The sequence below is a fragment of the Sus scrofa genome, chromosome 14 (genome assembly GCF_054392235.1).
Source record: "Sus scrofa isolate SSC_HxYL_T2T_F1_AM1 chromosome 14, Sscrofa_HxYL_maternal_Yorkshire_Landrace_v2.0, whole genome shotgun sequence".
In the NCBI taxonomy this organism is placed as follows: Eukaryota; Metazoa; Chordata; class Mammalia; order Artiodactyla; family Suidae; genus Sus; species Sus scrofa.
In genome coordinates, this window is record NC_139396.1 from 11313794 (window position 1) to 11384633 (window position 70840).

General features: G+C 48.2%; 1 protein-coding gene and 1 long non-coding RNA gene across 4 annotated transcripts in view; one reads left to right on the plus strand and one right to left on the minus strand.

Annotated features, from left to right (window-relative positions):
• The window catches only part of LOC146396305 (NUT family member 2G-like), a 7775-nt gene extending 753 nt beyond the window's left edge, over positions 1-7022 (minus strand). Inside the window, exons 1-7 of the mRNA XM_084997465.1 lie at positions 6883-7022; positions 4242-4938; positions 3168-3296; positions 1984-2156; positions 1260-1555; positions 682-798; positions 1-290 (exon numbers count right to left, since the gene is read on the minus strand). The exon at positions 1-290 is cut by the window's left edge and continues 753 nt beyond it. Of these exons, the coding sequence (XP_084853591.1) occupies positions 1-290; positions 682-798; positions 1260-1555; positions 1984-2156; positions 3168-3296; positions 4242-4938; positions 6883-6910 (1730 nt within the window). The 5' untranslated portion in view covers positions 6911-7022. The remainder of the gene's footprint in view (positions 291-681; positions 799-1259; positions 1556-1983; positions 2157-3167; positions 3297-4241; positions 4939-6882) is intronic.
• Positions 7023-36536: 29514 nt separating this feature from the next.
• On the plus strand, positions 36537-42843 carry LOC146396306 (uncharacterized). 3 transcript variants are annotated; one of them, XR_014826491.1, is made up of 3 exons: positions 36537-36585; positions 38152-38274; positions 39768-42636. It is a non-coding gene; the product is annotated as an uncharacterized LOC146396306 (long non-coding RNA). The 3 variants fall into 3 exon arrangements; XR_014826490.1 differs by lacking the exon at positions 36537-36585 and adding an exon at positions 37311-37518 and having other exon boundaries at positions 39768-42843; XR_014826489.1 differs by lacking the exon at positions 36537-36585 and adding an exon at positions 37482-37774 and having other exon boundaries at positions 39768-42843.
• Positions 42844-70840: the final 27997 nt, after the last annotated feature.

Genomic DNA, 70840 nt, shown 5'->3' on the forward strand with positions numbered 1-70840 from the left:
AGCTGTGCTGTTCCCGCCTGAGGGGGCTCCTGATATCCTGGAGAGGGCACAGAGCCTTTGTGCCTGAACAGGCCCCTGTCTGTTTGGGGGTGCCTTAGATGGCCATGGAAATCCATCTGGGGTGTACAGGTTTCATCTCTGACCCCAGGCTGTGGGCCTTGCTCGTTCCTCTGGGCATCGTGTTGGGCCACAGACTCTGAAGGTCTTGAGTCCAGGTGGGGTGCCCTGTGATTGGGAGTGGCTGGCACCCCGTCATCCTCCTCCAAGGCCAGGACTTGTGTCTGCACTAGCTGGTGGGAGAGAGGTGGACAGTGACTGCTCTGCACCCTCCAGGGAGAGCCGGGGCTTATGGGCAGGGGGAGGTGAGATGGGACTCACATCCACAGACAGAGCCTGTGGCCCTCCTGCCTTCCTCCTGCACCTTCTCCCCAGCAGGGTCCTTGCCCTGTCCCCGGCTCCCCTCCTCCCCTTCCATTCCTCCTGCCCTGCACCCACCTGGGCAGCCTCCCGGGTGCAGGGCCTCTCTGTCAGGGGAGGGAGGGACAGAGCCTTCAGGGCCTCCTGCTCTAGGGCTCTCCCCGGCCCTGGCTGACCTGGGTCGTTTCCTCCTGGATTTCCAGGGTCACCTGACTACCCCCCCCTGCCCCCAGTCTCCCTAGTGTCAGTCCCTCCCCTGGCCACCTCTTCAGGGGAGAGTCCTTCCTCCTGCTCCAGCTCCTCAGCCAGGCCCGAGAGATCCAACTCTGGTTCTGGGGAAAGCAACTCTGCCAGGAATCGGGGGTGAATGACCACCTCCACCTGGAATGGAAGGGAGAGGCTGTGAGCAGCCTTGGCAGGTGTGCCCTGGGAGGCAGGAAGGCCTGGGAGAAACGTGACTAGCAGAGGCCAATCCAGAGTTCCCCTCACAAAGGGGGAGCTTTCAAACTCCCATAGGTATTGTCTACTCTCACATAAACACACACACACACTCACAAGCAGGTGCACATGCAGACACATGGGCTCCAAAGCACAAACACATAGGCACCGAAACAGACACACAAAGGCCTACAAAGAGAGAGACACACACACATGTACAACTTACACATCCACATATACACATCCTATGCACCAAAGTACACTCAGACACACAGGAAGACACACAGATGTCAGGGTCAAGGACCAGAGCCTAAATCCCATTATCCTGGGCCAAAGCCAGAACTAGGGTGCTAAGAGCATCTCTCCCTGGAATCCTGGAGTCTCAGACTCCAGGCCCAGCCCACCTTGGTGTCAAAGTCCTCCTGGGAACACAGCTTGTCCACGTAGCTGAGGAGATCCGGGTCTGGGAAGCAGCCGTCCTCGTCCTGTGGCAGCTCATATCCATCCTCTCGACATTCCATATCTGACTCCCCTGTGGCTGAGGGGCCAGGACCCACCAGTGCCTGCAGGATGTCCCCATGCTCCCTGCGAGCCTCAGGGGGAATCTCCTTGGGGGCCTTGTTCTCCAGCAGCTGCCAGGCCCTGCGTGGCCTTGGGTGGGTGTGCTGGACCCTGGGGCCGTGTTTCCTTGGAGCACAGGCTGAGGCAGAGCAGGAGGAAGGGAAAGTGAGGGGACCCAGCGCCCAGAAGCTGACCCCTGAGCAGGCACAGGGGAGGGCATTGTTGTGGGGCAATGGATATGCATGTGGGAAGGGGGAGGAGCAGCCAGAGCCTCAGGTTTGGTGGGAGGCCAGATTCAAGTCAGGGACAGGTAAAAGTCAGGTGTGAGAACGTGTGGAACATCTAATGATCAAGGGTCTCCCCACCAGCACACTTGTTAGGCAGATTTCACAGGGGCCCCTTAGACAGGGAGGAGGGTGATGAGGTTCTAAATGGACCAGGTCCACACCGCAGAGGGGAAAAGGGGGACTGAGACACCCTCGTGGGCTATCCGTGTTGAAAGACCAATGCCCCCTTGAGTGGAAAGGACCCATCTGGGAACAGGGACCAGGCCTAGGCCTCTCTCACCTGTACCTTGACCTCCAGGGGGAAGGTGATTCACAGACTGAGTGCCCCTTTTGCGGGATGTGGATTCCTGAGGAGCCAGCTTTGTTGGAGCTGGAGGAGGCATGCCCTGTGCCCGCGTTGTGCAGGACACGTTCCCCATCCTGATCTCATCCTCTGCCTCAAATTGCATGAACCTGGGGGGTGTTGAGGGACAGGCCCCAGTGAGAAAACCACCTGGGCTCTGGAGCCCACCCAGGGCAGCAGGACCGAGGGGGTGAGGAGAGGGTGTCCTTAGGTCTGTCAGGAGCCTGTGAGGTGCTGTCACAGCAGGGAAGTGCAGTGGCAGATATCCAAGATCTGGGCCTCCTCCTGCCTGACCAGCCCTGGAGCTGGAGGGCATGGCCCAGCAGAGACCCAGGTCAATCTCTGGGACCAGGCTTAGGGACACATGGTGGGCAGTGGGGGCCCCTGCTCATGTGCCCCCGGACCTTGTCTGACCCAAACAATGGAGATGGCCAGTGGCCTGGTCAGGCACGTGTCCCCACAGAGCCCTTGCCCGAACCCAGAACCTGGGGCTGGGAGTGAGAGTCTGGGAGAGCACGCATGAGACAGGGCCCAGCACAGGCTGGAGTGGGGATCCTACCATTAGAGGTGAGGCATCTCTTGCCACTGAGAGCTAGCTGCTCCTTTGGTTTTGTTTGGAAACTAGGAGGTTCACATACAGAAATGACAGGGAGGGCCAGAGACCCATGGGCTTCCCCAGGGATGGCCGCTTGCCCATTCCAGCCATCGTTGATGAAGAGAGGCCTACCACATGCTAGGTCAGTGATGGCTAGGCACCCAGCATGAAGGGGTGCCAGGCTGCCGGGTGGAGTCCTCAGCCCTGCACAGCCCCCATGCCTTCAGTGGACCCCCTCCTGGGCTGCCGTGCTCCCCAAGGCCATCCTGAGGCCTCCCCACATCAGCATCACGGTAGGGCAGAGCTCCTGGGACAGACAGGCTGGAAGAGCCAAGCTCTCCAGGTGGCAGAGGGGATTCTGGAGGCCAATAGGATTTGGGGATTCAGGGAACAGGAGGTGTCAGGTGCCAGCCTCCTCTTGCATCCTCTCTGATTGCTAGCACCATAGCCAGATCCTGCCCTGGGGCCTGCCCATCACCCACCACCCACCCCACCATGTCGCCCATGGCCCAGGACCCTGACTCACTTTGCTGCCATTTCATAAAAGGCCATCCTCTCAACGGTGCTCATGTGCTGCCATTCCTGCATGGCCTGCCCCATGCCCTCCTCCAGCGTCATGGTGGGCTTCAGGCGAGCCAGGGTGCGAAGCACTGGGCTGTAAGCCCTCAGGGTCAGTCTCTTGGTACAGCCCAGCCCCCAACTGCCCAACCCCACCCAGCTCCAAGGCCTCCATGGGCCCCACCCCTGCCAAACCCAGGCTCTAGAGGGGGAGACGAGGGTGTCTGGAGAGCAAAGGCAAGCCTTCCTGGTGCCTGGTGCCACCACCTCCCACTCACCAGAGGATGCTTGTCCACTCCCTGGCTATAGCTGGGACACTCTGGCTGGGGGCGGGTTGCCATCTCATATAAAACGCAGCCCCATCAATGCGGGAGGGCAGGCGCCAGTCTACCAGCTAACAGGTCTGAGAAGCCCAAGGATTCTTCTGCCCAGGTCTCTGCACTAGATGGCCTAGTCCCCCTTTTCGGAGGGACCTCGGGTCTAGGAGGGATGTTCCTGCCAGGTTCACAGCTCTAGGAGGATAGACCCTTGCCCGTCTATCTATGGACAGCTCGACCACCTCCCCGTTCACACTGGACTTCTTCAGAACAACAAGGACCGGGCATGCAGAAAGCTCCGTCCTGGGCCTGAATGTCCTAAGCCTTATCTGAAGTGATACCCACTGGCTGCCAGAGGCCCAGGTCCATGTTGAAAGGAGGTAGCACCAGAGAAGCAGGTCCCATTCAAACTCTGGCTCCTCACATCCGAGCAGGACCCTCTTGGACTGCTCTCCTGCACTCAATGTTATCATGGCAGTGCAGAAAGTGAGACAACTGGTCTTGCATGGTGGTGGTAGCTGAGCTAAGGCACGGACGGGATGTCATGGACTGGACGTGGGACACATCTGAGTGCAGACGTGCCTCCTCATAGCATGGACATTGCTGTCAACCCTCCTTCTCTCGAGGTGAAAGGATGCCTGGAAACCTAAGCAGGGAGTCCATGCCAAGGTCCTGTATATGCGAAGGCTCCAGCTGAGCTAATGAGGGTCTGAGAGGTCACTTACATGAGAAAGCAGGAGAGAGCTTCCGCATCGGGGCTCTGGGGCAGGTGGCTGCGGGCCAGGGACTTGAAGCGCTGCCAGCGTCGGAAGTTCTGATAGACGCTCTTATGGTGAGAGGCGTCCTCCTGAGGGCCCGTGTGCTGGGAGGCATGCAGGCTGCCTGCCCCAGAGGTGCCATGTGGCCACGGCCCAGAGGTCCCTGGGGGCAGGATGAAGGCCATCTGGGCAGCTGGTGGTGCCGCTTGAGGAGGAAGGCCTGGGGCCAAGCCTCCCTTGCCAGCCTGAGCTGCTGCAATAGCTGTGGCAGCCACCCCGCTGTCCCCCACAGGGCTTGCTATGCAAAGGGGTGAAGGACACAAAGCACTCCCCATGAGGGCCCTGGAAGCATTCCCATTGAGGGGGGCCTGAGGGCGCCCAAAGGCCTGAGACTGGTGGGGCAATGCTGACCTCCCTCCTGACCAGACTGGGACAGGGATGTTGCCAAGCCCTGGGGCAATGGGGCCATGGTGAGCAGGAGTCACCCGAGGTGTCATGGGGTGAGGGGGCTGCAATAGGGTGCTGCCAGGCAGGAGTAATGGGGCCATGGGCGGTGGCAGGTGCTGCTCCCAAGCTGGCTGGGGTTGGGAGCCAGGAGTGGGGGGAGGATAGGAGCGTGAGGCCCCAGGGGGCATGACCACATCCGTGCCCGGCAGTGGAAATGCTGTGGAGAGAAAGGAAAGGGGTGAATGGAAGAGGAGAATGGGTGACATGGACGGAAGCTCTCTGGGGACTCAGAGGGCACACCTCAGTGGGAGAGGGCATTTGGCCCGAGGAAGCTGTGTGTTGTGCAGATGTCGTGGAGGGATTTTCATGTTCTGACCTCAGTGAGAGAGGGCATTTGGCCCGAGGAACCTGTGTGTTGTGCAGATGTCGTGGCGGGATGTTCATGGTCTTGACCCCCACACCCAGTTCCCTGCCCCTGTCTACCGAGAAATGCTCAGCTCAGCAGCAGGGATGGGGGAGCCTCCCTGAGGAGCTCCCTGACACCTCGTCCTCACAGGCTGTCCCCACGTCCTGGACCTGAGAGGTCATCTACTCTGAGCATGCCCCTCAGCAAGGTCACTGGCAGGTAAGGGCCTTCTCCAAGGTCCTTCCAGGCACCGTGAGGCCTTTGATGGACCTCCACTGTCTAAATCGAAGGGCCTCACATCCTCCTCAACCCTTCCTCTCGGGATGCTCAGCACACATCTGTTCTGTCATACTTTCCTGACCTCACACAACACCTCTCAAAGGCTGCGAAGATCGCTCTGCACACAGAACCCTTAGACAAACACAGAACAGCCCCACCAAGCATGCACCTGCCTCTCTGAACCACCCAGAGTGGACACTTCACAGGTGCTAAGGTGTGCCACCCCATCCCGATGGCCCTGAGTCCCTCCCGCCATGCAGTTCTGCTCCTCAGAGAGAAGTCTGAGAAGTCGGTGTGTGTCCCCTGCATTTTTGCCACTTCCCATCCAGGGTTGGCTTCCAAAGATGAGCACGGGCCCAGGGCGGCTCATCTGACAAGGGTCATGGGAGTGGAGGCTGCCTGTGGTCCTTCCCCTTCCAGCTCCCAATAATGGAAAGTGAGGACAAACTGAGAAGCAGGCAGGAGTCAGGTGCCATTGTGAGAAAACCGCCCATTCAGGAGAAGGAGGTACATACCACGAGGCACCGAATTGACCTCCACAGATGCTCTAGGAGGTTTCAGAGTAGCAGACTAGATCATCTTCCTGCTTCTGTGCTACACTGCTTCACCCCCCCCTTTACAAAGGAAGCAGCCTTCCTAGGCATTCCACCTGCACCAGCCTCTCTCCACATGTAGTAGTAGTGACTTGAAATAGAAACACACTCTTCATCTCAAAGTCAGGCCTCAGCTTCTGCTGTGAGCCACCTGACACGCTGCGCCATGTCTGTAGAGATGTATTTCCACAAAAGGGAAACCAATACAGAACACCTCAGGCCCACGAGTCCTAGCTTGGATGAAGTCACCTGGTTGCCCATCCCTTGTGGAATCCAAGGCCACAGTTGCCTGACCTGAGAAGTGAGTTCTGGGCGGGATGGAGGGAAACGTTCTGGGCCATTGCAGCGAGAGTCACATCCCACCCAGCTCAGAGCAGACCCTTTCCTGAGCATGAGACCCAGACAACACCCACCAGCACTGAATCGTTTTCTGACTATACCCTCCCATTCCACGCCCCCATTAGCCAGAGGATGCGCCAGTTCCAATCCCTTAGAGAGGTCTGGTGAGGCGAGCTTCAGATGCCTGAGGACCACAAGGCGGGGCTAGGCTTTCCCCATGACCCACCCAGGGCCAGCCACAGGACACTGGCTCCACACACGTTCCAAGTGGCTTGTCTCCCTTCTAGAAACCGCCAACCTGCCTGCTGCCATCCTGCCTCCCCAACCAGAGCAAGGCCTCTTGAACCACCTCCAAGCAGCTGTCCTCCCCAGGGCAGCTTCAGGTTTCTACAGGCTCCCCAGCTGAGATGTCCCTGGGGTGCAGTGCTGTCACCTTCCTCTCCTTCCGTCCAACTCCATGTCCACAGTGAAGGGTCCCAACGGAAACCCAGGGATTTGAGGGAGGCCCTTTCTCTTGGAAAACAGCCCCTGTCTAGAGGCTTACCGCCTTCTGAAGCCATTCCCACAGGCATGGGCCTGGACCACCACGGGCTGGTGGCCTCAACGTGGACAGTCAAGAGCAGGACCCAGCGAGGGACCTGCCCCAACAGATGCTCAGGACGCAAGTAAAGGAGCCCAAGTTTGAATCTCAACAGTAGAATGCGGGCCTCCAGTCATTCTGCAGTGGGGGGGGGGGCCGAGGGCAGGTGAGCCTGGGTGGGGGTGGGGTGCCATTCCATGCTGGCCTCTGCAGGGAGGCAAGAACCAGACGTTTCTTCCACCTTATGCAGGGGCCAGACAAGTGTTGAGTGCCTCGTCAGGCAATGTATGTGTTGGTTTTCAGAGTCACAGCACCAAGGTTTGTCTTGATGTTCCCTTTCCCTCTGTTATTCATCAACTTGTTTGTTGTCCTTCACCCGCCTCAGCTTCCGTCCTGGCTTCAGGCTCCCTTCCCCGGAGGCAAGACTTTCTGAACAAAATTCACCTTTTATCATCTGATAACCACTTGGGTTTTCATGGCCACCTGGAACCCAATGTTTATGGTTTGGCTTCTCTCAGCAGACCCACCATTTGTGATTGGTGTGTGTCCGTCTTTCCTAAGGAAACCGTCCTTGTGTGCCAACCAGCATCCAGCAGGACCCACCTTCCTCATGTTCCCTTGTGCTGGAAAGGCCCAGCCTATCCAAAAAGCCACTGCACAGCCCACGTGTCCAAGACCAGAGATCAGTCTGTCGTGTCTCCCGTATGATGACATTGCTGGTAAGTCTTGGAGCTTTTCCCTGTTAAATGTTTGAATGTAACATTTTCAAGAAATCCTCCCCTTGCAGGGATCACAGTCCACATGTGCCGAATAGCATATGGAGTGCTGAGTCCTCCTCTCCCCTCTTTCCCCTGTCCACTCAGTCCTCGTTCCCACCAGGGATCAGAGATACCTGTTTCATTCCCATCTTTTCAGAGATCTTTTGGGCAAGCAACTTTGAATGCCATCCGTTTGCCTTTGCAGGTAGTATTCCTTTGTCTCTGGTTGAAATGTACCATGTGCACAGGGAACTCCATCTTGGACTTGTGATGGAAAAGGTTGGGGGATAATGTGAGAAAGTGATTACATATGTATCCTATATAGATATATATGTATCATATATCATATATACATACATCTGTCTGTACGACAGGGTCCTTTGGCTACGCAGCAGAAGTAGACAAAACATTGTAAATCAACTGCAGTGGAAAACCTAACCTCTTGTAAGATCAAAGAGTTCCTCTTGAGAAAAAGTAAAAAAGGAAACGAGAAAATTAAATTGCGTCCCCATAGACCTGAGTATCTTTCCTTTTGTTGCCTTCCTACTGATATCGTGGCTCCTCTGTTACTGGATGCATTTTTAACATGGGAGTTCCTCCATTCTCTTGAAATTCAATGTACTGAAAGGGCAGAGTGCTCAACGCCAGGCAAAAACAATAGTAAATGTGCAGCTCCATTTGAGTTTTTCATTTCCCACACACAGTGCCTGCATTTAGCCTGACCTGTGTCCCGTGCACCATTTTGGACATATCTTTACGGCAAGTACTTTCCCTGTGTATCTGAAATTTACCTTTCCCTTGGAATCAGCATGCATCTGGCAAGACTCGCCCATAAGGGTACCATATTAGGCTACAGGGAGTGGGCAGTTCTTGAGGGGAAGAGAACTCAGAGTGGAGACCAAAAGGTGCCTTTTGGTCCCACCCAAAAGAAAATAGCAAAGGGACCCCAAATCTGCAGGCTCTTTGGATGAAATGGCAATGGAAGAGCCAAGAGATACTATTGCATCTTTGAGCTTTATGTGGTTAAGGACAGAAGTAAGGGAGGAGAAGACACAATCTTCTCTTTCCTTATGTGAAAGAACCAAAAGTGTGTGTGGGCGGGTCTCTTGGGTTTAATTGCTTTCTCCTTTGGGGGGACACACATGCTGCCTATGGATGTTCCTAGGCTAGGAGTTACATCAGACCTACACGAGCAGGCCTCTGCCATAGCCAGAGCAATGTGGGATCCAAGCTGCATCTGGGACCTACAGCACAGCTCAGGGCAACCCCGGATCCTTATTCTACTGAAGGAGGCTGGCATGGAGTGTGCATCCTCACAGATCCTAGGGGGGTTTATGTCTGCTGAGCCATGATGGGAATTGCTGGCTTTTGTAGGTATGAAAACATCGACTGCCCGTGATGTGGGTGTGCCCTTTGACACAGTGCCAGCTTTTTATCCACCAATGTCCAATCTCCACGTGTCCAAACCCACTCGCATCAACGTCCTCCCCAGCAAGCCCTGCTTGAAAGCTGGTGCATTTCCTGTCTGCATCCCATACCCTTGCTCTTGAGAATCGAGGCTTGTCCTTGCCTATGGTGCTGTCTGCATGGGAATCAACGTAGCATCCCTGACACAGCCAAACGGAAACACACCTGAGGAAACGTTCAGATTGGGAGTTAAGGTCAGCTTATCACGATGCAAGTGATAGGAATGCGTATGTCCGTCTGGTGTGGTGAGAGGCGAGGTCTCGGGAACATCATCAAGGGAGGTGAGGGGTGAAACCTCCTAGGACTGCAAGCAAATCTCTTGGGAGGCAAGAGTCCCTGTGTGCAGTAGCAGAACTACAATTCCTCCTGCTGTTAGGGTGTTGGGCAAGGAAGGAGAGGTTGAAAGGATTGTTGCAGATTGAGAAAAAGGACTTGTGTGGGTGCTTCCGAAGCTTCTTGCCCCTTGCAAAGGAACATGGACTCCAAAGAGGGTGAGAAGCTGAGGCGAGAGTATCTCCTGCAATGCCATGGTGAGCTTTGTAGGAAGAAACTCTGGATGGGGCACTGCACAACTGAGCACCATGGGAATAGGGCTCTCTATTGGAGCTTTTACACTGAAGAAACATTTCAAGGGTTTTCAAACAAGACCTTCATATGAGAAGATTGCTGAGGCCCCCATTGTACCCAGGCATTCAGGAAGGCCAGGCTTCCTTGTTGCTTCCTCCCCTTCTTCAGCCACTCCTGCAATTTGTTACAAGATTCTCACGCATAGCTCAGATGTAGTATTTGTGGGGGTTTCTTGTTTGGTTGGTTTTGAATTGTTCTTCCCCCAAGACAATGGTTTTGCTACTGTACAGCATGGTGACCCAGGTACACACACATGTACACATTCTAGTCGCTCCCATGAGCATGCTCCATCACAAGTTCCCAGTGCTACACAGCAGGATCTCATTGCTAATCCACACCAAAGCCAATCCTTTGCATCCCTTCACCCCAAGCTCCCAATCCACCCCACCCCCTCCCCAGATGTCCTATTGGCATGAGTCTTCTCAGGGACACTGATACAAAAGTTGCATTGTGGAAACGAGGTGCTCCCAAATCTTCCACATTTTTTGACTGACTTTGGACTTCTGAGGGCCGCATCCATGGCATCGGGAGATTGCCAGGCTAGGGGTCCAATCAGAGCTGTGGCCCCTGGCCTATGCCAGTGCCACAGCAATGCCAGATCCCAGCCGTGATGGCAAGCTACACCGTAGCACACATCAACACCCGATCCTTAACCCACCGGGCGAGGCCAGGGGTGGAACCCGCAACTTCATGGCTCCTAGTCAGATTCGGTTCTGATGCACCATGACACGAACTCCTTCTGTTGTTCATTATCTTATACTACCTCAGAACCCTACATGCCGACATCGGAGAGGCAGAGGGTGTCAAATCAGCTGCACTGTAATTAGGGAAACCAGTCATGGAAGTGGGTGTCTCAACGTCCTTTGGACCATGACCTCTGATTGTTCCTGCAGAGAGCTTCGGGGCAGGCACTGGCGGCTGAGGAGAAACATCTCTGGAGATGGATCACTAGCATCAGGAGACAGTGAACCTTCCACTCCCACATGGAAATTGAAAGGCACCGAGAGATCCCAGGTTTGTGTCTTGTGGACGCTTCACGTCTGTGCCCTTGGGAGCTCTGGGTGTCATCAGAGATATGTAAAGGTCTTGAGAGGTATCGTGTGGAGGAAGAAATGCTCTGATGTTGCCATGGACCAGAAAAGGGATCTGAGGGGTCATGTTTCTTTGGCGAGCATTCCCAAGTCAGGTGGGTATGTTGAATCTGCTGCTACTTCTTTGTGGGTGGATGTCCACCGGAACTTCCACGATGTCGTGCAAAATATAGGGAGGGAGAGGAATAGTGTTCCCAAAGTACCTGCTGTCTTGTGACTGGCCAAGAGGGTCAAGTTTAGCTCACCAGCATAACCAGGACAAGCAGAACCGTACAAAGGAGACACACCTGTGCACCAACCTTTATTGAACAAGCTCCATGTATTAAAGAAAGACATGAAGAACAAACATGCGTGGAGAATCGAGGCATTTGGAAATTCTCTAGGCATGGCGACAGGAGCACCATCTCTGAAGAGAGGTTCCCAGATCTCCAATTGCGTGCTAGAATGGTTCTTTAATGGATCCATCCAATTTGCTAGGGGAAAGACCCTTCTCTTTCTAGACGAGCAAATCCCAACCCAAAGAGTCCACACAGCCTAAGGTACTGTGGCCTAAAGGGCATGAATGTCCTTGGCCCACTTTGAGGATTCTGTGCTTAGGCTGGATCTCTGCAAACTCTTGTATGGGGATCCTATCTAAATGCATGGGTTTCACCGATGCAGTGTGACCGTGGGGGCTCATCTCCCAAGAGATAGGGTTTAAGAAGAGATGGCCACAGAAGCTCCCAGGGAGAAGACAGGAAGACAACACCAGAGAGCTTTCCAGCGAATGCAAATCCTCCATGACATTCCTGTCTTGGAGGGAGCTCCTGGGCCAGCTCTTCTGATGCTTCCTTCCCTCCCTCCTCTTCCCACCTGTCCCCTGCTGACTGAGCTGTTGTGCACAGAGACTCCCATCCTCCAACCGCTCCTAGTGTCTGTTGAGGAGGGTCCGCTTGGGTAGTCAGTAGCGCACATGGGAGCAACGAGGTTGGTTTCCCAAGGGGTGGCCTGCCTGAGGGTGGGGCCCGTCCTGGTGGCCTTTAGCATTCATTCCATGACAGCCCTGCCAAAGAATATGGGGACTCTTCAGCCATTGGGTGTGACCGCTCTGTGCTCTTGTGCACGCTGCAGACTCCTTGTGCCCTCCTCCATGTGGGTTCATGCCCGCATGGAGCTCAGGTCCGGAGCAGTGTTTCCACCACAGCTTTTAGCAGCACTGTGGATCAGGCTGCTGGGAGACTTGAGGGACTGTGGGGCCTATGGAGGCAGGGGGCTAAAGTGTGTGAGTGATTAAAATGGGTGGCATTCCAGTGTGCCCGCCGTTCCAAAGTGTAGGAAAGCTCGAAGGAAGAATTTCCAATTTGAAAACCCTCATGGGGTTCACAAGAAGTAGCTCAGGGCTCGGGAAAAGGAGTGAAGATGTACCATCCAGGCTGCTAGTTTCACTGGTGTCTTCCTTTTTCACATCCCAATGTCGGTCAGCACTTCTGTTCAAACGGCATGCTTGGGTCTCTGTTGGGGGCAGCCTTGCTGAATGTAGTGCTGACCACCTAGTTGTAGTCGGATGTAAATCTTGATGGATTTGCAAGCCTAGGGGGGATTGGTACATGGCCTCCTGGTGGTCGGGAATCTGGTAATCCATCAAAGGTGAGGGTTGGTTGGGTTTTGTCTACGGATATGTGTGTAAGGGGAGATCATGCCTGTGTTTGGGTGAGCGTTTGTCTTTGGAGGGTGCTGAGATGTAACAGAGGCATAGTCCAGGAGCTGGCGTTTAGGTGTTTGTAAGTTGGTGTTCAGGGGCCTATTTTGCATGGATGTTTTCCGCCATGAAGTTGGGGAAGTCTCCTGGTGGACTTGGTAGGATTATCTGCCTAGGCCTCAGGGCAATGTTAGGGAAGTCCAGGGGCCGATCTGTGTATTTGTACCTTTGGGGCCTGTAGTGAAACTTCGTGGTTGGGACTTGACCCCAGCCAAAATTGAGAGTGGGACTGGAATCTACCTTGCCCTCAGCTTGGCACCTGAATCCAGGATCCCAGGTTCAGAGAGGATTCGAGCGCACAGACTTCTTCTTTTTGGTGGCATCTGCCCCATGTGGAGTTTCCCCGTCCACGGACGGAGTGCCACAGCAGCAATCGGGACCACTGCAGTGAACACTCAGAATCCTTAGCCTTCCGTGCCACAAAGGAACGCCTCGACCTGCTCAAACCCACTGTCTTTGCACTGTCAGACCCCTCACCAGGTGTCAGGATTTGATGAAGCTCTGGTTCTTCTGCTTCGTGGCAGGAAGAGTTTGGCATGAAGCGAAGCCCCAGGTAAAGAGTGAGTTTAGGAGCATAAGACCCTGGGGGGAGATACGCGTAAGCTGGCCAGGGAGCAGAGCAGCCCCAAGAACCAAGAGAGCTACATTTCTAGAATCCAAGGCCCAGTGGGGAGGGGAGAAGACTGCCTTCTTCCTCATTTGGGGGTGGATATCAAGGCTTCCATCTCCAGCTCCTCATTGTGCCCTATATGGATGGTGTGCCCTGGGCTGTCACAGTGCTTGTTCAAATCGGTGTGTATTCCCAGGCTTTTGGTAATATATATCAACTGGGGTAATTCATCTCAGGTTTCCATCTACTGTCCTCTTTTACCTAGGCGTGTCCCCTCTCCCCTGTGTTTCTGTCTGGGTGAGGTGCAGAAATGCTCCTTGTCCAGGACTCTTCTCTCCTTGACCTCATGCAGCAGGACTCGATCTCCACATCTGTTGTCTTGTGCTTGAACTCTTGGGGGTTGTGTCTTGAGCGTGTCTGGCACTTGGATGCATCTGGTCTTCCTTCAAGTCGGGTAAGTCATGGCTGGGTTCCTTTTCTTGAGTGATCATCAGCTTTAGACCATTTCGAAGACCCCTTGAAAGCTTGTCTTTAACCCATCCCCCGTGGGCGGTTTCTGCTCTTTAAGGATCCTCCTCTGCCCTTCCCATTAGGATGATTATTTGTGTGTTCATGGCCTGTCATATGGCTCTTTGCTTTTTTGTGTGTAGCACATGTTCCAGAGCCGTGCATGTGTCTTTTGATGTGTAGAGGGCGAGTCGGCCTATCTTCTGGGACAGGTGAATGCTATATAGGTCGGGGTGCCGTATTGGTATGCTTCTGGATTCTGCATGCTGGAAGAGTGCATGCCCTTGGATGGAGCCTTGGGGAGTGTGGGTTTATGGATATGCCGAGAGTGTGTTATATGCGTGTTTGGAGGAAAGGACGTAGGGTGCTAGGTTTGCACTTGTGTCGTGTACTGAGTAATTGCGGGTCTGCTTGGGTGTTTTGGAGAGTTGTGTGTAGAATGCGTTTGAGTGTGTATTCCAGGGGCATGGGCATTTGGAGGCATATTCGCTGGGGCTATGCCCTTGTAGTTTTCAGGAGGGACATGTTAGGCTTATATATGTGGGGACGTGGGGAAGTGTGTGTCTGCTGGAGAGATGAGGTTCTGTGTTTCTACAGGGGCGTGGGAGACGTGCATTTCTTGGTGTGAGAAATATGTGCTGGGGTTATGTGTTACGAGTTTGCAGATGGATGAGCTGGGTCCTAGGATCATTGGATATGTGGAAGTCATTTCCTGTGTGGTTTGCTGGCGATAGGTCCATGTGTCCTACGTGTGTCTACTCGTTTGTGTGTCTATCACCAGGTGCATGAATGACCAGGTTGTGTTCCTATGGTATGGAGGTGTTGGGAGTGTGCCACGTTGCTTCTTGGCAGAATGCCGAGGTGTTTCTACAGGTCCTAGGTACGAAGAGATGGTGTGTCCACATTGAGGGTGAGGGCTGAAATGCATATGCAGTTGACACCCACACAGGTGCAGTGTCCTGGCAGGGCGGTTGTCTTCTGGAGAGGTGGCACCATGTGTAGTGTTTGGGGCATCTGTATGATCAAGGGTTGGGAATATTTGTCTGTGTGTGTCCATAGGTGTTTGAGACGTGTACATGTGTATTAGTACGTGTAGGCGGATTGTGGCTGTGTGTGTATTTGAGGTCCTGGGGCTTCTGTAGTATGTATTTGGAGGGATGTCAGAGGTAGGTGTGTGTGTTTGGAAACAAAGAAATCTCATAGGCGATGTGTGTGTGTTCTGGAATCCTGGCCTAGAAGTACTGTAGGGCTGTGGCCTTGCCCATGGGCTGTGCGTGAGATGACTGTGTAGGAGCTGGTGGTAGTGAGCCTGTATACGAGGTAGTCATTGTGCACCACTGGTCGGTGTTTGTGTTCAGGCCCCTGTTGGGTATGTGCATGTGAAGACCTCAGGTGGTCTAGTTTTGTTTGTGGGGAAGTGGGTGGAGTGGGGCGTTGGCCTTTTCTTGTCTTTTCAGGGCAGACCCATGGCATTTGGAAATGCCCTGGCTATGGTGGAATTGGCGCTGCAGCTGCAGCTGCCAGCCACGGCCACAGCAAGGCCAGATCCGAGCTGCATCTGGGACCTGCTCCATATCTGAAGGCAATCCTGGATCCAGGGATTGCACGTGCCTTTTCTCCTATACGGGTCAGGTTCATTCCAGTGTAGCCCCGACGGGAATGCCTGCTGGAAGTTTTTTCCTCACAACGTCATTTTCAGTTCTTGGCATCAGCCCAGTCATCTTTTCTAGGTCATCGGAGTTTAGTCTTGGCAGATTGTACTTTGCTAGGAAGGTGTCCATTTCGTCTAGGAAGTCTGTTTTCTTGGCATAGAGTTGCTTTTAGTAGTCTCTTCTGATCCTCTGTATTCTGGGATGTCCATTGGAAGCTGGTGTGCATTTTGATGGTTATTGATTTGAGTCCACTCTTTTTTCCCTGATGAGTCTGGCTAAGGGTTTATCCATATGGTGGATGTATTCAAAGAAGCAGTTGTAGCTGCATTGATCTTTCCGATGGTTTTCTTCGCTGCTCTTTCCTTTCTGCTCTGATCATTAGGATGTCTTTCCTTGTGTTTGTCTTTCTCTGGTTGCTTTGGGCATAAGGCCAGGTTGTTTGTTGGTGGTTTTCCTTGTTGGCTGAGGTAGGCTTGTATTGCTGGAAAGGTCCCTCTTCGATCTGCCTTTGCTGCATCCCATAGGCTTTGGATTGTTATGTCTTTGGTGTCACTTGCTTCTTGGGATCTTCAGATTTCCTCTTTGGTTTCTCCAGCACTCCCTTGGTTGTTGAGTAGCATGTTGTCGAGTTTCCGGGCGTTGGTGTTTGTTGCCATTGTTTTCTTGGTGGTTGATTTCGAGCCTCATAGCGTTGGGTTCATACAAGCTGTGGGATAGGATTTCCATTTCCTTCCATGTACAGTGGCTTGCTTGGTGACGCAGCATGTGATCGGTCCTAGGGAATGTCGGGTGTGCCCTTGAGAGGAGTGTGTATCCTGCTTCATTGGGATGGAAAGCGCTCTACCTATGGAGGAAGTGCCCTGTGGTCCAATGCATTATTGAAGGCCTGGGTTCCCTTGTTGATTTTATGTCTGGAGGACCCGTGCGTTGATGGGAGTCGGGTGGGAAGGCCCCCTGCTCTGACTGTGTTAGTGTCCATTTCTCCTTTTACGGTTGTAGCAGTTGCCTTCTACATTGCGGGGATCCTGTATTGGGTGCATATAGGTTTCCAATTCCCATCTCCACTCCTTGGATTTATCCTTGACCGTTATGTAATGACCTTCTTTGTGTCTTATTAATATGCTTTATTTGAAGGTCTCTTTTGTGTGATGGGGGTGTTTCTACTCCGTCTCTCTTTTAATTCCCACGCACGAGGAATATTTTCTTGCATCCTCTCACTTTCAATTTGTATATGTCCCTCAAACTGAAGGGGGTCTCTTGAAGACAGCAGGTCTACCTATCTGTCTATCCCTCTACCTATCTGGATCGAGATCGAGATGGAGATCGAGATGGAGAACGAGACGGAGCTCTCCATCTAGACCCAGAGAGAAGGAGATGCGTCTTCTTTTTGTATGCATGCAGCCAGTCGATGTCTTTCGGTTGGGGCATTTTGTGCATTTGCATTGAAGGTGCTTCTTGATCTGTATGTTCTTATGGCCATGTTATTAGCTGTGTCAGATTGGGTTTTGTTGGTCTTTTCCCGTCCTCCCTTGTTCTCTGCTCTTGTGGTTTGATGACTGCCTCTAGTGGGGTGTTTGTTGGGTGTTTTTTGATTGTTATTTCCCCGAGACAATTTTTTCCACTGCCCAGCATTGTGACCCAGTTCCCCATACATGTGTAATTCGTCTTTGTGCCATTATCTTGCTCCATCATAAGTGATTCGACCACGTTCTCAGTGCTACACAGCAGGATCTCCTTGCTAATCCCTTCCAAAAGCAGTCGTTTGCATCCAATAACCCCAAGCTCCCCATCCATCCCACTCCCTCCCCTCGCTCTAGGCAACCACAAGTCTATTCTCCAAGTGCATGAGTTCCTTTAGGTGGAAAGGTTCCTTTGGGCTGTATGTGAGACTCCTCATATGAGTGATGTGGTATGGTAGTCGTCCTTCTCTTTCGGACTTCCTTCACTCAGGATGAGAGGGTCTCGTTCCACCCATGTTGCTGCAGATGGCATTAGGGTGCTCTGTTTTATGGCGCAGGAGTATTCCATTGTGTGTATATACCGCGTCCTCTTTGGCTCTTAATTGTTATTTCCCCGATACAATCTTGTTTTCTACTGTACAACGTGGTGACCCAGTTACACATACATGTAGGCATTCTATGTTCTCACATTATCATGCTCCGTCAAACGTGACTAGACATTGTACCCAGCGCTACACAGCAGGATCTCATTGCTAATCCATTCCCAAGGCAATAGTGGGCAGGCATTAACCCCAAGCTCCCCATCCACCCCACTCCCTACCCCTCCCCTCCCCCTTGGCCACCACAAGTCTATTCTGCAAGTCCATGAGTTGCTTTTCTGTGGAAAGGTTCATTTGTGCCGTATATGAAATTCCAGATATAAGTGTGTGGTATCTTCTTCTGGAATGGATCCCTTAACCGTGAACTAGTGTCCTTCTTTGCCTTTCTCGATGGCCTTCGTTTTAAAGGCGATTTTGTTGGATATGAGCAGCGCTACTCCTGATCTCCTGTCTTGTCCATTGGCATGAAATATCTTTTTGCATCCCCTCCCTTTCAATCTATGCGTGTCCTTTGCCCTCGGGTGAGCTTGTCTAGGCAGCAGATTGAAGGATTTTGCTTTGGTACCCAATCTGGCCCTCTGTGTCTTTTGATGGCAGCATTCGGTCCCGGAACAATTCAGGTGGTCATTGATAGATGTTTCTTGATTGCCATTTGAAGCCTTGTTTTCCCGTTGAGTCTATGTTTCTCTTTTCTTCTTTCTTTTCCTTTGAGTGAATGGGTTCCGTTGATTCTCTGCTGGAGTCCTTTCCTTTTCCGATTTTTGAATGTAGTGTTGGCCTTTGGATTGGGGCTGCCCTGTTTTGTTATTATGTTAACCCCTTCGTATGTCTGCTGACTTTAGCCTGACCGTTACATAGGACCAAACGCGTCATTGAAACAAGACAAAGGATCTACATTTCCTTCCATTCCTCGCCCTCATTGTATGATTTGATGTAGTTTATTTCATTTTATGTTTTTGACATCTTCATGGTTAGATCTGTACGCTGGCTTCTCTAAGTCACTGCTTTCCAATGGTTTTTTTCTTTTTTCTTTTTTTTTTAATTGGAGAACCATTTGAGTATTTCTTTCAGAATGGGTTTTGTATTGCAGTACTCTTTCAGTGTTGGTTTGTTGGAGAAATTCTTGATTTCCCCTTCGATTTGAAATGATAGTCTTGCTGGATAGGCTATTTGGAGGAGGCAGATTATTTGTTCTTTCTTTCAATTGGTCTCATCACCCCCTTCTGGCCTGTAGTGTTTCTGTAGAGCAAACTGCTGATAACCTTATTGGGGTTCACTCATCATGAACGCCTTGCTTTTCTCTTGCTGCCTTTGGCCTCCTCTCTTTCTGTTTCACTTTGGCCATATTTATCAGAATAGGTCTTGCAGCGTGCCTGTTTGGGTTCAAGTTGTTTGGGGCTCTCTGTCCTTCCCGTATCTTGCTATCACTCTCCTGTAGTTGTTGCTTTAAAACCTCGATTGCAGGACTCCCTGTTGTGGTGCCCTGGAAACTGGCAATGGCCCCTGCCCCTCTCCCCCAGCCACAAGGTCCAGACCCTCCCTTTGGCTGATGACATGAGGAGATTTCCCACCAGATGGCCCGGCCCTGAGCGCACTAACTCTAGGAAGTCCCAGCCACTCTGTTTCTAAGCCCCACTGACCCCCTGAGCAAACCGGCTACCTCCAACAGGCCTGGGTATGGGCATCTTCTGAAAAGGCTCAACCAAGACCTTGAGAGAACACCAGATGTCTAAAGGAATGATAAAGGAAGAGGGTCTCGGTTAGGGGTGTGCTGGTGCAGCCCAGGGCCTTGCCAGAGCTGAGGTCTGCAGGGGCTTGAGCTGGCCAGGCTCCACTCCCACACCAGCTCTCTTGGGCCCTGTTGGTACCTATGTCCCTTCTCGGCCTTGGACAGTGCCTTCTTCTGGACCTCCAGGGGTTCTCCAGGCTCAGAGTCCCATCTGCTGATAGATTGAAACCTGTGATTGTCCTGAGGGTCAGTCAGGAGCTTCCTCCATCAGGACGCCCGTGCCTGCCTGCATGGCTTACACAGGCTCATCAGCCATGGGATGCCAGGCTTTGGAACTTCCCAGAAGTACAACTGAGTGACCGTGCATGGCAGAGACTCCTCTGACCTAGCTCTGTTGCTTGCAGCCTAAGTCCCCTGTCCTCCGGAGGGTGGTCCAAGGAGGGTGCCCTCATCTGTGACCTCCCTTTTTCAGGGTGTCTCGTGGGGATGGCCCGCTGGGGCTTAGACGGCTGACACGCCCCCTACCCCAGCATCTTCACCAATATCACCTGCTTCTCCCATGGGACCGATGAGATCCAGAAGCACATGCCTCTCCCTGAGCCCACGGTCCCTCCTCCTCACACCCAGGTCCCATCGCAGTCTCTGCAGGCTGCTGGCTCTCCTGGGCCTGGCACAGGCTTTGTGCCCCCAGAGACTGGCCCCTGCTGCTGTTCATGCTCGAGGTCCTGCAGCAGGCCTGGTGCAGACCCCCCAAGCTCCTGTGCTCCTGTCTCTGCCTCAGACTCCAGTCTCCATTCCGCAAACAGCCACTCCTCCCCCACCAGATCCATCAGCTTTCCAGCGCCCCATCTTGGCCTTCCTGTGCCACAGTGGCCACCCCACAAACCAAGCCTGCAATCTCCAATAACCAAAGGAAATCAACTCATCGTTTGGTGCCCAGCCTTCTGAGATCCCGGTATAAACAAGCTGGGTTGGCCCTGAGGCCTCTCTCCTTGGATTCCAGATGCCCATCTCCGGCCTGCGCCCTCACATCAGCTCCCTTGTGGGACTCAGGGTCTAAATTTGCCCTTTCTATAGGGGCACCCATCCTATTGTATTAGGGGCCACCTTAGTGACCTGATTTCAGCTCTTCCTGTACAAACTCTGCTGCAGGGCTTGCTCTGGTGTTGCCCTGGAACTGAACCCGAGAAGGAACCAGGAGTGTTCAGGTTCGATCCCTGGCCTCGCTCAGGAAGGGAAGGATCCAATGTGGCCATGAGCTGTGGTGTAGGTCTCAGACCCGGCTTGGATGTGGCATTGTGGTGGCTGTGGTGTAGGCCAGCTGCCAAAGCTCCGATCGATCGGTGGATCGTTCGGATGCCAAGCCTGGGAACTTCCATATGCCGCCCCAGCAGCCCCATCCAAACAAACAAACGTAGGCAATGGAAAGACAAAGAAAAGACTGCTCCACCTAAGGTCATGTTCGGAGGTCCTGGGGGAGAAGCCTTCCACATATGAACTTCGGGTAATAGAGCTGTAGCCCCTTTTGGCAGGTGTCTCCAGTGCCAGGGATGAAGGGTCTCTTGGAAAGTAAAGGAACATCAGTCCTGGAGTTGGGATGAAGGAGGATCGACTCCCCAAAGTGAGGGGGGGACGTTTCCAGAGTGCAGGGCACTCGAGCCGGATCAGAGCCCATGACCAAAGGCCGTGAGGCCGGGGGTTCCAGCCCATGGCATATAAGCCTCATGAAGGAACGGAGTCTAGGCGACAGAGAGGGAAGCTGAGAGAGGAGCTCCAGCGCCAGGCTGTGAGATGAGGTCCAGGCCTCACAGCACTCTGCTCCTACATTGGATTCCCAGCACCCTCTTTCAGCATGCCCACAGCCCCGCTCTCCATAGCCTGAAGGGGAACAACTCACTGCCCACCTTTCTGGCCCCCACCCCCACATGAACAACTGCCTTCGGTCCAAGGGCCCCAGCCAGCCTGGCCCAAGGGGTCCACACCTCCAGCACTTGGAGCCTGATGTCTCCTTTTCAGCTTAGCTGGCTCAGGCCAACCCGAGGGAGTTCCTGGAAGTAGTGTTGTTGCAATCCTTCCTGCCCTCTGCCTGACCCAGTGATCTCATGTAGCCAGCAGGATCCCGGGAAGCCTCACAGTGGACCCAGCCTTCAGGACTCACAGTGCTGTGGTGGGTGACCCATGTCTTCCTATCGTTTGCCCATTTTCTGGTGGAATAGGTCCCGCTGTTATGGTCGTGTCTTGGCAGTGCCTTATTCCCTCGAGACACCAGACTTGGGTCAGATGTGTGGTTGGCAGGTAGTTTCTTCAAACCTGTAGCTTCTTTTCAGCTAGGAAAATGTTTCCATTTGATGAGGTCCGTTTTCTGTCTGGGGTAGGGTTTTGGCTGTCATGGGGAAGAACGCTTATCTTTTCATTGTTGCTGATGTTGTTGTTGCCTATTCCAGCGGTATTGATGTACTTATCTTCATTTTGATTGAAAGGACAGTGAGGTACCATGTTGTGCTATTTCCTGCTGTGTCGCAAAGTGATTCGGTCATACATACACACACACCCCTTCTCCCTCAGATTCTATGCCCATATCGACTATCACTAACTGTGGGCTAGAGTTCCCTGGGCTCTACCACAGGTTCCCGTTGGCCGGTCATTCCATGTACTCCGTGTGCAGAAGCCAGTCCCAAACCCCCAGTCCCTCCTGCTGTGGACTTGGCTCCTTTGGGACCCATCCTGTTTTCCAAGGCTGGGAGTCTGTTTCTGTTCCGTGCACATGTTCATTTGTGTCCTCTCTTTCGGTTCCACTTAGAAGTGGTATCATACGATGTTTGTCTTTCCCTGTCCACCTTCACTTAGGATGATAATTTCCAGGTCCATCCTTGCTGCTGCAGCGTTCATGATTCCATTCTCTTGTATGATTGTGTGATGTCCCCCCGTACATATGAACCTCATCCTCTTTATCCATGCCTCGGCCGATGGACATTTAGCTTGCTCCCTTGTCTTGGCTATTGGAAATGGTGCTTCAGTGGACATTGGGGTGCATGTATGTTTTGAAGGGCCTTTCTTTCCTTTTGATGAAGTCCAACTTTCTGTTCTTTCCTTCCCTTTTGGGATAATGTTTTTCTTGTCATGTGGAAGACCCCTTTGCCAAGCCCGAGGACCCAGAGGTTTGCTCCAATTGTTTTTTCTTAGGTGTGGTAAAGGTTGCATCGTTTGTATTTATACACATTTTACATTTGCACTGAATGTTCCATGATGAGTTCATTTTCCTATGGGATACAATCCCTATCCCTATACCATTCTACTGCCCTTGAGCTTCCGTATTAGGACATCCCAGGTTGGTGTATTGCTATGGATCTATTTCTGCATTCTCTATCTGTACACTGAACTCTGTCTGCCTCTTTCCCGCCAGCAATGCCAAGCTGCCCTCCATAGATCGTTCTCATAAGCCGAATCACCTCCCACATTAATGTACTTTCTCGAAATTATGTTTGATGTTCTGGCTCCTTTATCTTTTCTTTATCCATTTTAGAATAATTTCATCCATGTGGGCCAAAAAAAAAATAAAAAAAAAAAAAACTTCTGTTAGAATTTGGCCATATTCTGTGTTGAGTCTTCCCATCCATGTGTATGATATGTGTCCGCATTGTTGTAGGTCTTCTTTCGTTTTATCATACAGATGCTCTATCCCAAATATGTATCCCCGGATTTCCCATTGTGGCTCAGTTTGTGACAAACCTGAAAGAGTGTCCAGGAGGATGTGGTTTCAATCCCTGACCTGGCTCAGTGGGATGAGGGTCCAGTGGTGCCACCAGCGGCAGTGTGGCTTGGACCTGGTGTTGGTGGGGCTTTGCTGTAGGCTGGTAGCTGTAGCTCCAGGTTGACCCCCTTGCCTGGACCTTGCATATGCCGTGGGTGCAGCCATAGAATGACCGATGGAACCAAATGCTTCAAGGTTTTGGCAAGTCTTGTGTATTGCATGGTGTTTTTCGTTTTGGTGCCATGTTCTTTTGTGGGATTTACACACATGATGAAGGTGTTTGTGTCGACCTTGTATACTGAGACTTTGATAAAGTGACCTCCATCTCTTCCGTGTGCCTTGGAGATTCGGTGGGCCTTCCCGTGGAGGTAGCCATGCTATCCATGAGCATGTAGAATTATGTTTGTGCCTGTCTCATCTGTAGGACTTTCTTTGTTTTTCCTGCCATGCTGCCCTGGATCGTAGCTACAGTACTAAGTAGAAAAGGAGAAATGAGAAAGAACTTTCTGACCTGTTTTGGATGGAGGAGGAAGACGTTCATTCTTTCACCATCACGCAGGAGGCTTGGTGTAGCTTTTTGTCGAGATGTTCTTTACGGGGTTCAAGGAGTGTCCTTCTCTTCCTAGACTTCTGAGCGTTTCTTACATGAATGGGCGTGGCACATGTTCTGCAAGCGCCATTGTGACCATGTAGGTTTTCCTCTGTAATGTCTTCATGCAGCCTATAACGTTGATGGTTGTGCATAGTAAGCCAAGCTAGTGTTCCTTGGCTATAGTCCCTCTGAACATAGGGTATTTTCATGAGCTTCTTTGTTCCTGCGTTTGTTTTATTTTGCGATTTGTATTTTCTCAATGCCTTGTGTGAAAACGTAGGTTGTTGATGGGCAACCTGGCATCTTCTGTATTCTGTAAGCATTTCGTGCCATTTGCTTCGCTCTTAACACCAGTTTGTCTGGATCCTACTACCTGTTAGGTACTGCACGTTCCTTTGCCTACCGTTCTATATATTTTCCAAGTTCTCCTGGAGAGGCCTCTTTGAGCATGGAGTCGTTCGAAGGGTGCATCTCCATGTCCACATATCTGGAGGCTTCCTTTCTTCTCATTCTCGTTGTTCTGCAATGGACAGCATATGCTTTGGACCCAGTGGAGTGAAATGCAGTGGCTCTTTGTTTCCTTATCGTAGAGGTTCTCCAAACATCCCAGGCAGGAACGGCTCCAATATGACTGTGACAGAGGAGTTCTCTGCCTATTTCCCTTACACTTTAACCATAAGGGGATTTCCTGAACATGGAAATGCCAGGCTTCTGAAGATGTGTCTGACAGGGCCAGTTCACAGCCACCCCTGCCCATTGTTGTCTGGATCAGCTTACAAGTAGAGAGAGAGCCAGGGTCCAGGAGGGGGCCCAGATGCAGCGCTCTGCTGCTTTCTATGGCATGAACATTGTAGCCGTGGTCCCATGTGGGCATTGGCTACCACCAGAAGGCTGACATGCAGGAGCCGGGTGCAGTCCCTGGCAGGGGGATCAGCACTCCCAGTGGGCAAAGCTCCAGCCTCTCTCCTACTGCCCAGGGCAGGTCTGAGCTGTGGGTGCAGCCACCAGCCTCCGAAGGCCAATGACAGAGGCACCAGGAGGCACTCCCCAGCTCTGTCAGCCACAGTCCCTGGCTGTTGGCAGGGACCGTGATGTCCCAAGGAAGAAGGCCCACCTCCCAGCTGCAGGGAGGTGGTCTTGAGCAAGTCAGAACTGCCCTTTCTCGTCTTCAGCAAGCAACATTTCCATCCCTGCCTGTTGCTTCCTCCCAACCCATGCGGTTGCCAGTCTTTCTTTGTCAAACCTCTTCCAAAGCACTTCGTGAAAGGAAGGGCATCCTTACCCTGACTGACTAAGAAGCACCTCTTGAAAATAAGCAAGTTTCCCCTCACCCAAGACTCTTAGCTCCTTCCAAGGACCATCCTTGCTCTCTCCTGCATGCTGCTGAGTAGCAAAATGTTGGGGATCCTGAACTCCTCCAACGACTGGTGTGCTAGCAATAGCTTCTGCGACAGCAGGAAACTCCTCCCCCTCAGGCAGAGGCGGTCAGGAGACCGTAGGTGATGGCTCTGTGCTCTGTGCCCCCTTTCAAGCCCTTTGCATCCCTGCCATCTGAGGAAGGAAGGCAGTGCCTGGGAAATCACCCTGGTTACAGATGCGTCACTTGGCCTGTCTGGCAAGAGGTCACCTGTGAGCCAGAGGGCCCGAATCCCCTCTGGAACACACTGCTGCATCCCCACCACCCAAACAGGCCCTTCCAATAAGGCACGATGGCCTGGCCGTTGGAATGGCTGGACACTGAATGTGTGCTGTCTGTGACTGGGACACAAGGGACTCGGTGCCTTGGTCTTGGAGACACATGGCATTGGAAAGGCAGAACCCAGGCCAGGGGCCCCACATCCTAAGTCAAATGGGTTTCCTCAGCCAATGGTTTGACTCCGCCTTGAGGGGTTTGGAGATGAGCCTTTCCCTGGTATCAGAGGGTCAGTTTCCCCTTGGTGTCTGTCATAGACAAAGAGTGTCCAGCCACTGTCTCTGTCTCACACAAGCTGCACCAATCCAGCCCCTGAGATTGGGAAGCTCCTTCACCCACCCTGGGCATGGCGGCCATTTTTGTGATGCAGTGAATGTGCCATCCATTAATCCACTGTTTCCTTGTTGGATGGAGTGATGCATGGATAGATGGAGTCTCTGATTGGCATTGGAGGGCCCCACCTGCAGCATAGGGAAGTTCCCCGACTCGGGGTCGAATCAGAGCTGGCATTGCTGTTCTACGCTACAGCCACAGAAATGCCAGATCCAAGCCACATCCGTAGCCCACACCACAGCTCAAGGCAATGCTGGATTGCTTAACCCACTGCACAAGGCCAGGGCTCAAATCCACGTACTCATGGATAGCAGTCAGATTCTTCATCTTCTGAGCCATAATGGGAACTCCCTAAAATACTATTTGGTGATGGTCTGTACATCTTTCCTTTCTGCAAATTCTATTGCATTCTTTTCTTTTCCATTTTGAGTCAGCTGCATTGGGGCCTGTGGGCTGTTCCAGGCCAGGGGTCGAGTCCAAGCTGCACCTGCTGGCCTATGGCACAGCCACAGCAATTCAGGATCTGAGGCATGCCTCATACCTACACCACAGCTGACGGCAATGCCAGAACCTTAGCCCAGTAAGCCATGCCATGTCTCATCCCCGCGTCCCCATGGATCCTAATCAGTGTCCTTAGAGCCGAGCCACACGAACTCCTGCTCTTTCATGTTTTAATGGATTGAAAAGCATGAGTGAATGGCTCACATTAAGTGTGCCTGCACTTGGCATTAATCCTAGATTTTTGGCGTTTGGGGCATTTTGCTTTTTCTTTTTTTTGTTTGCTTGTTTTTTATTTTGTAAGTGTTGGCTGCCCCTGTGGCACACAGACGTTCCCAGGGACAACCCAAGATCCTTAACCCTCCTCACCCAAATCCAAAACTTATCCCTGATCACGTAAAGTCCCAAGTTTTCTTGTATCAAAAGCTCCCTGGGGGTGGATGCCAGTGGGCTGGTGAGGTTGGGACCACTGAGCTTCACATGATGGAACCTCCCCCGAAGCCATTAACAGGCCATGAGATTAACGTCACTCACTCCCTCCTTTGTTTTGTCCTCACCGTGACTGAGAGGCCGCTGCCTCCACCATTTAGCACATGGCAATAATCCCACCAAGACGATAGGATGGTCCCCCACCCACAAGGCACTGAAGCAGAAAGTCCTGTCCCTACAGCCAAGCCTTTCCCTCTCTGGACTGGCCGCCCTCACGGGACACCCTGGAGGAGTGGAGAATCACCTCAGCCTGTCATCTCGCCACTTCAGAGAGGCAGAGAGAAACTCTCTAGAGGTAAGGGCTGCCTCCAGCCTCCATTCTCATGACTGGTGAGTGTCCAGAGGGCTGAATGGCACAAAAGCAGCTCTCCATCCCCAGAGTGTTCCGGGATGCAGAGCATGGAACTGATGCCCCAGAAGCCCCCTAGCCCAGCAGGCTGGAGAGACAGGGATGATGAGGCTGTCCCTGGGGCTAGTGAGAGCTGTGTACTCCCAGGAGCAGCCTGGGCATCCTTGTCTCTGTGGAGGAAAGACTTAGTCCTTCACATGTGGATCCAGACTGCCTGGGATCTCACACATGCTTCGCTCCTCTCAGATCCCCTCTCTGTCCTCAGACGACCCATCTCTGAGGACACAGGCACATGCAAGACGACAGTGGACCAAGTGCATTTCACAACAGAACGATTTTATCCATGTTTTACATCCCCCATCGCAAAGGAGCTACTGTGCCCACCCACACACACCCAGACCCAAGTCCCCACAACCTAACCCCCCCCACCCACACCCCCTCCTGGCTCTGGTCATTCTGTCCTTCCTCCCCACCCCTATGGCAGCCAGGATGGTTGCTAGGACCTGGAGGAGCCCAAGGCTTCCATGGGGACTGCCCAGTTGGACTGGCCCTGGAAGGCTGGCCCACCGTTCCCTACTGGCTGAGGTTCCACTTCCTCCTCCTCCGCGTAACACATGGGTCACACCTACTCCTTTTGGGCTGGGTAGGGTCATCCAGCCCCAGAGCCAGGGTGTGCCTCCCAGAGCCTCGCAGGTCAGCCCTAGTCCTGGCCAGGTCCTCAGCAGCAGCCAGGCCTCCACATCGAGCCCGCTTTCTAGACTTGGCAGCTTCCAGGGGGCCTGAGCTGAGGCCCATTCTCTGGGGCACGGGGGCCTGTGAAGCTTTCTGGGCCCTCTGCCCTGCAGTGCAGACAAGACCCGAGGCAGGGACAGGGCTCTGTGGCAGCCCCCAGGGCAGCAGGCTGTGGTGAAGGCCCAAGAGGTAGGCCAGGCTGGGGAGCTCCTCCTCATCCTCACTGAACCCGTGACCCAGCCCTGGGGCTTCACTAAGAGGAGAGGCCTCCCTGAGAACCTTGCTGAGAACCTTGCTGGCCCTGGGTCCTGATGGAGGGCCCGAGCGCTTTGTGCCCTGGCAAGGAAATGGCTGTGCAGTTCCAGCCTGAGGGGGTTCCTGATATCCTGGAGAGGGCACAGAGCCTTTGTGCCTGAACAGGCCCCTGTCTGTTTGGTGGTGCTTTAGATGGCCATTCTCAGATGAAGGAAAACCGAGTGAATTTTTTGCCAGTGGATCTAATCTAAAAATTCCTAAAGGATCTTCTTGAGATAGAAGGGGAATGATTATGGGAAAAAACATGGAATATCAGGAGTGAAAAAAAGGAATATCCAGTGTTGATATTTGATGAGGATAACATTATTCTCCACTGAGGTTTTTCCTTCTTTTTCTTTTTTCTTTTCTCTTTTTGCCTTTTCTAGGGCTGCTTCCCGTGGTCTATGGAGATTCCCAGGCTACAGGTCAAATGAGAGCTGTAGCCATTGGCATATGCCAGAGCCACAGCAATGCCAGAGCTGAGCCACATCTGCAACCTACACCACAGCTCACAGCAATGCCAGATCCTTAAGCCACATGAGCAAGGCCAGGGATCGAACCCACAACCTCATGGTTCCTAGTCATATTCCTTAACCACTGCGCCACAACGGGAACTCCTCCACTGAGGTTTTAAAAATGATGTTTGATGTTTCAAAACAAAAAACTACTGTGGCATTTGAAGTGGTTCTCAATGTATTTGCAAACAATATTTAAAAGAGAAAGTCAGAAACTACTAAAAAAAAATGCGGTGTACATGGGCCAACTGAAAGAGCTTCCAATGGCCAAAGTGAAGCAATTTGACCAAGAAAATAAGTAATGTAGTAGTAGTTTATAACCCAAAGTATAAAATAAATGGCTATGAATCCCTATTAATCAATAAATGCCTAAATTAATCATTCAGTCAATCAATAAGGGATAATAAAAATATATTGTACAGAAGAATTCCAAATACTTATGTAGGTACTCTGTTCTCAGGACGTGCAGCACAATTTCCTGCTTTTAACTGTAGACTGATTATCATGTCTTATTGTTAAAAAGGACAATATAGAAAGGAAATAAAAAGACAGTGGAAAAATCTAACAGGAGTCAAGGTCAACAACACAAGGGCTAAGTCCTTCCTAGAGTATGTGTATCATTGATATGTGAAGAGAATGGCACTTTACCTCTGTGATCTTCTCCCCAAAGTCCATAAACTGCATCTAATCATGAAGAAACATCAGGCATATTCCAAGTGGGGGACATTCTACAACCTAAGTGACCAGCATCCTCAAAACTGTCAAGGTCATCAAAAACAAGGTGTCTGAGAAATTGTCACAGCCCAAGAGGGGCCTAAGGAGACATGACAACTAAATGTAACCTGGTATCATAGATGGAATACTAGAACAGAAAAAACACATGAGGTGAAAACTAAGGAAGTTTCAATAAAAAGTATGGATTTTAAAGTATGGACTTCAGGAATTCCATACTTTAAATTGGCTCAGTGTGTTAAGAACCCGACAGGGTCCATGAAGATGTGGGATCTATCCCTGGCCTTGCTCAGTGGATTAAGGATCAAAATGTAGCATCACTGCAAGCTGCCGCATGGGTTGCCATTGTGGCTGGGATCCAGCATTGCTGTTGCTGTGGCTGTGGCATAGGCTGGCAGCTGCAGCTCCGATTCAACCCCTAGCCTGGGAACTTCCTAGAGGCCCTAAAACATATATATTTTAAACAGAAAGTATGTATATATATTTGTTTGTTGTTTTTTCTTTTTTCCAGGGCCATACTCGCAGCATATGGAGGTTCTCAGGCTAGGCGTCAAATTGGAACTATACCTGCCAGCTCACACCACAGCCACAGCAATGCAGGATCAAAGCCACATCTGAGACCTACAACACAGCTCATGGCAACGCTGGATCCTTAACCCACTGGACAAGCTCAAGGCTCAAACCTGTGTCCTCATGGATGTTGGTCAGAGGACATTGAGCTATGATGGGAACACCTTTTTTCCTTTTTTTTTTTTTTTTTTTTTTTGAGAGAGAGAGAGGGAGAATATGAACATGAATGCATACCAAGGGAAAAAGAGTAAGAATGAGAATCTAACAGGATATAAACCTGGGTTTCAGGGAGTTCCCATTGTGGCACAGCAGAACCAAATCCAGCTAGTATCCATGAGGATTCGGGTTCTATCCCTGGCCTTGCTCACTGGGTGGGGGATCCAGTGTTGCCGAGAGCTGTGGTGTATGTCAAAGATATGGCTCAGATCTTGCGTCGCTGAATAGTGTCTGAATAGACAGACTGAGTGAGATATTGAAGAGGCAAGAATGCTGAAGAAGCTTTGAAGTATGCTTGTGGCAATGACCTAGGCTCATAGCAATGATCTTGGCTTTTAGGGAAGCAAAAGCTAGCACACTGGACCCTGAGGCCCAGTGATGCACCACCATGGCGTCTGATTTTATTTGCAATGTCTTGGGCACTCAGTATGCAGGAGCCTTTTAGGACTGACTGAGCCACTGGAAGCAGAAATCAAGGAGGAAGTCACAGTACTCGGTACTAGGAAGGGGAGGTGCCTTCCACCTTCCTCGGTCCTGTAGTATTGCTACTTCTCCTCTGCAGAGAAAACATAGCCTGAAGTGTGACAAGTTCTAGCAGGTGTGAGAAGGCTCCCCGCCTTCTTTAGCCCTCTGTGATTTGGAACTGCTCATTCTACCCTTCACATGGAGTGTATGGTCTCTATCAGGTTTTAGGATTTCATTATAGTTTCTTGCCTTATTCTCAAATTATTTCTCTTTCCTTTATAATTATTTAAAAGTCCACCAGTTGGCTTCTCTAACCATTACAATTTGAGAGATGAGACCCTGTCTTCTCCCATAGGACTCAGCCTTACACTATCTCAGGGACCCGAGAGGCCAGGCCTCCTTCTCTATGCCTGGTTCACATCCTTCTGGTTGAATTCAAGCAGTGAGAGAACACATTTTCCTTTTGAAAAACAAAGTTGGCTTTGGACAAACTCTGCAAGTGTACGTTTTCAACTTAGAGCTCTGTGCTCTTTGTTAAAAGCCCCCTTTGGGTTAATTATAAAGTGCCTAAATTATATTTGATTATTTCAGGAGAAAAATATGCACTAGGACAGTGTGTCTGTGCCTGCAAATCCACTGACTGACATTCCATTCTCTACATTCCACTTTTTCTCAAGAAATGTCCTAACTACATGTGTCATTCAAACAAACCAGTTGTGAGAGGCATTGGGAGAAAGCATGGAGCCCTTTCTAGGTTTCTGGGCTAAAATGTACTTTAAAATAGCCCCTCCACTCCTATAACTATCTCTTCCACCCCTGTGCATGTATGAGACCTTCCCTTATGAGATTCCATACTCATGAAAATATGGATAGGATGAAACCAACATGGGAGTACCATCCTGCATTGTGGCTCTCCCACGTGGTTTGTGGAAGGAGAAACTGGCCTTTCATGGTTGCTGCATCTCATCCACTTTTCCCAGAATGGCTCCTGCTGCCTGAGTTGGTGACGGTAGGACTGGGCATCTTCCATCCCACCCTCTCCCTCAGGTCCTTTGTGGAACTGCTGCAAATCCACCCAAGATGGCATGTCTTCCCTTGGCATCTGTTCTGCAGCTGGGACAATCTCCATGGCATAACACAAAGGGCGATGTGGTTCGTGTTGGAAAGCTCTTGAAGTTGAAAACTGCTTTAACAGGCCAAATCCTGGAAACTTGTTTATGAAATGTCCTCATAACTCTTCACGAAGCTGCACTGGGTACATCAACCCTCTATGGCTTGGAGGCAACTGTGAGATGTGAGGACACTCAGGAGGAAATGTCCATTTGTTTTCCAAGTTAGTTTAGCACAAGATCACTGTCACCCATGCAATGGAACATGTTGCTATGGGAACTGCAAAGATGATAATGCGGCTTCAAAAGGTTGACAATTGGAAAAGCCTCTTTTTTTATGTCATGCCCATGGGATGCACATTTTGCTTAGATCATTACTGTTGAAAGTTTGTCCATATAAATTATTTGGGAGCAAATAATTTGTGACTCTTAAAATATTTAGAATATTGAAATTTGGGGAAAAGTATTACCATCTAGGTGCATTAAAATCGCTTGTGTGCTGGAACTCTCACAGGCCTGATGGAGTCAGAGTTGTATTCAGGAAGATGTAAAATCTCCCTGCAAAGCCATGTGGAATGGCCCATCTCATTCATGTCTTATCCTGGATTCAGGCCACTGATGAATGGTTAATGCACAGAGTCTTGGTGCATTTCTTTTTTCACTTTCGTCTCCTGAAATTTCCTGCTTTCACAATATAGGTTATAGAACCATGACAGTCTCTTCATGAAACCATGACTGGAGCCACATGCCATATGCCCCACGCATGTTTGCATCATTACACGGACATGGATGAGTGCATATCTATGTATGAGTGCATGGGTATATACATACCTATTCAGTCCTCATTGTCATGTGGTTGGGGTCTATAGTCACCACAAACATGGAATCAGTGAACACTGAACCACTGTGCCCATGGGAAATTCAGGGTTAGGTTCCTGCCAGCCTCTGGTCACACTTTTTTGTCTCTTGATAAATACAAAAGCTTATTTTATGTGTGTTTCTGTTTAAAGACACCTTGTTTAATATACACTGTTGTTTCATTGGCACTGAACTCACAGCCAATTGCACTGTAATCCTATGTGTAAACCAAATGTATCTAACCAATGTATTTCCCCCCCATAAAGTCCTAGACAACACTTCAGCACCAAACATGGGGGCCATTTGAAAGAGTTAAATCACACACACACACACCACAAAAATGTGGGGAAATGTGGCACTAAATAGACCAGAGAAGGGGCATTTGCTTACAGTATGAGTGGAAACAAGAAGGCAGAGTTTCGCTTTGTTCAGCCTTAGCTGGAAATGCATTTGTAGGTAGATGAATTTTTCTCTTCTCTGTGTGTGTCCACATATGAGCAAAAGCACCCCAAGCCCTGACTTGGGGTGACAAATACATTTTTAGTGAATAGGTGAATTCTCTGATATGGAATCTGTGACTAATGAGAGCCAACTGTATGTGTATATATATAAAATCAATAACATCTTCCCACCAGATGGAAGATCCAGTGCTGAACCATGTGGAAGCCAGGGCAGACCTCTGCCAGCCAGAACATACTGTACACTTCCTGTCCCTTGAGCACTTCCTTCTTCTGAGCACTCCGGGAATGAGCTCCCTACTCCCTGGCTCCTCAAGCCCTGGCTTTTATCCTCCTCACAAGGCACCTACAGTGTGTGTTGGAGTGATGCTTTCTTCAGGTGTATGACCTGTTATCCTTTTAGGCTGTGCAGATGTGGAGGGTGAGCCAGGGCCCCATGTTCAGGGCAGTTATCCACAGCTGGTGGGTGAGCCACGTGTGAGAAGATCTGCAATATGGAAATGCTTGCGTCAGGAGACTGGAGGTGGGCAAGGCTCATCTGGAAGATATTATTGGCCTGTCTCCCTTCCATGGCTTTCTTTTTGTCTGGGTTACTGGCTGCCCCAGCCATCATGCAGATGACAAAGGAATGAATTAGCAGTCTAGAGACTGTGCCAGGTCTTGCCTGTACAACCAGGGAGGAGTTGCTCTTCACGTCCTCATCTATAGAACAAGGTCATTTGTTTAGGGAAATCCTATGGTTCTAAAGTCCTTTTTGAAAAAAAAAAGAATTAATAGTGTAATTCTGAGAAACTCGGATGGAATTGTGTAACAAGGTACTTGCATGCCATTTCAGAAACCCTGTTTTTGTCTGTTCCCCCCCCCCTTAGGGCTGCATCCGTGGCATATGGAGGTTCCCAGGCTAGGTGTTGCATCAGAGCTGTAGCCACCAGCCTACACCTCAGCCACAGCAATGAGGGATGCAAGCCACATCTGCAGCCTACACCACAGCTCACAGCAATGCTGGAACCTTAACCCATGGAGGGAGGTCAGGAACCCAACTTGTGTCCTCAGCGATGCTAGTCAGATTCACTTCCACTGAGCCACGTTGGGAACTCAAGGAGCCCTGTTCTTTATGAAAGTATTCAGGAGATAATGCAATATGTGCTTTATATCTTCTCCACTTCAAAGCTGACTCATTTGCATAAAAACTTTTTGGATGGTTTTTATGAATGATTTGGGTTTTCAGAGTTAAAAGAATTTTTGAGTTGTGATAGCATCACAACCCCTAAAAATTGTTTAATAGCATCAAGATTAGGTAGGCCATTTTGTTTGGGATTTTAGTAACTGAGAAAGTATAGGTTGTTAGCAGCACTCTGGAGCATGTACTACCCGTAGCACACGCTGTTAGTCACTAAAATTATACTGGTTCTAGACACAACAGGATTCCCATTTTTCAGTTGATGAAACCAAGGTTCAGAATGGCTAGGATGTCGGATACACTCTTCAAATCCAAGTATCCAGGTCCCATAACCTACATTCCTTTTCTTTGGCTTTGCAAAGTATAACACTCTAAATGTACATTAGATTTTATCGGCCAAATGTGGAAATTATGTTTTGCAATTTTTAGCTCCAGTGTAGTTATAAGATCTAGTATATGGGAATAAAGACATTGAGGAAGTAGACTTATTTTACTAGGAACCAACACCTCATCCCTTTTGCAGAACAAAATTAGACTTTAAAAAAAACCCAAGATGTTATTAAAAGAAACTTTCAAATATAGTTTTATATAATTCTGGTAGTATTGCTTTTAAGCTGGTAGATGCTATATATGTTAGTTGCCTTGTGCATCTACCAAGCGAAAAGCACTGTACTTAGCAAAATTGTCAGCAATTTATTTAGATGCCCTTTGACTCTCTGGTGAGCAATGAAAACATTCCCATCTACTCCTCAGGGAGAGTCTGAATGTAAACACATCATTCCTTCTGTTCAGCTCCTGGGCACCCTCTCTACCTTTCTGAGTCTTCTGTCCAAGTTGGTTACCTTGTCACCAACATCCCACTCATGAAAGGGTCAGCACTTCCCTGAGGACTGCTCACCATTGGTCACTTTTCTCTCCTCTCCCAATCAGGACTGTCTTGTCACATCACATCACATCACCTTTCACTCACCAAGTGTTTATGGAGCATTCAGCTCACGCCAGACACTATTCGAGGTACTGGGAACACAGCAAAGAGGACAGGAGAGTAAAATCCCTGCTTGGGGCTTACATTCTAGTGGAGAAAAGAGAAAACAAACAAGAGACGGGGACCGAGTGTTGCTGGTGGACCTGGCAGTGTGCTCCAGAGAGGGACCAGGAGGAGGAAAGGACACCTGAGTGGATGAGACTGAAGCTGGGGACCAGTGAGGGAGGGGTGGGAACAGTGTGGTTGTGGGGGACAGAGGACAAGGTGGAAGAGGCCTGGAGGGAGCAGGTGCAGGGAGGGACTGCAGGTGGCAGGTATATGGAGGGACTGTGAGCGGCCAGAGGCCCCGGGATGGTGGCCTAGGTGGGACCTGGCCAGCAGTGGGGAGCAGAGGGTAACCACTGTGGGTAGAGCTGGGGATGGGCCAAGGGAGCTGGACACGGTAGCTTCCAGCAGTAGGCACAGAGACCAGGTGGAGGCTGTGTTCCTGACACTTTCCAGTTGGGCCGCATCAAGGGTCCAACTGCCCGTGTGGCTCCTGCCCAGGGAAGGAAAGGAAAGCATTCTCCATCATCCGAAGACAGGGGGCTGTGAGCTCCAAGCACGCACTCTGCAGCCAGGCGGGCCTGGGAGCTTCACAGGGTCTCCTCAGTCCATGGGGGGGGTTGAGGTGCCAAGGCAGGCGCTGGGGCTCGGCGGGGGGCCGCAGAGCCTCTGCAGGCGGCGTGGGGTGGCGGGGGGGGGGGGGGGGGGAGGGGGGGGAAAGAGCCTCGGAAGGCCACACGGGGGAAGACGGGGCCTTAGCAGGCCCTGTGCGGGGGGTGGGGGGGGAATCCCCCCCTCGGTGGCCTGCTGAGAGGCAGGGCCTCGGCAGGCCGTGACCTGGGGGGGCGGGGCCTCGGCAGGCCGCGCGCTGACAGCGGGGGCCTCGGCAGGCCGCGTGCCAGGGAGGCGGGGCCTCAGCAGTCCCTGTGCGGGGGGGGGGGGGGGGCGGGGCCTCTGCAGCACGTGTCCTGGGGGGCGGGGCCTCGGCAGGCCCTCTGCCGGGGGGGGCGGGGCCTTGGTAGGCTATGTGACTGGGGGGCGCGGCTTCTGCGGGCTGAGCGGGGGAGGCGGGGCCTCCGCAGGCCGTTTCCTGGGGGGGGCGGTGCTTCGACGAGCAGCGCGCGGACAGGGGGTCCGCGGCAGGCCGCGTGTCAGGGAGGCGGAGAGGGTCCAGAAGGAGGAAAGGACACCTGAGTGGATGAGACCAAAGCTGGGGACCAGTGAGGGAGGGGTGGGAACAGTGTGGTTGTGGGGGACAGAGGACAACGTGGAAGAAGCCTGGAGGGAGCAGGTGCAGGGAGGGACTGTGAGCGGCCAGAGGCCCCGGGATGGTGGCCTAGGTGGGACCCGGCCAGCAGCGGGGAGCAGAGGGTAACCACTGCAGGTAGAGCTGGGGATGGGCCAAGGGAGCTGGACACGGTGGCTTCCAGCAGTAGGCATAGAGACCAGGTGGAAGTTGTGTTCCTGACACTTTCCAGCTGGGCCGCATCAAGGGGCCACCTGCCCTCGTGGCTCCGGCCCAGAGAAGGAAAGGAAAGCATTCTCCATCACCCGAAGACGGGGCTGTGAGCTCCAAGCACACACTCTGCAGTCAGGCGGGCCTGGGAGCTTCACAGTGTCTCCTCAGTTCATGGGCGGGGGGCGGGGGGCGAGGGGGGGTGGTGGTGGCGAGGTGACAAGGCAGGCGCGCTGGGGCTCGGCGGTGGGGCGCATAGCCACTGCAGGCGGCGTGGGGTGGCGGCGGTGGGGGGGGGGCAGACTCGGCAGGAAGACGGGGCCTTAGCAGGCCCTGTAGGGTGCGAAGGGGACCCCCCTCAGTAGGCCTTGCGGGGAGGCAGGGCCTCTTCAGTCCAGGTGCCAGGGGGGCGGGGCCTCGGCAGGCTGTGTGACTGGGGGGCGTGGCTTCTTCAGGCCGACCTGGGGAAGGCGGGGCTTCAGCAGGCCGCGTGCTGAGGAGGCGGGGCCTCGGCAGGCTGTGTGACTGAGGGGCGCGGCTTCTGCGGGACTTGCGCGGACAGGGCGGGGGGGGGGGGGCCCTCTGCAGGCCACGTGCCAGGTGGGCAAGGCTTCTGCAGGCCGCGGGCGGGGAGGCGGGGTTTCGGCAGGCCCTGCGCCGGGGGGGCGGGGCCTCCGCAGGCTATGTGACTGGGGGGCGCGGCTTCTGGGGGCCGCGCGGGGAGGCGGGGCCTAGACAGGCCTTGTGCTGGGGGGACGGGGCCTGGGCAAGCCATGCGCGGGGAGGCGGGGTCTCGGCGGGCCGTGTGCCTGGGGGGCGGGGCCTCAGCAGGCCAAGTGCCAGGTGGGCAAGGTTTCTGCAGGCCCCGCGCGGGGAGGCGGGGCCTCGGCAAGCCATGTGCCAGGGAGGCAGGGCCTTGGCAGGCCGCGTGCCAGGGAGGAGAAGCCTCGGCAGGCCCTGTGCCGTGGGGGCGGGGCCTCGGCAGGCCGCGCGCGGGGAGGTGGTGCTTCGACAGGCCGCGCGCGGGGGGAGCGGGGCCTCGGTAGGCTATACGACTGGGGGGCGCGGCTTCTGCAGGCCGAGCCAGGGAGGCGGGGCCTCGGCAGGCCTTTTCCTGGGGGGACGGGGCCTAGGCAGGCCGCGCGCGGGGAGGCGGGGCCAGGGCAGGCCTTTTCCTGGGGGGATGTGGCCTCGGCAGGCCGCGTGCCAGGGAGGCGGGACCTCGGCAGGCGTTTCCTGGGGGGCGGGGCCTCGCAGGCCGCGCGCTGACAGGGGGTCCTCGGCCGGCCTTGTGCCAGGTTGGCGCGGCTACTGCAGGCCGAGCGCGGGGGGGGGGGGGGGGGGGGGGGGCCCTCGGCTGTCAATGTGCCCGGGGGGCGTGGCCTCGGCTGGCCGCGCGCGGGGAGGCGGGGCCTCGGCAGGCCATGTGCCAGGTTTCGGGGCCTCTGCAGGCCCTCTGCCGGGGGGCTTTGCCTCAGCAGGCTATGTGACTGGGGGGCGAGGGTTCTGCAGGCCGAGCGCGGGGGGGCGGGGCCTCGGCTGGCAATGTGCCCGGGGGGCGGGGCCTCGGCAGGCCGCGGGAGGCGGGGACACACGGCTCACACCCAATCCCAGGCACAGCCTAGTTCACAGTCCGCTGCCATCTTGAATCGCGGTGTTGCTCTTATTTCCTCAGGAACCGTTTTTTAACGGCTGGCGCAGCTGCTTCCCTAACTGGGGTCTGCAGTGCAGGCGTGGTGTCTCTGCACTGCGCCCTGCAAGCAACTGAAACCTGGCCAAGCACAAAGGAAAAGAAAAGGTAGACTTTGCTTTATTTCCCAGACTGTACTTTTATGAGCAGGGAATTGTTAATGGGCTTTGTAGGTGACAGTTGAACTGCTGAGGAGAAGAAGGAGGCCTGGGGGGGGCAGAGGAGTCCAGGGCGCCAGAAGAGCCAGTGGGGAGCAGGTGGTGGTGCTGAGGGAGTGAGGGGGCGGTGGGGAAGACGGAGATGAGATGTGAGGGTGGTGGTGAGATGGGAGGATGGTGATGAGGTGGAAGGTTGGCGATGAGATGGGAGGGTGGTGGTGAGATGGGGAAGACGGAGATGAGATGAGAGGGTGGTGGTGAGATGGGGAGGATGGTGATGAGGTGGGAGGTTGGTGATGAGATGGAGGGTGGTGGTGAAGTGGGAGGTTGGTGATGAGATGGGGGGGTGGTGGTGAGGTGGAAGGATGCCAGTGATGAAGTGGGGAGGACAGCGATGAGGTGGGGTTACGGAGATGAGGTGGGAGGATGGTGGAGTTGAGCTGAGAGAGAGGGTGGTTAGGAGATCTGCGGTGAGGTGGGAGGATGGGGGTGAAGGAGGAGGGTGGCGATGGGATGGTGACAGCTGTGATGAAGTGGGAGGTCGGTAATGAGGTGGGAATAAGGCGGGGTGGGTGGTGATGAGGTGAGAGGACAGCTAGAGGAAGTGGAGAAGGGGCTGACTGCAGGGCCAGCAGTGAGAGGGCTGTCACACAGCACAGGAATCTTGACAGGCATCCAGCTTGAGAGGAAAGCCTTCAGGAAGGAGCGGTGTTGGGTGTCATTCAGATGGGCCCAGTTATGGTAGATTGAGGACGGTATCAGCACTACTAAATATCAAATAGACAACCTATCAGCATCTTGTACGAACCTGTAATGGAAACGAATCTGGAAAAGACTAGATATACACATGCAGGGGTATAATGGAATCACTTTTCTGCACACCTGACACACAACATTGGAAATCCACTCTACTTCAATAAAAAAGTTATTCAGGAGGGGACAGGAGCAGAGTAATAATTAGATTATTGTGGTGACAGTCGCCAACTTCCAGCCCCCTTTGGTGCTGGGCTCCTCCTTCCTCCTCTCACAGGTGCGAATGCCTCTGACCCTCTGCCCAGTCGTGACTCTTGCTAGAATGTCCATGTTAGAGGGGCTGTGACTCTTTAAAAGGAATTTTTCCCTGGTGGGGTCCCCAGCGTCCCAGGCCTGGCTTGCCAAGAGTGGTCATGAGGGGCCAACTCTCACAAAAGCCCTGGGACTGAGAAGGCCTGCATCAGCTTCCACTTGGAGCCATGGAGGTGGCCAGTTACAAATGCCTTTTTAATGTTGCTCCCAACACTCTGTAACATATCAGGCCATTGCTTCAGGTAACTTCATCGTGAGGCCACTTTCCATTTTATTTCATATTTTCCTGAAAGGATATTGTCCTTGTCAAGCAGACAGGAGCTGACGAGGTGAGGGATCGTAACAATGTGTTATAACTTTGTAAAATTTCTCACCCAGCTCCCTCCCATCATCAACTCAAGACCTAAGATCCCGGAAGAGCATCTCTTCTCTCCTCCTTTTTCTTCCTCTGGCTGGTCCTGACCAGAGGGCCCTAGCGGCTCCTGATAATGTCAGGATCTTCTTCGGAACCTGCAGCATAATTCATTTTCCCCGGAATGGATGTGGAGCCTCCCCGTGCTTCCAAATTGGGCTGCACCAACTCTGAGACTTCTGTGTTCCATTTTCTCAACGCTCCAATGAATTGTCAAGACAAAGCTTTGTGTCAAGATAGAGAAGCATCTTTTCCCAGGCCTGCATTTCTGGCTGGGAAACAGGAGCCCAAATCCTAAATGTGTCTATTTGGTCAGCTTACAGTCCAAACAGCGATTTTGGAAATGCAGAGTTTGCAGAGCCTGATGCCTCTCCTGCAGTTTAAATCTGCACGGTTGTCACCAGTTACAGACTATGGCAGATGGCTTGCAGTGTGTAGAGGAGGACAATGGACAAGGAGTCAAAGAGAGAAAAGAGCAGTGCATGTCCTGGTTAAGCTCCTCCAAGTTGCCATTAAAAGTGCATAATTTCACCAGACTCTAGCCTCAAACATCCATGGTCAATTAAAAGCTGTCTCCGGTCAATGGGTTGTGACACAGAGTTTCTATGTTCTAGGGACACCTTCTACCCTTTAGACAGACTGCCTTTCGCCCTGAAAAATGGCATCCAAAGCCCCACTGTCAGCTAACAAGTGTGTAACTTGCATTGGTGGCACCTTCAGGTTTCATGGCATTTCCTGTCTCTTCACCATGTATAGGCTGTGCGTTAAAACTTCCGAAATCCCCTTTTCTATTCTCAAGGGTTCCCACACCCCAGATGATGATGGAATCCGCAATTATAATAAGCAACTTCCAAACAAAATTAAGGGCCCTGCTTTCCTTACAACCATTGCTCTTTTCCCTATACTTCTTCAAACTGGCCCAAGACATTTTAAGGCTGCTGTCTTTGGCTTCTGTGCAGAAAAGAGTGCCTCCTGGTTTCTTCATCTGCTGAAGATGGACCTAGTCCCTTCTCATTTCTTAACCTAAGCTGTGAACCTTTTGCTAATGATGATTTGTAGTCTGAGCTCTCTGGGGTTCAGAGAGAGCTCTGCAGGTGCCTGTCAAATGCTCGACCTGAGAAAGACCAAGCCAAGCTAAATCAAGCACCATGGCTTGACTCAGCTTTCCAAGTTCTGCAGCAGAACAGCAACCGCCCACCCCCACCAGGAACAGAACCTCCCATCAACAGCTTCCTCGCTCCCCCTGGGTTTCTCCCAGTAATTTTTTGAAGATTGCCCGGGGCTGCCAGCCTCATCTGCCTTTTCACTTGGCTCGTTCCTCCTCTCCCAGCTATTTGCTAAAATACAGGGCTTCCTTCCCCTCTTGTTAGAACAAAACTTGCTAGGAAGTTGACCCTAGTCTTCTGAGGCTTCCTCGTGTTGTCCCAAAGCCTGTCAGGTAATTTGTAAGTCTGTTAGTTTAAGTGGCAGAGCTAAAGGCTTTTCTCTAACCAACTGACTGGTTTCCCCTCTGCCTCTGAGCAAGCTTCATTCTAGAGTCAGAGATGTCCAGGCACAGCCTTCTGAGTACACTCTCCTCTTGACTTTGAAATCTTCACTGGGCTTTGCCTGCATCTATGCTGGACGATGAGCCTCGGCAACACACGAGGACTTCCATGCCTCACTGGTCAGCACCACTGTGCTGCTGGGCTGGAGCCTCCATCCTCCATTCCTATATCCATGCCTACTTTTCAGGCTCACTGGTGAAGAAATAGGATGAGGAAGCAGGAAAGGATCAGAGGCAAGGAGCATGGTCTCACTGACAGTCCATAAGCCTGAATATCTGAGTTTCAGCTCCTTTTATGCAGGTTGCACAGCTGAGAAACAGCCCACCCAATCCTCATTCTGTCTTCACACCACAAGGCTGGCATGGGCAGAGTGCCATCAGGAGAGAACACAGCTCCCACCATGGAGAACCCCTCTAAACTTGCTTGCACCAAAGTCTAGTTCCAACAGCATGTGGCCCGTGGAAAATGCAGCTGCGGTCAGTAACTGAGGTTCTCAGACAGCCTTGCCCTTGCATCCTAGCTCCTGGCACATGCTCCTTCCTGATTCGCCTACCATGAAGCACGTGACCCCTCTGATGAAACACATATGTGATGACTGACATCCTGGGTTTCTGCCCATGGCAAGTAGGCCCCTGCAGTCACTGGACCACAGTTCTCCCCCACCGAAGGACCCTGCAGGCCATGGAGCACCATGGCTTACAGCAGGGTTTTGGCCCCCATCACCAATGTCATCCCACTAAGTATGTGCCAAGAAGACTCTTGTTAAGCCTAGAACCTAATTTGATATGTGGAAGATCCATCTTCACATAAGACCTCAGACTGGTGACAGTTTGGTTTACAGAGAGAGGGTCACAGTCCCAGAGGAGAGATCTACCCAGCAAGGGTGCTCAATGAGGAAGACAGAGCTTTATCCCCTTATTCCTGCAGCATCCACCCTTGACCTTCATGGTTCACTTTGGTCTCAGGCTTTCTCCCAGTGTTGAAGTGAGGGTGTGGGTGTTGTCCTGTACCTCTCCTAGGTCTTAAGAGTACAGCCAACACTCAGCCTCCTCCTACACTCTGGCCCCTCAATCAGCCCGGGACACCTAATGTGGATATGACAGACATGCAGCTGCTGCGACAGCCCCTGATGAGTGCCAACACCAGCCTTCCCAGTGAGTCCACTCAGGACCTGAGGCATTGCTCAGCTGGCTTGCTGCCACCAGCAGCACTGAGTCAGGTGGTGGTCCTTCCTCACCCAGCAGAGCCAGGCTCTCCTGGACTGTTAACATGGAATTTGGAGGGAATCTTGTGCCTCAAAGAGCATCACTCTTCTGGGGAGAGAAGAGGAATGCATGTGACAATATTAAAGCCAAGGCTGTGTGGTGAAAGTTTAATAGAACAAATATATGGCTGGCTGGCTGAGGAATAATAAAATCACTCTGATGATGAGGACTTTACTGCACTGGTTTCCAGACCCTTGTTTGCTAAATAAATATATTTACTTGGACTCCAAGCTACTGGGTGACCTTGGTCCAATGACTCCACTTCTTCCAGCCATTGTTTCTTCATTGTAAACTGAGAGGATGGGGCTCTGTGAGTGATTCTTGGAGTATCCTCGTACTGGGGGAGGAAGTCTCATATTTTTGGAGCATAAATACTCTCTACCAGTTACTGGGCATGTTTTCAGGGGGTGCAGAGTTGACCCTAGTCTTGTTGCTCTTGTGCTGGTGGCAGGAAGCCATTGTTGCTGCCTTCCAGGACATTGTTGTCCGATGGGGAATGTGTGATGGGGTCTTTCTAAATCCCCTGACCAACCCCTCCCCCTGGTCAAATAAATTCCAAAACTCTTTTAAGAAACCTCTGAAGGACTGACATGAAAGTATTTGTACTGTAGATGTCCCCCAGATGATTCATTTATTGGTTGATGAATTTTATAATGTGTGATTAGATTTAGTCTAAGATCATAAGTCCTTTCTTATGAAATGTACATGCAGCTAGCACCCATGTCTGCATTATTCTCTGGGACTTGAGTAAGAATCTTGTTTGAAAGTCACTGCTATCAGGAAGCAAAGTGTTTGGGGTGTGTGCAGCCTGAGCGTGGCCAAGAGTTGAGTCCCTCTGGTTCATGCAGCTCTACCAGATAACCTGCTGTCACATAACCTACTGCGATGTTTCATCCATGTAGAGTATGTTAGCAGCTGTCCGGTGGGGCCTAGAGCAGCTCACTGCAGAAAGGAGTGTGGAGAGAGGGGTGGCTGAAGTGGGTATGGGGTCCAGAACAGGGCTCTGTGAGGGGAACCCAGGAAAGGTGTCTGTGTCAAGACTGATCACCCCACAGCACCATTGGAATGATTGAGGGAGGGAGAGTGTGATATGAAAAATAGCAAACCCAAGGAGTTCCTGTTGTGGCACAGTGGAAACAAATCTGACTGGTATCCACGAGGATGCAGGGTTGATCCCTGGCCTCACTAAATGGGTCAGAGATCCGGCATTGCCGTGAGCTCTGGTATAGGTCATAGACATGGCTTGGATACCTCATTGCTGTGACTGTGGCTGTGGCTGTGACCAGCAGCCACAGCTCTGATTAGACCCATAGCCTGGGAACTCCCCTATGCTGCAGGTGTGGCCCTAAGAAGCAAAAGGCAGAAAAATAGCAAACTCGGGATATGCAATACACACATATATATTTTAGATTTCGTACATGTATAGCCATGGCACTGACAGTTGATAAAATGGGTTCATTGATAAAACCGTAGGTATTGGCAAGATTCTTATGTTTCTTAAAGAGAGATTAATACATATAAAAGATTAGAACTGTTAAGGAATGAATGCCTTAGGGATAACAATTAATTGTCTAGTTGTGAAAACAACCTCTCTGCCTAGATTCTGCAGGCAGGAGTACAGTGAAATGTCAGGTTTTCTGGGTTTTTTTTGGCTGTACCTGCAGCATAGAGAAACAGGCTAGGGACTGAATCCCACCTAAGCTGGAACTGTGGAAATGCCACATGCTTAACCTGCTGCACCCCCGTGGGAACTCCACAAGATGTCATTTCTTACAAATTTTCTAAAATTTAATCTTTACCTGTTTCAAACGACTCACCTCTATTGGTTGAAATTAGTAAGTTTTGTTATAAAATTGAATAGCAAGAGGAAACTGGCTACATACACGTCCCAAGTGGCTTGTCTTCCTTCTAGAAACCGCCAACCTGCCTGCTGCCATCCTGCCTCCCCAACCAGAGCAAGGCCTCTTGAACCACCTCCAAGCAGCTGTCCTCCCCAGGGCAGCCTCAGGTTTCTACAGGCTCCCCAGCTGAGATGTCCCTGGGGTGCAGTGCTGTCGCCTTCCTCTCCTTCCGTCCAACTCCATGTCCACAGTGAAGGGTCCCAACGGAAACCCAGGGATTTGAGGGAGGCCCTTTCTCTTGGAAAACAGCCCCTGTCTAGAGGCTTACCGCCTTCTGAAGCCATTCCCACAGGCATGGGCCTGGACCACCACGGGCTGGTGGCCTCAACGTGGACAGTCAAGAGCAGGACCCAGCGAGGGACCTGCCCCAACAGATGCTCAGGACGCAAGTAAAGGAGCCCAAGTTTGAATCTCAACAGTAGAATGCGGGCCTGCAGTCATTCTGCAGTGGGGGAGGGGCCGAGGGCAGGTGAGCCTGGGTGGGGGTGGGGTGCCATTCCATGCTGGCCTCTGCAGGGAGGCAAGAACCAGACGTTTCTTCCACCTTATGCAGGGGCCAGACAATTGTTGAGTGCCTCGTCAGGCAATGTATGTGTTGGTTTTCAGAGTCACAGCACCAAGGTTTGTCTTGATGTTCCCTTTCCCTTCGTTATTCATCAACTTGTTTGTTGTCCTTCAACCCCCTCAGCTTCCGTCCTGGCTCTTGGCTTCCTTCCCCAGAGGCCAGACTTTCTGAACAAAATTCACCTTTTATCATCTGATAACCACTTGGGTTTTCATGGCCACCTGGAACCCAATGTTTATGGTTTGGCTTCTCTCAGCAGACCCACCATTTGTGATTTGTGTGTGTCCGTCTTTCCTAAGGAAGCCGTCTTGTGTGCCAACCAGCATCCAGCAGCACCCACCTTCCTCATGTTCCTTTGTGCTGGAAAGGCCCAGTCTATCCAAAAAGCCGCTGCACAGCCCACGTGTCCAAGACCAGAGATCAGTCTGACGTGTTTCCCATATTATGACATTGCTGGTAAGTATTGTATGTTTTACCTTTTTAATGATCGAATGTAATATTTTCAACAAATCCTCCCTTCTCAGGGATCACAATCCACTTGTGTGAGATAGAATTTGCAGTGTTGAGTCCTCCTCCCCCCTCTTTCCCCTGTCCACTCAGTCCTCGTTCCCACTGGTAATCAGAGATACTTGTTTCATTCACATCTTTTCAGAGATCTTTTGGGCAAGGAACATTGAATGCAATCCATTTGCCTTTTCAAAAATTATTTCTTTGTCTCTGAAAATTAAAATGTGCACAGGGATGTAAAATGTTGGAGGATAATGTGAGAAAGCAATTATATATGTATAATATATATGTATATATACGTGTGTGTGTGTCTGTATGACAGGGTCCTTTTGCTGTACAGTTGAAATAGACAAAGCATTGTAAATCAACTGCAATGGAAAACTTAACAATTATAAGGTAAGAGTTCATCTTGGAAAAAAGTAAAAAGGAAAAATAGAAAATTAAATCTTGTCTCCGTATATCTGAGTATTATTTTTGTCACCTTCATACTGCCATTGTGGCTCCTCTGTTACTGGACTAACCTTTATTATGGGAGTTTCTACATTCTCTTGAAATTCAAGGAACTGAAAGAACAGAGTGTGCAAATCCAGGCAATATCAAAAGTAAATATCCAGCTCCATTTAAATTTTTCATTTCCTATACACAGTGCCTGCCTTTAGCCTTAACTCTGTCCTATGCAACATTTTGGACATATCTTTACTGAAAGTTCTTTCCCTATTTATCTGAAATTTACCTTTCCCTCAGCATCAGCATTTATCTGGCAAAACTAGCCAAAAAGGGTAACATATTAGGCGCTTAGTAGTGAGCAGTTCTAGAGAGGATGAGAACTTGGACTAGAAACTGAAGTGTGCATTTTGGTCCAACCCAAAATAAAATGGCAAAGGGACCCCAAATCTGCAGGATGAAATGTCAATGGAAGAGGCAGGATATAGGATTGAGTGTTTGTGCTTCGTGGGGTTAAGGACAGAAATAAGGGACAAGAAGACAAGTTAATGTACTAAATATCCCAGAGATCTGGTTTTTTTTTTTTGGTCTTTTATTTATTTTCCTTTTTAGGGCCAGACCTGCAACATATGTGAGTTCCAGAATAGGAGTCAAATCGGACCTACGGCTGCAGGCCTATGGACACCCACAGCAATATGGGATGCAAGCTGTGTCTGTGACCTACAACATAGCTCAAGGCAACACCAGATCCTTCTTTCACTGATGGAGGCCAGGGATCAAACCCACATCCTCGTGGATACTTGCCAGGTTCGTTTCTGCTGAGCGACATTGGAAACTCCTTGTATTTCTAGGATTTAAAAAATCAACTACCCGTGAAATGCATGTGCACCTTGAGAGAGTGCCAGTATTTTATGCACCAATGTCCACTCTCCTTTTGGACAAAGCCAATCCCATCTAAGACCTGGCCTGCAAGCCCTGCTTATAAGCTTGTGAATTTCCTGTCTGCATCCCATAACCTTCCACTTTAGAATCTAGGCTCATCATTACCTATGGTCCCATCTGCATCCCTTAGAAAACAAAACAGAGACACAAATGAGAAACAGTTTTCTGACTCTTATTTTCATGTTGAGAATTAATGTCACCTTACACTCTCCTAATGATATGAATGAGTAGTCATGTTTTGTGTGGTGAGAAGAGAGGACAATTAGGAAACTTGCCAAGGGAGATAAGGGGTGGAAACCTAATAGGACTGCAACCAAATCTCTTGGGAGGTGAAATTCATTCTCTGCTGTAGCACCACTACAATTCCTACTGATGTTAGGGTGTCGGGGAAGGCAAGAGAGGTTTATAAGGAGTGTCCCACAGTGAGAAAAAGACTTGGGAAGATGCTTCAGAAGCTTCTTACCCCTTGCAAAGAAAAATGGACTCAAAAGAGAGTGAGAAGCTGAGGTGAGAGGATTTCAAGCAATATCATGGTGAGCTTTCTATCAAGTACCTCTTGATGAGGGATTGAAAAAATAAACAATTTGGAAATATTTCTCTGTATTTGAGCTCTTATAATGAAAATTTTAAATGTTTTTCAACCAATAACTTCATATAAGAGGATTGGTGAGGCAAGCATTGTACCCAGGCTCTCAAGAAGGGCAGGCTCCTTGTTGTCTCCTCCCCTTGTTCAGGCATTCAACCGATTATTTATAAGATCCTCACTCATAGCTCTGATATAGTATTTGAATGCATCTTCTCAGGGACCCTGATAGAAAATCACATTGTGGAAAAGTGACATTCCCAATCTGCAATCAATTTTTGTTTACTACCTCCAAACCCTACATCCTAGAGGCAGAGATAATCAAATTAGCTGAAATGTAATTAGGGAAAACCAGTCATGGATGTGGGTGTCTCAATGTCTTTTGGACCCTTATCTGATTATTCCTGCAGAGAGCTTCAGGGCAGGCACTGAGAGCTGAGGAGAAACATCTCTGGAAATGGATCACAAGCATCAGAAGACAGGTAATCTCCCACTTGCTGATGGAAATTTAAAGGCACTGAGAGATTCCAGGTTTGTGTCTTGTGGAGGTTTCAAGTCTGTGCCCTTGGGAGCTCTTGGTGTTGTTAGATGTAAGGGCTCATGAGAGGTATCCTGTTGATGAAGAAATGCTCCAACGTTGCAGCTAACCGGAGAACAGTCCTGATGGTTCACATTTCTTTGCAAAGTATGACAATGTCAGGTCAGTAAGTTGAATCTGCTCCTATTTATTTGTTGGTTGATTGCCAACGGAAATTCTGTGATGTAGTCAAAGAAGTAGGGAGGGAGAGTACAATTGTTCCCAAAGTACCTGCTGTGGTATAATTGGCCAAGATTGTCAAGTTTACTTCACACGGATAACCAAAACCTTACAAAGGAAACACCTATGAATCAACCTTTATTGAAAAACTTCCATGCATTAACTAACTACACTGAGAGCAAAACATTTGAGTAGAACAAATGCATTTGGAAAAGCTCTAGGCATGGAAACAGGAGAAATTTCTCTCAGAGTGTTTTCCATGTCTACAATTCATTGCTAGAAATTCTTTTTAATGGAACCCTAAGGCTTGCTAGGTAAAAGGACCTAATATTTCTAGAAAAAACAGTAAGCAAAACTAAGGAACTGCAGCCCAAAGGGCATGAATACCCTTGGCCCAAATTGAGGATACCGTGCTTAGGCTGGAGCTCTCCGAACTCTTTCATGGGGATCATATCTAAATGGACAGTTTTCAAGTTTGCAATTTGAATGTGGGAGATCATCTCACAAGAGAGAGGTTGAAGAGGAGAAGGTCAGAAAGTTCTCAATGAGAAGACATATCAAAAAACTCCCCAGAGGATGCCAATTCTCCATTATATTCCTCTCTTGCAAGAATACCTGGGCTAGGTATTCACACATCCCACGCCAGCAAGCATGCACATGTCCACTAGTGGCTAGGGCTGTCAGGTGCAGGGACTACCCTCCACCAACCGCTCCTAGCATCTGTTGAGGCGGGTCTGCTTGGGAAGCCAGTAGTGCATTCATGAGGGCAGAGGGTGGTTTCCCAACGGGTGGCCCGCCTGGGGGTGGGGCCAGTCATGGCGGCCTTTCTGCTTAATTCTGTGAAGGCCCTGGTAAGGCATATGGGGACTTTTCACGTGTTGGGTGTGAGCCCTCAGCACTATTTTTCACTCTGTGGGATATCTGGGCCCTCCTCTGTGTGGGTTCATGCCAGCATGGAGTTAAGGTCCGGAGCAGTGTTTCCACCACAGTTTATTGGCAGCACTGTGGGTCGGGCTGCATGAAGACTTGAGTGATTGCAGGGCCTCCAGAGGCAGGTGCATAAAGTTTGTGGGCCATTCAAATGTGTGCCATTCCAGCATGCAGTTCTCAAGAGTAGGAAAGCTAGACAGAAACATTTCCAACTGGAAAACCCTCATGCACTTCCCAGGAAGTAGCGCAGGTCACTGGAAAATCAGTGAAGAGCCAAGGTACATGATCTTAGTTTCATTGCTGTCTCCTTCAGAACATAAAAATTACTGTCAATGCTCATATTCAAAAGGCATGCTTGGGTCCATGGTGGGGACAACTTTCCTGAATGTAGTGCTCACCATCTCTTTGTAGTCTGATGTAAATCATGAATGATGCACAAGCCTAGATGGGGTTCATACATATTTGATAGGTTGTTGGGAGTCTGGTGGGTGGTCAGATATCTGGGTTGGTTAGGTCTATGGATATGTGTGTATAAGGGGAGTTCATGCCTGTGTTTTGGTGAACGTTTTTAAGGGTGAGTGTTATATTTGAAGGGTTTTGAGATGTAACAGAGGCACACTCAAGGAGTTGGTGTTTAGGTGTTTGTAAGTTGGTGTTCAGGGGAATATTTGGCACATGGTGTTTTCACCCATGAGTTTTGGGATTGTGTGTCTAAAGGTGGACTTGGATTATCTGCCTATGCATAAGGGCCATGTTTGGTCATTACGGGGGTCTGTTTGTTTGGGTGTACAATCCATTTATGTTGTATATGTGGGGAATGTAGTGAAACTCCGTGGCTGGGACTTCAACCCAGCCAAAATTGAGAGTGGGACTTGAATCAACCTGCACGGTAGTTTGGCACTTGAACCCAGGATCCCAGGTTAGGAGTGGACTGGAACACAATGATTATTTTTTCTCCTTTTTTTGATATTATCTGCCACATGTGGAGGTTCCCAGGCCCAAGACTGAATGCCACAGCAGCGATCTGGATGGCTGCAGTGACAAAGTTGGATCCTTAACCTTCTGTGCCACAAAAGAATGACTCCAACTCCTCAAAACCACTGTCTTTTAAGGAAAAACCTCTCTCCCAGTGTCAGGACTCATGAAGCTCAGGCTTTTCTGACTCATTGCAGAATGAATTCAGCTTGAGACAAAGCAGTAGGCAATGAGCGAGCTTTTTTAGCATAAGACACTTGTGAGAGAGAGAGAAGTAGGCTGGCAAGGGAGCAGAGCAGCCCCAAGAACCACGAGAGCTCCATTTTTATAATCCAAGGAAAAGAGGAGAAGGGAGAAGTCTGCCTTCTTCCTCATTTGGGGGCAGATGTCAAGGCTTACATCTTTTGTCCCTCACTTTGCCCCTACATGGCTTAACCAGGTCAGTCAACAATGCTATTGAAGTCCTGTGTGTATTACCAGGAGTGTGGTAACATGTACAATATGGCAATTCATCTCAGGTTTCCAGCTAATGTCCCCATTTACCTAGTTTTGTCCCCTGTCATCTATATTTCTGTCTTGGGTATGTGAAAAAATGCTGCTTTTCAAGGACTACTAACTCCATGACTTCATGCAACAGGATTTACTCTTCCTATCTGTTGTCCTATGTTTTAAGTATGGGGGTTTGTGGCTTCAGCATGTCTGACTCATACAGGCCCCTGGTCTTCCTTCAAGTTAGTGTAGATCATAGCTGGGTTCCATTCCTTGAGTGCTCCTCAGCTTACACCAGTTCCCCAAACTCATAAACCTTGTCTTTCACCCCCAGTGGGACTTTTCATGTATTTTAAGTATCCGAATCTATCCTTATCTTTAGGATGATTATTTGTGTATTTGTAGCATGTTGTATGCTTCTTGCCTTTTCTGTGTAGCAGTTTTTCAGGAGCTGTGTGTGTGTCTTTTGATGTGTTTAGGGCAAGTCTGAAACTTTTATGAGACTGGTGAATATTCCATAGGTGGCTGTCCTGTGTTTCTGTGCTTCTGTATTTGCATGAAGGCTGGGTGGGGGGGGAGTGTGATTTTATGTATATGCAGAGCATGTATTATATGTGTATTTGGAACTAAATGCATAGGTGTTATACGTTGCCATATTTGTAATGTCCTGGGTAATTGTGGGTATATTTGGGGCTTGTGGAGAGGAGTTGTGTGTATGAGTTTGTGTGTGTATTCAAGGGGCATGGTCATTTGGTAGAATATTTGCTGGGGCTATGCACTTGTATTTTTCAGTAGGGAGATTTTAGGCCTAAATATTTGGGGAAGTGCACATGTGTGTTTCTTTGTTATTTATTATTTATTTATTCATTTATTTTTTTTTCCCGCTGTACAGCATGGTGACCAAGTTACGCATACATGTACGCACAGGTTTTCATCACATTGTTGTGTGGCAATGTAAGTATCTAGACAGAATTCTTAATGCCACACAGCAGGATCTCATTGTACATCCATTCCAAGATCAATAGTTTGCACCTGTTAACCCCAAGCTCCCAATCCCTCCCACTCCCTCCCTCTCTCCCTGGGCAGCCACAAGTCCATTCTCCAAGTCTATTATTTTCTCTTCTGTGGAAATGTTCATTTGTGCTTTATATTAGATTCTAGTTATAAGTGATGTCCTATGGTCTTTGTTTTTCTCTTTCTGACTTATTTCCCTGAGGATGAGCGTCTCTAGTTCCATTCATGGTGACACAAATGGCCTCATGTCCTTTTTTATGGTTGAGTAGGATTCCATTGTGTATGTATACCACATCTTCCCAATCCAATCATCTGTTGATGGACATTTGGGTTGGTTCCTATGTCTTGGCTATTGTGAATAGAGCTGTAATGCCCATGCAGGTGCATGTGTCTTTTTCAAGGAAAGTTTTGTCCGGATGTATGCTCAAGAGTGGGATTGCGGGGTTATAGGGTAGTTCTAGGTATAGATGTCTAAGGTACCTCCATGTGGTTCTCCATAGTGGCTGTACCAGCTTACATTCCCACCAACAGGGCAGGATGGTTCCCTTTTCTCCACACCCCCTCCAGCACTTGTGGTTTGTGGACTTATGAATGATGGCCATTGTGACTGGTGTGAGGTGGTATCTCATGGTCGTTTTGGTTTGCACTTCTCTAATAATCAGGGATGTTGAGCATTGCTTCAGGTGCTTGTTAGCCATCTGTGTATGTTCCTTGGTGCAATGTCTCTTCAGGTCTTTTGCCCATTTGTCCATTGGGTGGTTGGCTTTTCTGCTGTTGAGTTGCATATGTTGCTTGTATATCCTAGAGATGAAGCCCTTGTCCATGGCATTGTTTGAAACTATTTTCTCCCATTGTGAAAGTTGTCTTTGTGTTTTCTTGCTGGTTTCCTTTGCTGTGCAAAAGCTTGTGAGTTTGACTAGGTCCCATTGGTTTATTTTTGCTCTTCTTTATGTTGCCTTGGGAGAAGGACCTGTGAACATATTCATGAGGTTGATGTCAGAGAATGCTTTGCCTATGTGCTCTTCCAGGAGTTCGTATGTGTGTTTCTAATGGAGAGATGAGGTTCTGTGTTTATTCAGGGGAGTTGGAGACTGGCATTGATGTGTAGGAGAAATATGGGCTATGGTTATGTGTTAGTAGATGCAGGTGTGTGAGCTGGCTCCTCTTATCATTTGATAGATGGAAATCATTTCATATGTGGTTTTCTGGAGATATGTCCATGGGTCTTACTTGCATATCCATGTTTGTAGGTCTATCACCAGGTGCATGACTGCCCAAGTCTTGTTCGCATGGCTTGGAGTTGTTAGGAGTGTGCAAAGTATGTTCCTTTGGAGAATGCTAAGGTGTTATGTGTTTGTTGCTAATGTGTTTGTTAATAGGTACTAAGAGATGGTCTGTCTGTGTCTATCCAGGGGAGGGCAAAAACATACATACATTTGACACACATACACTTAGAGTGCCCTTTGGTGTCTATGTTGGGGGAGGAGGAGGGTGGTTGTATTTTGAAGAGGTGGCATCACGCCTGGTGTTTGGGGCATCTGTATGTCCAAGGGTTGGGAATATCTGGATGTGTGTGTCCATAGGTGTTTGACATTTGTATATGTATCTTAGTCAGTGTAGGCTACTTGTGGCTGTGTGTGTATTTGAGTTCCTGGAGCTTATGTGGTATGTATTCTGAGAGGTGTGAGAAGTCTGTGTGTTTGGAAACCAAGAAACGGTGTAGGCTGTGTGTGTGTTCAGGAGTCCTGGATTGGCTGTGTTTTAGGGCTATGGCATGGCATACGGGCTATGCATGAGACAACTGAGGACTTGCTGGTTTTCGTGAGCCTGTACATGTAGGTATTCCACATGGACAACTGGTTGGTAGGTAGGTTGCACCTGTTTTATTCAGGCCCATGTTTTGGATGTGTATAGAGTTGGAGTGTTACCAGCTAGAGTTCTTGGCCTTCCTTAATCAAGAGCAGTTGATAAGATGCTGGAGGAGAAACTCAGTGAAGGCTTTATTCAGGACACCTGCTTCAGCATAGAGGCACTAAAGCAATCACCAGGTTCCCTCGTTCACCTTCTCACTGAGTAGCGGTGAGCTAGTTCCTTCTATGGGGTGAGGAGAGGGGCATGTCCAGGGATTGGGCCGGGGGGTGGCTGAGGGGGCTTGCCCACCCCACCCCTTTAGTGTGGTGCATGTAGGGGGCATGCATAGTCCTCTGCTTTTGCTCTCTGTTCTTCAGAAGTGGCAGTTGTATTTTTCTCATGATTTGTCCGCAATGTGCAAGCAGAGTTCTTTCTCATTGTTTACACTTTTGCTGTATTTTGTTCCCCAGGAGATGTTTGTCCAGGTGCATTCCCTGCAGCCACTGCAGCCACCGCAGCCAAGGGTGCCAGGTCCCAACCTGTCTCAGTAGGAGAGGCAGTGGAAAATTCCAGGTGAGTAGGAATTTGTCTGTAAAACTTTAGAAGTTGTGTCTATTGAGATATGTAAACTTAGGCGGTCAGTTTGTATGGTGATTCACACTGAGGATTAAAAGGTACATGTGTGCTCAGAAGACACACACACACACACACACATACGTATGTGTGATGTCCTTTGCTTACATCCCCTGGTGGGTGTTGAGGGTCCTCCTCAGAGTGTAAGTGGATTGTGTGCACATGCATATATGAAAGGGCACTGGAACTGGTTCAGACTAGCTTGGGATAATCGGCTCTGTGTTCGGTTACCTCAGCTTTGTAATTTGAGTTTGCTCATGTTTGGAATATTCATACCATGCAGATATCACATCTGAAATGTCACCTGAGTTTCTTGAAGAGCTTCAAAAATGCATTTAGAGCATATCACTCATCTGTGTGTTGTGACTTAATTATGTGCCAAGCCAGAATATTCAGGCATCATTGGTGTGTGTGTATATCACATTATATTTGAATTGTGAGTGGGGCATCCTGGGCGGTGTGCCATTTTATGTGTGCCTTGGCCCTTCATTCTGAATCACAGCATTGCTCCTCTCAGGTTGATTCAATCTTTAGGGTCAAGAATTCCTCCCTCCAAATGCTGGTGAATTCCAGTGGAAATCATGTGGATGGATTTAGGGTATCTGTACCTTAGGCAGGGACACACCTTCAGCATTTGTATGGTCCTAGAATCTGGGGCCCTAGAAGGGTGAGGCTGATTGCAGATCACTCTCTAGCACAGAACCTTCTCAGGTGTGTGGTTGGCCGACAAGCAGCAGTCAGGAAGTCGTGGGGATTCATGGATAAGAGGTAAGGTGGGCAAGTGTTCTCCCAGGAAAACCCCCTGAGAATCAGTTGGGCAAGCACAGGTATTCCTGGCTCTTCTGTGGCACAGCTGGTAGGCAAGGACACCGTGCACATGGGGTCCAGATGGTTCAAGTCTCTAGAGCCATGTGTCCCTGTGCCCAGTTGCCCCAGTGTGGTGGGAACTACTGTTGGTCAGGCTGGTAAGCTGTATGAGCAATTCTCCACCACCATATCTCTGTGGAAACCTAAGTCCTCAGGGATAGGCAGGACCTCTAGGGTCAGTGAGCTGACAAGGACAAAGGTGGGGAGGCCTTGTCTCTAAGGGAGGCTTGGGGAGTGAGGCCTGGAGAGCCTGGGGAGTCCTTCTCTGAGGAGATATGGCTCTGATATTCGCAAACCTTTAGACATGGTCCCTGTTCTTTTCTGAAGGTTCAGGATGCTTCTAACAATGGCGAGTTCATCTCAGGTCCTTGGTTCTCAGATGACCTGACCCTAGTTTTCTTTATTCCACATCCAGCCATCAACCCAACAGGGAGCCATATGCTCACCATGTCCACCAGCTGACCCTACAGCCTCCTGCTTCCCTTCCCAAAATAGACCCCTCTATTTTGACTCAGCCCCTGGATTCCATACAGTGAAGTGTTAGTGACCTCTAGGATGATATTCAAGAGCCTCAACCTGAACGGGCTTGCAAAATAGTAACTTTTTATAAGCCATTCCTAACATCTTCCCTGCTCACACTGATAGGTGGACAATTCCATCATAGTCACAAAGAAGGGTGAATCTGTGGCAGCCTTTGGAGCCTGTGGAATCTCGTTTTGTAGCATTTGGGGTTCCATACATTTAAAAGGTCACTCAGCCTGCTTCAGCTTCCCTTTTAGCAGATTGATAAATAAAAGACAGAAAATAATGGTCTCCGGAGGAGACAGTTTGGGGGGTGGGGGGAATGCTTGGGCTTTTGATGGAAATCCTGTGAAATTGGATTATTATGGTCATTGTGCAATTACAGATGAGTAATAAATAATAATAGTAAAATAAAATAAAATAAAATAAAATAAAATAAAATAAAATAAAATAAAATAAAATAAAATAAAATAAAATAAATCATGGACGGTAATGTACAGCATGGTGACTGCAGTTAATACCACGTTGTGTGTTGGAGAGTAGCTGAGAGAATGGATCTTAAGAGTCCTTGGATGCCCTAGTGGAGAGTGGGTTAAGGATCCAGTGGTATCATTGCTGTGGCTCAGGTCACTGCTGTGGCGCAGGTTCAATACCTGGCTCAGAAACTTCTGCATGTCACAGGCACAGCCAAAAGGAAAAAAAAAGTTCTTATCACAGAAAGAAAATGTGTAACTCTTTGTGGTAATGGCTATTAACTAGGTTTACTGTGATCATTTTACACTGACAGTTTTAGCCACTACTCTTCCTATTTGGATGGCTTTTATTTCTTTTGTTTGTGTGTTTGCTGTGGATAGAACTTCTAGTAATATGTTGAATACCATTGGTGCTGAGAGTGGGCATCTGTGTCTTGCTCCATATTTTCATGGGAAGGCTTTCAGCTTTTCTCCATTGAGTATTATATTTTCTGCGGGTTTGTCATAAATGGCTTTATTTATGTTAAGGATTGTTCCCCCTTAGACCCACTTTATTAAGAGTTTTGATCATGAATATATGTTGGACTTTGTCAAATGCTTTTTCTGCATCTTTTGAGATGATCATGTGGTTTCTGACTTTTTTGTTAATGTGGTGCATGGCATTGTTTGATTTGAGTGTGTTGAACCATCCTTGTGAACCTGGGGTGAATCCCACCTGGTAACGGAAAGTTTTTCAAAGTCATTTTCTGTTCTACACAGAAGTTGTATCCATATTTTTTTAGATCCCACATATAAGTGATAGCATATGATATTGGTGTCTCACTGTCTTACTAACTTCACTTAGCATGATACTGTCTATATCCATCCATGTTGCTGCAAGTGCCATTAGTTCTTTCGTTTTAATGGCTAATATCCCATGGTGTTTATGTACCACCTCTTTATCCATTCTTCTGTTGATGGACATTTAGGTTGCTTCCAGATCTTGGCTATTGTAAAGTGCTTCAGTGGACACTTGGGTGCCTAGGTCTTTTCAAGTCATGGATTTCTCTGGATAGATGCCCAGGAGTGGGATTTCTGGATCATATGATAATTCTGTTTTTAGTTTTTTTGAGACATGATCATAGTGTTTTCCACAGTGGCTGTATCAATTTTCATTCCCACCAACACTGTTAAGAGGGTCCCCATTTCTCCACATCCTCTACAGCACTTATTTATTGCAGACTTTTTGATGATGGCCATCCTGGTGGGTATGAGGGAGTACCTCATTGTATCTTTATTTGTATTTTTTTTAATAAGTAGTGATGTTAAACATCTTTTCTTGTGCTTTATGACCATCTGTCTGTCTCCTTTGGAGAATTGTCTAAGTCTTCGGCCCATTTTTTTGGAGGTGATTATAAATTTTGGAGATGAATCCCTTGTCAGTTGCTTCATTTGCAAATATTTTCTCCCATTCCATGGGTTGTCTTTTTTTTTGTTGTTTAGGGTCTCCTTTCCTGTGCAAAACCTTCTAGGTTTATGTATGTATGTATGTATGTATTCATTTGTTTGTTTTTTTTATTATTTTTAATTCATTGATTTTAGATTATAATGTTTTTTTCCATTATAGCTGTTTTTCAGGATTCTGTCAATTTTTTACTCTATGGCAAGGTGGCCCAGTCTCACTTACATATATATCTTTTTTCTCACATTATTCTCCATCATAAGTGTCTAGACATAGTTCCCAGGGCTGTATTGAATTTTATTACATTTATAGTTGTTCAGCAAACATAACAACCTGATTTTACAGCATTTCCATCCCAAACACCCAGCCCACCCCACCTACTCCCCAACTTGTCTCCTTTGGAAACCATTAGTTTTCCAAAGTCTGTTAGTCTATTTCTGCTCTGCAAAGATGTTCATTGTATCCCTTTTTTAGATTCCACCTATAAGTGATATCATATGATGTTTGTCTTTCACTAACTTCACTTAGGACAATAATTTCTAGGTCCATCCATGCTGCTGTAAATGGCATTATTTCATTCTTTATGATTTATTTTATTTTATTTTTTTGCATTTTAGGGACAAACCTAGGGCATATGGAAGTTTCCATTTAGGGATTGAATCCCAGCTGCAGCTGCTGGTCTACACCACAGTCCCAGCAACATGGCATCAGCCACATCTATGACCTACACCACATTTGACAGCAATGCCAGCTCCCTGACTCATGGAAGAAGGCTTGGGTTCAAACCTGCATCCACATGGATACCAGCCAGATTCATGACCACTGGGCCACTGTGGGAACTCCCATCATTCATTTGTATGATTGGGTAATATTCCATTGTGTATATGGACCACATCTTCTTTATCTCCTCCACTGCCGATGGACATTTAGGTTGTTTGCATGGCTTGGGTATTGTACCTAGTACTGCAATGAACATTGGAGTACAGGTATCTTTTTAAGTCATGTTTTCTCTGGAGAGATGCCCAGGAGTAGGATTGCTGGATCAAGGGTAATTCTATTTTTAGTGTTCTGAGGAATCTCCACACTCTTTTCCATAGTATTGCACCAATTTGCATTCCCACCAAAAGTATGATAAGGGTTCCATTTTCTCCACCCCTCTTCAGCATTTCCAGTTTGTAAACTTTTTAATGATGGCCATGCTGGGTGGTGTAAAGTAGTTCCTCCTAGTAGTTTTGATTTGCATTTCTCTAATAATTAGTGCTGTTGAACATCTTTTCATGTGTTTTTTGGCCATCTGTTATGTCTTCTTTGGAGAATTGTCGGTTTAGGTCTTCTGCCCATTTGTTGATGTGGTTATTTTCTTGTTTGTAATTGAGCTGCAGGGGTAGCTATAAATTTTGGAGATGAGCCCCTTGTCAGTCTCTTCATTTGCAAATATGTTCTCCCATTCTTTGGGTTGTCTTTTTGTCCTGTTTAGGGTTTCCTTTGCTGTGCAGAAAGTTTTAAATTTAATTAAGTCCCATTGATTTTTTTTGTTCTTATAGTTATTACTCTAGGAGGTGGATCTGAGAAGATATTGCTTTGGTTTATATCAGAGAGTGTTTGGCCTAGGTTTTCCTTCAAGAGTTTTATGTTATCTGGTCTTCTATTTAGGTCTTTCATCCATTTTGCATTTATTGTTGTGTGTGGTGTTAGGAAGTGTTCTGATTTCATTCTTTTCCATGTGGCTGTCCAGGTTTCATGGCATCATTTATTGAAGGTACAGTCTTTTCTCTATTGTATGTTCTCGCTTCTATTGCCATAGATTAGTTGACTGTAGGCGTGTGGGTTTAATTCTGGGCTTTCTATCCTGTTCCACTGATGTACGTTTCTGTCTTTGTGCCAGTACCATATGGATTTGATGCTTAGTAGAATAATCTGAAGTCAGGGAACTTGATTCTTCCAGCTCTGTTTTGCTTTCTCAGGATGTCTGGCTATTCTGAGCCTTTCATGCTTTCAAACAAACTTTTAGATATTTTCTTCTAGTTCTACAAAAACTGTCCTTGGTAGTTTGATAGGGATTGCATGGAATCTGCAGATTGCCTTGGGTAGTACAGTAATTTTGATAATATTGATTCTTCCAATCCAAAAAGATGGTATTTCCATCTGTTTGTGTGACCTTTGATGTCTTTCATCAGTGTCTTATAGTCTTCAGAGTACAGGTCTCTTGTCTCTTTAGGTAGGTTTATTCCTATGAATTTCATTCTCGTTGATGTGATGGTTGATGGGATTGTTTCCTGAATTTCTCTTTCTGATCGTTCATTCTTAGTATATAGAAATGCCATGAATTTCTGTGTATTAATTTTGTATTCTGTGACTTTTCCAAATTCATCAATGAATGCTAACAGTTTTCAGGTAGCATCTTTAGGATTTTCTAGGTATAGTATCATGCCTCCGCAAATAGAGTTGTACCTCTTCCTTTCCAATTTGGATTCCTTTTATTTCACTTTCTTCTCTGATTGCCATGCCCAAGACTTCCAAAACTATGTTGAATATTAGTGGTGAGAGCAGACATCCTTCACCACAGAGGGAATTCTTTCAGCTTTTTACCATGCACAATGATGTTAGCTGTGTGTTTGTCATATATGCCCTTTAGAATGTTGAGGTAGGTTCCTTCCGTACCCATGTCTGAAGGGATTTTATGGGTGTTGCATCTTGTGAAAGTCTTTCTCTGCACCTATGGAGAGGGTGATATGGTTTTTATTCCTCAGTTTGTTAATGTGGTGTATCATACTGTTTGATTTGTGGATATTGAAGAATCCTTGCATTGCTGGGACAGATCCCACTTGATCATAATGTACAAACCTTTCAATGTACTGTTGGATTTGGTTTGCTAGTATTTTGGTGAGGATTTTTGCATCTAGATTCATTGGAGATATTGGCCAGTAGTTTTCTTTTTTTGTGGCATCTTTGTCTGGTTTTGCTATCAGGGTGATGGTGGACTTCTAGAATGAGTTTGGAAGCGTTCATTCCTCTGAAAGTTTTTGGAATAGTTTCAGAGGAATAGATGTTATCTCTTCTCTAAATGTTTGAATCGAATTCCCTGTGAAGCCATCTGGTCCTAGACTTTTATTTTTTGGAATTTTTAAAATCACAGTTTCAATTTCTGTGCTTGTGATTGGTCCATTCATCTTTTCTAGTTCATCTTGGTTTAGTCTTAGAAGAAAGTAGTTTTCTAAGAATTTGTCCATTTCTTCTAGGATTTCCCTTTTATTGGTATAGATTTATTGGTATGTAGTAGTCTCGTAGGATCCTCTGTATTTCTGTGATGTCCTTTGTAACTTCTCCTTTTTCATCTCTAATTTTATGGATTTGAGTCCTCTTTTTTTTTTTTTGATAAGTCTGACTAAGGGTTTTTCAATTTTGTTGATCTTTTCAAAGAACCAGTTTTTATTTTTATTGCTCTTTTCTATGGTTTTCTTCATTTCTATTTCATTCATTTCTGCTCTGATCTTTATTATTTCTTTCCTTCTTATATCTTTAGGTCTTGTCTGTTACACTCTCTCAGGCTGCTTTAGATGTGAAGTTAGGTTGTTTATTTGAGCTTTCTCTTGTTTCCTGAGGTATGCTTGTATTGCTATAAACTTCCCTCTTAGAACTGCTTTTGCTATAGTTTTCCTCTTTGATCTCTTCGATGATCCATTGGTTGTTTGGTAGCATGTTGTTTAGCCTTCATGTCTTTGTGTGTGTGTGGTTTTTGGCAATTTTTTTCTTGTTGATTTCAAGTTGAATAGCGTTGTGTTTGGAAAAAGATGCTGGATATGATTTCCATTTTCTTAAAGTTACCAAGGCTTGATTTGTGGCCCAGAAAGTGATCATTCCTACAGCAAATTCCATGTGCACTTGAGAAGAAGTGTATTCTGCTGCTTTTGGATGGAATGTCCTATAACTCTCTATTCAATCCATCTGGTCTAATGCTTCATTTAGGGCCTGAGTTTTCTTGTTGATTTTCTGTCCGGATGATCTGTCCATTGCAGTCAGTGGGGTGTTAAAGTCCCCTGCTCTATGGTGTTGTTGTTAATTTCTCCTTTTAAGGTTGTTAGCAGTTGCCTTATATATTGAAGTGATCCTGGATTGGTCCTTTGATCATTATGTAATGCCCATCTTTTTCTCTTATCATATTCTTTATTTTCAGGCCTATTTTGTCTGATATGAGTATCATTACTCCAGCGTTTTTGATTGCCATTTGCATGGAATATTTTCTTCCATCCTCTCATTTTCAATTTGTATGTGTCCCTAGAAAGTGAAGTGGGTCTCTTGAAGACAGCATATGTATGGGTCTTGCTTTTGTATCCATTCAGCCAGTCTAGATCTTTTGGTTGGGGCATTTAGTCCGTTTACATGTAAGCTATTTACTGATTTGTATGTTCTTATTGCCATTTCATTAACTGTTTTGGATTTGTTGCTGTTGCTCTTTTTTCTTCCCTTCTTCTCTTGTTCTCTCCTTTTGTGGATTGATGACTACCTTTAGCGTTGTATTTGAGTTGATTGCTCTTATTTGTGTGTGTATCTATTGTAGGTTTTTGGCCTGTAGTTACCCTGAAGTTTTGAGATAGGCGTCTCTCTCTCTCTGATTGTTTTAAGTTGTTGGTCTCTTAATTGGAAGTGCATCTCCAGTGTCCTGCATTTGTACCCTCCTCTTCTCCCAATTTCTGGATTTGGTAGCATATTGAAGCGTGGATGATTTCCTACATTTACTGTGTCTATGCCTTTACTGGGTATATGTCTTTACTGGTGATCCTTGTCATTTGTAGTGTTTTGGTTTCTAGTTGTGGCCTTTTCTTTGCCTCAGGAAGTTCTTTCAGTATTTGTTGTAAATCTGGGTTAGTGGTGCTGAAGCCTCTTAACTGTTGTTTGTCTGTAAAGCTTTTGCTTTCTCCTTCAAATCAGAATGAAAGCCTTGCTGGGTAGAGTAATCTTGGTTGGAGATTTTTCCTTTCATCTCATTAAGTATATCGTGCCACTCCCTTCTGGCCTGCAGAGCTTCTGCGGAAAAATCAGCTGAAAAGCTTTTCAGGATTCCCATGTATGTTATGTGTTTGTTTTCCCTAGATGCTTTCCATATGTTCTCTTTGTCTTTAATTTTGTCCAGTTTCGTGAATATGTGTCTTGGGGTGTTCCTCCTTGGGTTTATTTCATATGGTACTCAGTGTGCTTCCTAGATTTCAGTGAGTGATTCCTTCCCCATGGTAGGGAAGTTTTGGCCTATTATCTCTTCAAATAGGTTCTCTGGCCTTTTCTCTCTCTCTTCTTCTTTTGGCACCCCTATAATGCAGATGTTGGTGCATGTAATGTTGTCCTAGAGTTCTCTTAGACTGTCTTCCAATCTATTCAATCTTTTTTCTTTTTCTGTTCCACATCAGTGATTTCCAATCGTGTGTCCTCCACCTCACTTGTTCATTCTTCTGCCTCATGTATTCTGTTGTTGGCTGCTTCTAATGAATTTTATATTTCAGGTATTGTATTTTTCATCTCTGCTTGCTTCAGTCTTAAATTTCGTATTTCTTTGCTCAGTGTTTCCTGTAAATTATCAGTCTTTGCCTCCCATCTGTTTCCAATGCCCTGCATCACATTCATGATCGTCAGTCTAAAGTCTTTTTCCTGGAGGCTGATACTCTGCAGATCACTTAGCTGTTTTTCTGGGGTTTTTCTCTCTCCTTCATCTGGGTTATGGTTCTCTGCCTTTACATTTTTATAGGTTTTTGGTGTGGTCTCCTTTTTCCAGAAAACAATGTGGTAGCCCCTCTTTCTTCTGAAGTCCGCACCCTTTGTGGCTGAAGTTGGTGTGGGGGCTTGCTATAGGCTTCCTGATGGAAAGGACTGGTGCCTGCCCACTGGTAGGTGGAGCTGCTTCTTATCCCTCTGGAGGATGGGTCTTTGCTCTGGGTGAGATTAGAGGCAGTTGTGTGATTAGGGTGTCTTTAGGCAGCCTGTTTACTGATGGGTGGGGCTGTGATCTCACCTGGATTCGTGTTTGACCTGGGGCTTCTCAGCGCTGATAGGTGGGGCCGGATTTCCCCAAAATGGCCACCTCTAGAGGAACACATGCCAGTGAGCACTCCTGAGACTTTTGCTTCCAGTGTCCTTCCCCAGCAGTGATCCACAGTCACTCCCTGTTTTCCCAGGAGATCCTCCAAGAACTGCAGTCAGGCCTGCCCCAGATTCCCATGGAGTCTCTACTTTGTCTGGGACCCCGTGGATATGAAAGCCTGTGTGTACCTTTCAAGAATGGGGTTTCTGTCTCCCCCAGTCCCATGGAGCTTTAGCACAGAAGCTCTACTACCCTCAATGCCAGATGCTCTGGGGGCTCTTTCTCCCAATGCCATACCCCCAGGTATGGGGATCCAATGTGGGACTCAGAACTCTCGCTCCTGTAGGTGGGTCTCTGTGACACAGTTCCTTTCCAGTCTGTGTGCTGCCCACATGATGCTCATGGGCTTGTGTATATCACATAATAGGCCTTCCTACCATCTTGATGTGGTCTCCTCTTTGTTTCTTGGAGTAGGATATCTTTTTTGAAAGTTTCCAATCCATTTTGTTGAAGGTTGTTCAGCATTTGGTGGTAATTTTGTTGTTTTGAAGAGAGCAGGTGAACTCCATTCCTTCTGTCCTGCCATCTTAATCCAGTCCCCTTCTCCTCATTTTTCAACTGGGTTTTGTTTGTTTGTTTGTTTTGTTTTTGCTGTTGCGTTGTATAAGTTGTTTGTATGTTTTGGAAATTAAGCTCTTGTCAGTTACATTATTTGAAACTCTTTTCTCCCATTGCATAGATTGTCTTTTTGCTTTTTTTAAAGTTTTCCATTGCTGTGCAAATGCTTGTGGGCTTGATTAGCTCCCATTGGTTTATTTTTGTTTTTTCATTCTATTGCTTTGGGGGACTGACCTAAGAAAACCTTTCAATGTTTGATGTCAGGGAATGTTTCGCCTATGATCTCTTCCAGGAGTTTTATGATGTCTTATCTTATGTTAAATTTTTAAGCCATTTTGAGTTTATTTTTGTGTATGGTATGAGAGTGTGTTCTAGTTCTAGTATGAGAGTGTGATTTACGTGGAATTGTTCTGCTTTGTCCATACCACTTGGGGAGGGGTCAATCTTTCCCTGATTTTGTATTCTTGCCTCGTTTGTCAAAGATTGTTTGACCATAGTTGTCTGGGGTTATTTCTGGGTTCTGTATTCTGTTCCATTGGAGTGTATGTCGTTTTGGTACCAGTACCACACTGTCTTGATGATTGTAGCTTTGTAATATTGTCTGAAGTCTGAGAGAGTTATGCCTCCTGCTTGGTTTGTGTTCCTCAGGATTGCTTTGGCAATTCTGAGTCTTTTATGGATCCATATCAATTTTTGGATTGTTTGTTCTAGTTCTGTGAAAAATGGCATGGGTAATTTGATAGGGATTGCTTTGAATCTGTTGATTGATTTGGGTAGGAGGGTCATGTAAATGATATTAATTCTTCCAATCCAGGAGTGTGGAACATCTTTCTGTTTCTTTGAATCCTCTTTAACTGTCTTGAGTGAAGTTGTAGAGTTCTCAGCATGGAAGTCTTTCACCTCCTTGGTCAGGTTAACAGCTGTTGCCTTATGTTTTGAGGTAACCCTCTTTCGGGTGCATATGTATTTACCATCCCTATGCATGCTTCTTGGATTGATCCTTTGATCATTATGTAATGACCTTGTTTGTCTCTTATAATATTCTTTATTTTAAGGTTTAATTTGTCTGAAAAGAGTATTGCTGCTCCAGCTTTCTTTTGACTCCATATGCATGGAATATTTTCTTCCATCCCCTCGCTTTCAATTTTCATATGTCCCTAGAACTGACGTGAGTCTCTTGGAGACAGCATATATGTGGGTCTTTAGTATCCATTCAGCCTGTCTATATCTTTTGGTTGGGGCATTTAGTCCAATGACATTACCATTTTATGAACTGATTTGTATTTGTTTTTGTTGGCCTCTTTTCCTTCCCTTCTCTTCTCTTGTGGTTTGATGACTCTATATAGTGTTGTGTTTGGACGGCTTTTTATTATTTTTGTGTGTATTGATTGTAGATTTTTGGTCACAGTTCCCATGAAGTTTTGATATAGGATTCTATCTATATACAAATTGTTTTAAGTTGTTGGTCTCTTAGTTGCAAATGCAACTCTGGTATGCTGCATTTTTACCCTCTTTGGATGCTTTCTGGAATTTTCAGCATATTTGTGTGTGGATGATTTCCTGCCTTTACTATATGTATATGTATATGTTTACCGGTAAGCCGTGTCGTTTTTAGTATTTTTTATTTTAGTGGTGGCCTTTTCATGTCCACCTCTTGAAGTTCCTGTAGTATTTGTTGTAAAGCTGGTTTGGTAGTGTTGAAAACCTTCCTGGGCTTCGCTTGTATGTTATGTGTTTCTTTTCCCTAGCTGCTTTCAACATTTTCTGTTTGTCTTTAATTTTGGTCAGTTTCATGAATATGTGTCTTGGGGTGTTCCTCCTTCGGTTTGTTTTCTATTGTACTCGTTGTGCTTCCTGGATTTGAGTGAGTGGTTCCTTTCCCATGTTAAGGAAGTTTTTGTTATGTGCTCTGGCCCTTTCTCTCTCTCTTCTGCTTCTGGTACCCCTATAATGCAGATGTTGGTGCATGTCATGTTGTTCCAGAGTTCTCATGGACTGCCTCCATTTCTTTTCAATCTTTTTTTCTCTTCTGTTCCTCGTCAGTGATTTCCACCAGGCTGTCTTCCATCTCACTTATTCATTTTTCTGCCTTCTGCATTCTGTTACTGTTTCCTTTGATGTGAATTTTTTTATTTCAGCTATTGTGTTTTTCGTCTCTGCTTGCTTAATCTTAAAATCTTCTATTTGCTGGGTTTTCTTGTAACTTGTCTCTCTTTGCCTCCAGTTTATTTCCATGTTCTTGAGCCATCTTGACTATCATTAGTCTAAGGTCTTTTTTGTGGAAGTTGATAATCTTCAGATCGTTTAATTGCTTTTCTGTTTTTTTTTCTTCTTCCTTTATCTGAGTCATAATTCTATGCCTTGTCCTTTTGTAGAGCTTTTGAGTGTGATCTCCTTTTTGCAAACAATAGGGTTGTAGACTCTCATACCTGAGGGTTCTCCCTACTATTCTTCCTGTTACTCAAATGTGACCTCAAGTGATTTCTGGTCTGTCTACTTTCCCTTCTATGTGGGACACAGTGCATGAGAAAGAGCCTTCCTGGAACTGAGAGGTGAAGACTTCTAAATTTGGAAAACCTGACTCTTGATCAGCGATGCTTTCAGAGAAAGATCTGGATCATTCCAGATCAAGGAGAACTGTGCCAATTAAGAAAATGAAATCTTCATCAAACTTCAAGTTGTGAAGGCCTATAGAGGGAGGTCTCACAACCTACTTCTCATGGTCAATAGCTTTTGTAAACAGTGCTTCAGGGACATTTGAGGTGCATGTGCCTTTTGAAGGACATTTCAGTAGAGGGAAATGTTTGATTTTGATGAAATATGATTTTCCATTTTTTTCTTTTTTTGGGTAATTTTTTTTGTCCTGTGTAAGACCTCTTTATCAAGCCCAACAACCCAGAGATTTTTCTCCTAGTTTTTTTTTTTTTTTTTTTTTTTGGTAAAAATTTCACAGTCTCGAAATTTGCATTTGAATCTATGCCCCATTTTGTAGAATTTCAGTATCCGTTAAAAACTATCCCTTTTCCATTCTACTTCTCTATAACTTTTGTGTTAAGCCATTCCAGTTTGCTGTATTGGTATGTGTCTATTTCTGTATTCTCTATCCTGTACACCAAACTATGAATCTATTCCTCCACCAATGCTAATCTATCTTCCATAGGGCTTTATATGGAGCCTAATAGCCTCAAATTTTAATTTTCTTTCTCTAAATAATTTTAGCTATTTTGGCTCCTTTTCTTTATACATGTTATAATAAGCTTGTCCATGTTGACAAAAGCAATTCTGTTGGAAGTGGACAGTTTATTATGTGGAGTCTTCCAGACTGTGAATATTATCTATGTATATGCCTACACATTTGTTTAGGTCTTATAGGGTTTTATCATACAAATCAAATCCTCTATCAAAACATTTCTAACGAGAGTTCCCATTATGGGTCCCTGATGAAGAACCTGATATAGTGGCCATGAGGATGTGGGGTGACTCTCTGGCCTGGCTCAGTGGGGTAAGGTACTTTTATTGCCACAAGCTATAGTGTAGGGTGCAGATGCCAGTTGGATATGGTGTTGCTGTTGCTGTGGTGTTGGTTGCTAGCTGTAGCTCCATTTTGATCCCCTAGCCTGAGAACTTCCACAAGCTGCAGGAGCAGCCATAAACTTATATGTATAACCAAATATTTCATTTTTTGGAACTGTTCTGTATTGCATTGTGTTTTTGGTTTGGGCTACCAGATGTCCCTTTTTAGCATTTACAAATATGATGAATGTTTCTGTGTTGATCTTCTCTCCTGAGACTTTGGTAAAGGAACCTCCATCTCTTCAGTGTACCTTAAGAGAATTGTTGGGATTTTCTGTGGAGGTAGCCATGCTATCCATGAACATGGACAGTTATATTTCTTCATTTCTATTCTGTATGTCTTCATTTCTTTTTCTTGCCAGGCTGCATTGGCAAGTCCCTGCAGTGCTAAGTAGAATGGAAGAAATGAGAAAGGACATTCTGACCTTCTTTTGAGTTTAGGAGGAAAACATTCATTCTTTCACCTTTCAGTAGGATGCTTAGTGTAGGTATTTTGTAGATGTTCTGTACTGGGTTGAAGGAGTGTTCTTCCTGGTCTTCTGAGAGTTTCTAACATGAATGGGTTGTTGAACATTGCCAAATGCTTTTTCTGTAGTAATTGATGTGACCATGTACGTTTTCTTCTTTAACAGCAAACTACACTGATGATTTTTAAATACTAAACCAAGCTTGTATTCCTAGAGTAAACTCCATTTGATTATAATGCATTGTCAGTTCGTTTGTTCTTCAGATATTGGTTGAGTATTGCAATTTTTTTTTGTAGTTTCCGTTCAGGAAAACTTAAGCTATTGATTTTGAGACCTTTCTTCTTTTGTATTGCAGAAGCATCTAGTGCCATTTGTTTCCATCTTAACAATGGTTTATCTGGATCCAATCACATTTTATGGACTGTATCTTCCTTTGCATTCAGTTCTATTCATTTCAAAATTTTTCTTTGAGAGTCATCTTTAACCATGGGTTATTTAGAAGTGTGCATCTCAATTTCCACATATTTGGAGGCTCACTTCTCATTCTCATTGTTATACAAGGGGAAGCTTATACTTTGGACACGGTGGAGTGAAATGTAATGACTATTTGTTTATCTTATAGGTTCCTCAAGTGTCATTGGTGTGAACCTTTTGAATATTAATTTTACACGGGAGTTCTCAGACTTTTCACTTATACAGTAACCATAAGGGAATTGCCTGAATATATGAATTCATGCTGCTGAAGTTGTGTTTATCAAGGGAAGTTCACAGACAGAACAATAGTAGGAGAATTTGTGGGTCGCCATTGCACATTGATTTCCGGGTCAGCACCCAGAGACTCTGTTCGGACCCAGCGTTCAGGAGAGGGGCCCAGATCTTGGGCTTGGTGCTTTTTATTGCATGATCAGAGAAGTCCAGGCCCCCTGTGGGCAGGGACTACAACCAGCATGGTGACATGCAGGATGCAGGTTGAGTAGCTGGCTGCGGGATGAGCGCTCAGGGTGGGGGAAGCTCCAGCCTCTTTCCTGCTGCTCAGGGTGGGTCTGAGCTGTGGGTGCAGCCATAAGTCTCAGAAGGCCAGTGGCTGAGTCACTAGGCAGCACTTCCCATCTCTGTCAGCCATAAGCCCTGGCTATGGGCAGTGACCCTGAAGTCGCAGGAAGGCCAGGCTTTCTCCTGCAGGGAGGTTGTCTTGCCCAAGTCAGCCCTGCCCTCTCACTACTTCAGAAACCGAAATCTCATCACTCCATCTTGCTACCTCCCAAAACATGGGATTGCCAAACTTTTGTTTTTGTCTTTTTGTATTTTCTAGGGCTGCACACATGGCATGTGGAGGTTTCAAGGCCAGGGGTCTACTCAGAGCTGTAGCCACTGGCCTATGCCAGAGCAACAGCAGCACAGGATCTGAGCCACTACTGCGACCTACATCACAGCTCTCAGCAATGCTGGATCCTTAACCCACTGAGCGAGGCTAGGACTAGAACCTGCAACCTCATGGTTCCTAGTCAGATTTGTTAACCAATGAGCCATGGTGGTCACTCCCCAAACGTTCTTTTTCAAATATTAGTAACATCATTTTCTAGAAGAAGTACAACCGAACCCCAGTTAACCAGGAAGCAGCTACTGCAATTAAGCAAGTTTCCCCTAAGACAAGACCCTTAGCTACACCCATGGGCTATCTTTGATTTCTCCTATGTGCTTCTGAGAAGTAAAATGTTGATTTTCAAGATCTCCAATGATCGGTGTGCTAGCAATAATTTCTATGAAAGCAGGAAGCTCCTCACCCTGAAGCAGAGGAGGTAAGGAGGCAGTAGGTGATAACTCTTTGCTCTGCTCCCACTTTTAAACCCTCCATATCCCTGCCATTTGAGGAAGGAAGGCAGTGCCTTGGAACACTACCCAGCTTCGAGGTGTGTCACTTCCCCTGTCTGACAAGAGGTCACCTACAAGCCAGAGGGCCCAAATCCTCCCTCGTACACAACTGCTCCCTGCCCCCCACTTAAAAATTCCCTTCAGAGCCCTTTGCCTGCACAATTGTAATAGCTGTATTGTTAATATATGATGTCTGTGACTTATAAAAGTGTTACTCCTTGCCTTGTTCTTGAAGAAACATGTCCTTTGGTAGGGAGAACCCAGACCAGGCAGCCCACAGCCTCTGTCAGGTGTGTTCCTTCAGCCAATGCTCTGATTCCATGTTGAGAGTTTCGGAGATGAGACTTTCTGTGTTGTCAATGGGCAGGCTTCCCCTTGGTGTGTATCATATGCAAAGGTTGCCCAGCACCTGCCTCTCCCTCAGACAAGCTGCAGCCATGCTACCCCTGCAATTAGGAACCTCCTTTATCCACCCTGTGGATGGTAGTCAATTCTCTGATTCCATGAATGTATCATCCGTTAGACCACTATTGATTTATTTTATTTTATGTATGTATTTTTTGTCAAGTTTGGCTCCATCTGCAGCATGTAGAGGTTCCCTGACTAGGGGTCAAATGTAAGCTACAGCTGATTCTGTTGAATGAAAATTCCATTTAATTATTTTTAATTTCATTCTTTTTCTTTTTGTGTTCTTTTTTTTCTTTCTTTTTCTTTTCTTTTTTTTTTTGGTGGG